General features: G+C 37.9%; 1 protein-coding gene across 1 annotated transcript; it reads right to left on the bottom strand.

Annotated features, from left to right (window-relative positions):
- Positions 1-6,416: 6,416 nt before the first annotated feature.
- LOC149151565 (uncharacterized) lies at positions 6,417-49,070 on the bottom strand. Its single transcript, XM_089443200.1, has 4 exons — positions 48,962-49,070; positions 9,284-9,341; positions 9,127-9,209; positions 6,417-8,482 (listed from the first exon to the last, which is right to left on the bottom strand). Exons 1-4 carry the CDS (start codon positions 49,068-49,070, stop codon positions 6,417-6,419), a joined length of 2,316 nt encoding a protein of 771 aa, XP_089299326.1.
- Positions 49,071-72,089: the final 23,019 nt, after the last annotated feature.

The following is a 72,089-nucleotide window of genomic DNA, read 5'->3' on the forward strand; positions in this document are numbered from 1 at the left end:
TTGTTGGATATTATTATTTTTTAATAATAACTATATTAAACTTATTTTAATTATATATTTACAAATATTCAATTCTTATTATATTATTATTAAATTGATCTAACTAATTTGAAATCAATATATTTTAATTAAAAATATTAATAAACTAAAATAAAACATAACCAAATAATAATAAATTTATTCAACTAATTTGTAATGGCTAATTCCTAACAGCGTTTTCCTAACGGAACCAGATGCATCCTCGTTATTTAAACTTTTTCACTGACTTATTTTTTCACCTTTGTCCTGATGATGAACCACATTAGATACTGAAAACTCATGATGTAATTAATCTGATTTTTTTTTTTTATCAAAATCATTTACAATGTTAAAAAATTAACCTACTCAAAACCACCACCGTTATAAGAATAGAATATTAATTTTAATTTTTAAAAAATATCTAGATTTAATTTAATTAATAAAACTTTTGAAAAATGAAAAGAAAAGCAATACAAATGCCTAAAAAGCTAAAGCTATAATACATGTAAAATAACATTAAATCCTCGCATGCTACAAAAGCAAATGAAAAAACAAATGTCACATTAATATTTGTGGAAATCGCTGCTAAAACAAATACAATGAAAAAACAATTGTCACATTAATATTTGTGAAATAGCTACTAAAACAAATGCTTATTATTACCTGTGCCGTGTTCAAAAAAAAAATTGGTGTTGACAATAAATTTAAGTTGTCCAAAAATTTATGAATTTTTTCCAAAGTTTAACATTATAAATTAAATTTTATTTTTTTAAAACCATATTTAAATTTATTTCTTTCACCTCTTATTATGTAATGATGGCAGATGTACTTGTACAATTTAATGTACAACTTCCACTATAAAATGAGAGATGTACTCCATACTAAAAAATAAAATAAGATGTTAATTCATTCAAATGTACACATAATGAATTCATTTAGTAAAGTCATTATCCCACACTACATACCAACTCTTCGGGTCCCGTCTTTCACAATCGTTAGGCTGGATGTGTATGTGCTTCATTCTCAGCCACATAAATATCCAAAAACTATATATTAAATAATTGACCTAGAGCAATCACCATCATTATTGTGGGCCCCCTTTCTGGAAATTCAAGCTAACAAAATACCTCCCACATACCATCATTATTAATTTATTTGGCCTCCTTCTCCAAGCATAGCTTGCAGCTTGAAATCTATATCATTAAGATGCCTTGGAAACTCTTCAGTTTTTCTTTAAAAGTTATATTTATAAACACTTTCGCATTAGCCTATGGAGATAATAATATTATAATATTATCACTATCTAATAATATTTTTGTGCTTATTTACAAATGAGCGAAAGTACATATTATCCTAAACCATGTATAACTAATGGTTAATTTACTAAAGTTCACATTAAATTATATAATATTTAATATTATAACGTTAAATATAAACACTTTCACGTTATTAGGGCGGCCCTACGTATAAACAAACTAATTTAATATTTAAAATTAGCTTGGCCGTAGTCAACGCTTATGACATCTGTTTATGTATGTTTATTATAATAATACATTTGATAACATTTGTGACATGGGCCTCTAATTTAAGGATACTTAAAATAAGCAAGAATATCTACAAAGTAGCCCTTGTTCAAATACAATAGTTAGTTCATACATTTCAAAATTCAATAATTGAACTAAGCTGCAGGGAAACGCTAGCTATGTGGCCTTGTTTAAATCTCTTTTTGAAATATTTTTGAAAAGTATAAGATTTAAATATTTGATTCACATATTTTTTTACTTCTAATTACTTTACAACATATTCATTTTTGTTTTAATTATAGTCGACATTATTTTTATATTTAGAACATACTTTTTATTTTAAAGGGGCACAAACAGATAGACAAACTTACACATCTCCTTATACTGGGTTGTAGAATGAGCCTCTTGACTCAATAAATTTGTTATCCAAATTAAATATAATAAAGGTGATTATCTAAAATAATATGTTGGTATTTGCTTGCAGTTATGAAGGAGCAGGCCGCAAAAAACCAATATTGCTCGAGTATGTGGCAAAATTATATTTTCCAATCCTTGATAATAATCATTTTACCTTTTTTATTATAACTATAAAGGAAATGTGTTTAGAGAGTGAAGGTTTTTTATTATAACTTTAAGGGAAATGTGTTTAGAGAATTATTTTTTCCTTAAAGTTTTAAGAACAATTTGAAAATCTCCTAAAATGGTTTGACATTGAATCCCCTACTAGGTTACTAGCATCGATCCCTAGTACAAGGCATAGGTGTATTTCTAGTTATTTGATCTTTTCCAGAGACCCCACGAGAAAGTTAATTCTATTTTTTTTAATTGTCATGAAAAATAACCTCTCTTGCTCCCACTGCCCTTATATTAAAAACTATGTTAAGTAATTAACATTTACTAAATATTTATTTTAGGTATAATCTAAAGAGAGAGAGAGACAAAGAAAAAAATAAAAATAAAATATATATGTACAAATGTCAAAGTTAAGTTCGATAGTAATTGATTAACTTCTCTTTCTTTCATTTTCTTTCTACACTTTTTGTCATCCTCGCGTTTGGAGCAACTAGAACTAATGTCAATTCACTACTCAAATTATTTAGAGGAGATTCTTTGTCTGAGTCTGAGCTTTCGGAAACATGAGCTCTTTTTTCATCCCCCATCCCATTTTTTGAAAGAGTCTCATTTTTATGTTGCTTGGATGCATGATTCTCTTGTATTTCAGTGTCGTTTTTCTCATGGATATGGTTCCATTATGGGCCTTTGCGTCCTCTTCTGCTTGGATTGGAGGATCTTCCATTGTTTCTTCTTATTCTTCTTCTGAGAGGTGGGTTCAGAGGTTTTCCATCATTTTGATTTGTGTGTTTGTCCATTTTTCTTTCTTGGGATCTTTTCTGCTTGTGGACATGTGTTCTACAAATGTCTTGTTTGGTAGCATGATCAACATCTAAAAGTCGTATTCTCATAATATAATACTTTGGTCCACTGAACATTTTTTTTTCTTTAATTGAATGTGATTAGGTAGACCTTTGTTGAGGTCTATTTCTACACATATTTTGATGAAAGTAAATAAAAATTTCTTTGTTCTTTCAACATCTATCTTTTTTAATTTTCCCAAGTTATTTCCAATTTCATCTGGAACCTTGTGGTGCTAAAATGCGAGGGGGATATTTGGAAGCCTCACCCAAATTGACATTATTGGAACCACCATTTTTTAGACCTCAAAGTCTAGAAATAATCAGGTTATGAAGATCCTAGCTCTTCCCCAAAACTAGGGCCCATCATTTAATAGTTTCTCCAAGTCTTCTTGAGTATTAAATTGAATTATAAAAAAACCTTTGGAACATAATTAGATGTCATAGTTGGGGGTCGAGGAAGAAAATACCCATTGGTGTAAAGCCTAAGATTTAGGCCAGAAGCTGTTGAACCTACAAATCATTGTCTTGGATCAGAGAGCAGAAAAACGATAGTTTACTTCCAGGAGATTAACCTCCATGGTAGGGACTTGTTTTATTTGTTCCAAGATGTAGGGTATTGGTTCATATTTGGGTTGATCTACTGAACTAAAAGCCTTCTCCTGCGACATCCTTGTAAAAGGTGGATCCATTGGGCTTTTTGGGTCCTAGAGCTCCTCCTCACAACCCCAGGTTTAAGATAATGGCAATGTTCCTTGATATGTAGTGGTATTCCTTTTGGGAGAAATACTGAAGAATCTTCCCTTAAAAAAGAAGGCATTTTGTATTTGTAGGTATTCCCAACCTATTCTCAATGTATTGCTTCATATTTTTCACTGTGTCAAGAGTCCCAGTCCAAAAAAGGGAGGACACCCCATTAATGCTTTTAATGAAGATCTAGAAGGTTTCCACATCCAACTTTTCCTTTCTTTCAAGTAGCTCAAATCTAAGAGAGTGAATGTGTTATCATTGAGAAATCGAATCAATCATGTGCACAAGTATCTGCCCCATCGCAGATTGCATTCCCATCATGGCTATGCATGCATAAGAGACCAGGTTTGAAGGAAAAAGGTATTTGGGCATCAACCTTGTAGTGCGAGCCTGCCATGTCCTCTCCATACATGTGAAGTCTCTACCAGTGTTGCAGTCTTTGAATCAGTTGTTTAATATTTGAACCTTGACTTCTTTCTCATAGCGAGCCCAAATGTGGGAATCTTCGAAAGGTCTAAGCCTTCACTTGCCCTCTTGGGCCATAGGTGCACAACAATGGAGAGGTGGCCATTTTTCATCATGTGGAACCAAATACCACCCAAGACTATCACCATGGAGAAATTTGATCTCATATTCCCCATTCCTTGGCTCTCCTTTGATGCCTGAAGCGAGCTCGTATTCAATGACGGTTCTTGACACAGCTCCACAAAGAAAAAAATCCTAGCCCTTTGCGAGAAACCCATTATTCCCTCTCAAATAATTCAATTGGAATCCTTTTTAATCCAAATCATAATGTTTTTCAAGTTTATTCCCTCAACATCACAAAGCATTCATGACTTTATGATAATATTGGTCTATGCAAAGTGCCTAACTTCAAATATATATATTCTAAGAATTTTAACTTCCATTGATATGTATAATGCAAAGGGGTAGCCCTAAGAGTTAGCTCAATTGATCGAGTCCCCGTTGTTAAGTACCTCACCGATCGGGAGATCAGAGGGTTAATTCTCCTCAACGCCCTTGGGGTTAGGCCATGCTAGTCGGCCGAAGGGCTTTAAAATATTCCCTTCGGGGTTGATTTGCCCAGATTTTCCGTGGATGTAGTGGCCACCTGTGAACCACTTCTTGCAAAAGAAAATGCAAAGGGGTCTTATATATTCCATTTTATTTATTTAATTTAAGTTTTAATTATAATTAAATAAAAAATAATTATTTTATGTTTTGATTTTTATTACGTATATTTTTCACTTAATTTTATAGAAAATTGGATAGGGATTTGTTATAACCACAAGTTTGAGTTGTGAAATTTGCATAATCCAAGTGTTCTAAAAATATTTGAAAGAGACAAACCCATTTAATTTTTTTTTTTTGAATGCATAAATGGATTTTTCTCTTTCAAATACTTTTAGAACACTTGGATTATGCAAATTTCACAGCTAAAACTTGTGATTATAACAAATCCTATCCAATTTCCAATAAAAATGATTCAAAAATATACCTCATAAAAATCAAAACATAAAAAATTTAAAACAATTATTTTTTATTTAATTATAATTTAAAAAAATGTAATATCTAAAACCCATTCACATTATAGATATCAATGGAAGTTAAAGCTATTAGAATATATATCTTTGAAGTTAGGCACTTTGCATTACTTCAAAAGAGGATTACATAGACTAATATTATTTGTTGTTGGTCTTCCCAAAGGGAAACCAAAATAGTAGCATACGTTCAAAGTTTTGAAATTGCAAAGACTTTGTCTAACTAGAGCATCTTGTAAATAAAAATCTACATAAATAGGCTAGGTGTGCCAAACCTTTACATAATGTGACATGGTTAAAAAATCATTAGAACTATAAATAAAAAAAACCAGTGGTTATAACCTCCAAGAATTTTTGTTAATTGGTCACCATTCTCATCCAATATGATTTTGTTCCCTACAATTCACCTTCATTCTCCTCTAATATGTTGTCCTTGTTTTGATTGTCTTCCTCCAAACACAAATCATTATATAATATGAAAGAATCCATATCATAATGAACTGAATAAATAGGATGGTTATTAGTCCTTTCCTTGCCACTTACCATGTATTTCATCCAGGTTTCTCTATACAATCTCCTTGGCTTTCCAGAAACATGAATTGTGGCATATGATGTGTCCATCTGTAAATTACCCTTCAATTTTGCAGACCATGATCTTGATAAGAGCATCCCAAACTTTGGAGGAATATCAGCAACAACTATATCCTTCACTAGGATTTTTTATATAATTTGAGTGAGAGGAAACCAAATCCTTGATTAAGCCCAAACATTTCACCTTTTTTTCAGAAGAAAAAGCATAATAGATTATATTAAGTCAATATAAATATCATGATTGAGTACAAATGGGTGGCATGTGCAGCCCCTTCAAAAACAGCGTTGGTGTCATATAACACAGTTATAAGAGCCATAAGCAGATAAAGCAGATTAATATAGGCTGAGTAGAAAAAGATCAAAGCAAAAAACAAAAGTTCAAGAGTTCGATACTAGATCGAGAAGGACAGAACTCATGAAAACATATATCTGTCATCAGAATAGACATACAAAATCCAAACTTTGGGCCTATTTTCTTGAAATAGAGTCAAAAATTGAGCTGATACTGGACAAGATGGACTGATAGGGAACCTTGGAATCGCTGAAGATTTTATAATTCCGCCACTTCCAAGCACACCAGATCATAATAACAAGGATGGGACGCCTAGATTCGCTTTGACTACACCACCATTGAAAGGCTGCATGAACAGAAACAAAGACAATATGAGGAAAACCAAAAAGAATGGCAAGGTCATACCAGATTTCCTGTGAGGAGGTGCATTGAAAAACATGTGTAGATTGGTCTCCTCATCTGATTCGCACATCGAACACCTGCTAGGACCATGCCAGTTTCGCTTCCGCAAGTTATCCCATGACAGGTTCTTATTATTGAACACCAGCCATGCAAAAAAGATCATTCTAGGAGGACAACCCGATTTCCATAGAACCATCGGAAACTTTGAGCCTGAAGTCGGAGCCTTAGAGGAGATAATATCAGAATAAATGTCTTTAACACGGGCTGGCGCATCAGCATTTGAAATTGACCAGCACAGGTGATCACGTAGCCCTCCACGAAGAATCCCGCAGGCTTGCAGAGAAGCTTTGACCACATTCCATGTAGGATAGAGATCGACAGGCAAACCAATTTCATGAGCTTCCTTCCAAATAGGGATAGGGCCAGACCAATCAGAGATGAGTTTATCCCAGGAGAAAGCGCCGATTCTGTGAAGGAAAAACAAGACATTTTCTGGAAAGAGGAAATTACGATTGCAAGCAATAGGATCAAGACCAATTATGAGCCTGTTTCCAGAATGAATCCGCCATCTCAGATTTGACAAAAAGTATTTCTCAACTTTCCTGAAGCTAAGCCAAATGGCCGAACCATTTCTGGTTCCAATAGCGCCATTTCTATACCAGAATTCCAAGCATTTGCCTTTTAAATATTTTTGTTTTATGGTTTCGCTCCATGGACCGTCCCCAAAAATCCCTCTCCAGAGCGATTTACACAAAAGGGCCTTTCCAAAGATCCTCAAGTCCTTTAATCCCCATCCACCCAGACGCTTTGGCAATGAAATACTGTCCATTTTAGATAGGTGAAACTTCCTCTGTTCAGAACATCCTCCCCAAATAAAGTTTGCTGTAATCTTGGTCATCATTTGGATAATGCTTGCCGGAAGGAAGAAAAGATGAGCCCAATAGACCGCCATCTGCATTAATACAGCTTGAGAAAGAATAACCCTGCCAGCCAAGGAGAGGCTCCTATTTTCCCAAGCAGAATTTTTTTTATACAATCTCTCTATCAGCCATAGCCAATCGGATTTGGAGTAGCCTTTTGCTTTGAGATGAAAGCCCAAGTATTTGAGGCCCTGGTTGAGCGATTTGGATTCTATACCAAAAAGCTGAGAGATCCAGTTCACCATCTCCAGATTGACATCATTGTGATATAGCATAGATTTAGCTTTGTTAATGAAGAGCCCAGAGGCTTTTTGAAATCTGTCAAGGATGTCTTTAAAACACATCCACGAAGATCTGCAGAGCATTGCAAATAAGAGAACATCATCGACGAAGAGGTTGTGTGAGATAGAGATGTGCCTGCAGATCTTAATGGGACTGCATCTATCATCTGCAACTGCTTTGTTGATGTGAATGCTTAGGGAGTTCATGACCAAGATAAAAATGAGAGGCGAAAGGGGACATCCCTGACGCAAGCCTCTCTCAGCTTGAAAGAAATGAGAGGGAAATCCGTTGACAATGATCGCATAATTAACATTCTCAATACAAGCCATGATCCATCGGATGTTTTTTGACTTCAGGCCGATCTTTGCAAGCAGACATTCAATAAAACCCCAGTCCACACAGTCGAAAGCTTTCTGCAGATCAATTTTCATAATGGCCGCAGGAGTCTTTTGAGAAAACATGGAGAAGAGGCATTCCTGTGTATTAGCAACAACATCCAGAATGTTCCGACCTTTCAGAAAAGCATGTTGATCCTTAGATAAAAAGGAAGCCAGAGTCCCTTTAATTCTTTCAGCAATAATCTTCGTGATAATCTTGAAAGAAATATTGCATAGAGATATCGGCCTGTAATCATTGAACGTTTCTGGCTCCACTTTTTTCGGGATGAGAGCGATCAGAGTGGAAGAAGTAATATGATGAATATTGCCAGACATCCTCGACGACTCCAAAGGAAAAGAGATCTTTATATGGCCTTGTGATGTCCAAACCAAGCTTATCTATAATAACCTTTGGCATTAAAGTATGTGATGACCTGAGTCTAACATTACATTATGTAGAATCAAATTATGCACATTCAAACTAACATAGAAGGGTGGGACATCTCCATCTTGAGAATCTCCTTCAACTTTTGGAACAAAATGAAGTTCAGGATGATCATCATTCATGTTAATAGTGTATGAAACAACTCTTATATTTAGTGCTTTGAAAATTTGACTCTTGTATGTATCATTCTTGATTAGTTAATTAAATGGAACAGAGATTTTTATTTTAGATATTTCATTTTCTAATAATATTCGTGGAATAGCCATGAAAGTTAGTTTTCTTTTCTTTTAGATATTTTTTTTAATCAGGTTGCTTTTCGAAATAATTATACTACTGAGATTTGATGTAAGGACTAATTAATATGATTTATTTTTGAGTAAATTTCAATAATATGATCTTATTATCATTATAGATCATAAATGTAACATTTTCCTTACTAAAAAACAAAAACGAACTCTCAAGACATAGTTTTGTCTGAAATGGACCCCTAGACACAAATAAATATGGGTAATAAATACAGCACGAATACAGCTATTTGTGGGGTCTACATTGATTTTAAGTAATTGTCCGTACCTGTATCCTGGCGAAATCCGGTGGGAAGTGGAGGTTGTACCAACGAGAAGTAGCGAAAATCCGCCACTTCCGCATCCGAAAAACTGCCTTAGAAAATGAACATTCATAAACTGCAAACTAACCAAATAGACTGCCTTATAAATGAACTGAACTGTACCTGCCGAAAACGAGACGTAATGGAATGTATTCAGCGGCGGCTCGGCTCTTCTTGGAAGCTAATCCAATCAGATCTCATTTGAACTTTAACAAGTCAAAACCTAGATAAGCGAGTTACCCATCAAATGAATTTAACGCGTCGGTGAGTTAGTTTACCTCGAATAATTTTCCTCTTTAAATTATTATCATTATTATTTAAATTCTACAAATTCTGAATTACGTTATAGTTATTATTTAAATTTTTAAAATTCAAAATTACTTTATAATTATCATTTAAACCTACACATTCATACAATAAAATGATATATTAAACTATTAAAAAAATAAATAAATAAAAATATCTATACGTAAATAAAAAATATATAATTAAATATTTTTAAATTACAATCGAAATTTTAATTAGTTTTTTATTATTAATATCATTTTGGTATGTTAATAAAATTAACTTACTTAAAACTAAACGTTAAATATAACTAAACATTTTTAAATTACACTCAAAATTTTATTAAATTTTTTATTATTAATATAATTTAATAATTAATAATTTATTAATTTATTAATTTTACTTTTATAGGGTAATATATACTCTCTTTGATCTCCTAATTAAAATATTATATATGTAGTCTGGATCTGACTTGTCCTCACGATAATGCGTCCACAAATGCATTAGAATGTGATTTACGCTAAAAAAATCTTCTTAAAAACCCTGATATGGATCATATAAGCTTAAATTCAACAATATATATTCTCTTTGACCTAATTAAAATATTATCCAATATTTTAATATAATAATATTTAAATATAATTGTTGGATATTATCCATTTTTTAATAACAACTATACTAAACTTATTTTAATTATATATTTACAAATACTCAATTCTTATTATATTATTATTAAATTAATTTAACTAATTTGAATTCAATAAAACATAACAAAATAATAATAAATTTATTCAACTAATTTGTAACAACTAATTCATAACAGCTTTTTCCTAACAGAACCAGATGCATCTTCGTTATTTAAACTTTTTGACTGACTTATTTTTTCACCTTTGTCCTGATGATGAACCACATTAGACACTGAAAACTCATGATGTAATTAATCTGATTTTTTTTTTTTTTTTATCAAAATCATTTACAATGTTAAAAAATTAACCTACTCAAAACCACCACCCGTTATAAGAATAGAATATTAATTTTAATTTTTAAAAAATATCTAGATTTAATTTAATTAATAAAACTTTTGAAAAATGAAAAGAAAAGCAATACAAATGCTTAAAAAGCTAAAGCTATAATACATGTAATATAACATTAAATCCTGGCATGCTACAAAAGCAAATGAAAAAACAAATGTCACATTAATATTTGTGGAAATCGCTGCTAAAACAAATACAATGAAAAAACAATTGTCACATTAATATTTGTGAAATAGCTACTAAAACAAATGCTTATTATTACTTGCGGCAGCAAGGTAATAACGTATTAAAAAAAAAATTGGTATTGACATTAAATTTTAGTTGTCCAAAAATTTATGAAATTTTTCCAAAGTTTAACATTATAAATTAAAATTTATTTTTTTTAAACCACATTTAAATTCATTTCTTTCACCTCTTATTATGTAATGATGGCAGATGTACTTCACTATTAATTAATATTGTACAATTTAATGTACAACTTCCACTATAAAATGAGAGATGTACTCCATACTAAATATAAAATAAGATGTTAATTCATTCAAATATACACATAATGAATTCATTTAGTAAAGTCATTATCCCTATTGGATTACGCATTAAGTACAACACTACATACCAACTTTTCAGGTCTCGTCTTTCACAATCGTTAGGCTTGATGTGTATGTGCTTCATTCTCAGCCACATAAATATCTAAAAACTATATATTAACTAATTGACCTAGAGCAATCACCATGATTATTGTGGGCACCATGAAGGGCTTGATGTTGTAGGGAAGGCGACACTGCTGGCTGATGCAGATATATCGTCCTTGGTGAAGCCACCTGATGGTGTACAACTGTGGATGTGTTGTAGTCAGTAGGTCCAGCCGCTTCACGACCTCTACTGAAATGAGGTTTCTTTTGGCTCCCGATGTCAACAATGAACTACAACAAAGAACCCTTCACCCTTATCGGTGAGTGGAAGAGGCGTTCCCCCTACTTTGGATCTTCAGGCTCATTCTTTTGGATCTTACTGGTGGCCATGGCGGCACTAGGCTCCGAATTAATGATTTGCTTCCCTTTGTCATGTCCCTTGTCAGGTTCTAACTCAAAGTCTGAACATGCGTATGATTCAGAAGCCTTCAGCTCGGTCACTAGTGATTGCTTGGCCCGACACTCACTCATGTTGTGAGTGGAGCTCTTGCGGAACTCACACCATTTCCCCATGTACTTCTTTATCTTCAAGGTGTTGTTCTTTTCTTACGGCTTCGACAGGTTGTCCTGTGTCACCCCGCCTTAGCTTTGTCTTTTTCTCTGTGGCTTGGGGGCGACTTTCCCTTACTTTGGATTCGCAGATCCAAAGTCTTGCTTCCTCTATTTAAACGTATTCTTAATCTTGACAGTGTATTGGTACGTCATGTCGAGCGAGGAGATGTCCAAGAAATCCATCTCATCCTAGATGTACATGTGTAGGTAGTCACAGTACTTGAGTACCAAATGTCACTCAGAATCCTTGATACCCAATTTTGTGCGAAGGGTATGAAAAACATTTGTAAATTTCGGCACAACTTGGCCCCTTCCCCATCGCAGCGTGGTTCATTTTATGTATTTATCCTCATAGCTCCCGACAGGGTAGTACTACTCCTTGATTGCATCCCATAATGAATTCCAAGCGGGTGCGGCTGAAAATAGTGAGGGTGTACCTTTGTCCTTCTTCTCAAAATAGGTTTCCCACCAGTCCTTGATGTGGGGGGCAACTTTGAGAAATGCAAAAGTAATGTTTTTCTGACTGGAAAAATCATGAACAAAAAAATATACTTCTAGCAAATTTAACCATTTATCTACGGCGTTTGCATCTATCAAACATTCAAATATGGGGATGTCAAAGTTAACTTGTACCTTAAAGGGTGTGGCACTTCCAGAGTAGTTGTTGGAAGGAGACGTGTCGCCTTTGGGTAGTCACTAAAGAATCTGGGAAAATTTGTCCATCATCACATTCCTCTATCGCTCGAGGGCTTCTTCGAGAAAGATTTTCAAAGGATCTCCTTCTCCCTCATATTTCTTCTCTTTATCCACGAGAGTTTGTCGAGATTTGCAAGGTTGGTCTTGCAAAGGTTCGACTAGTTCGAGCCCTAACTCCTTATATCCCGACCTCATTGTGGACATGCAAAGAAAAATAGAGAAAGAGCAGACTGCTATGATACCATTGATCCGAACTTAAGTAGGAACGCAACAAATTCTAGATATAACCATAAATATGGAGATGCAACAAAAATAACACTTTGTTTCATTAATATCAAATACTGAAATATGCTTACAAACAGAATGGACATAAAACTAGCTTGAACGATGGTCTCTTATCTCTGAGAAGAGATGTGGTAGCTACATGCCTCTGAACTATGTTACAATGAGGCTCAAAGGCCAATTTATTATTGAGAAACAATGGAAAACCCTAAACATCCAAAAACCTAACCCTAGGAGATGAAGCGCCAAAACTATGGGCCTCGTTTGGGTAAATTGGTACATCAACTTCCTGGGGTTGTAACTTTGACATATGATCTCTATTTGACAGGGAATATACCTCGTTAAAAAAATCTATCCGAGGAATACAAATTTCACATGGCAAACATCAATAAAAGTCCCATTTCATCCCGGTTTTCCCAAAAAACATTGTTTAAGGCCTCAAAAAGGCTCTGGAAGTCGAGGACCCGAAAAAACTGCCAAAAATAGTAAATTGTGCTACAATTAAGGAAACTAAAAAATTAGAAGAGGCAGTGGTGGGGGTTCAAGTGGAATAGGCCGGTGGTCTCCAACATCCACCTGGATCATTCCTCCCCCCTTAGGAAGCAATGGTCCCCATTGCGTTGGGTGCCTCCATGAGATGGGGAAACTTCTACTAAACTTGGTCCCTGGTGAGCCTCTTGCCTTGGTGCAGGAGTGGGCTAGCTTTGACATCCCGATATAGTTGGATCTTCTGTTGGCGAGTGTTCTTGATATATGTGTCCATGGTCTAATCAGTTCTAGCATGTTCCATGCAGTATGGGTTTAACTCTGTTGGTGTGAATTGTTCTGCAATGTCGGATGTGTCTAGCAATGGTGGAAAATATGGTCGAAGGCGGTCTACATTGAAAACTGGGTGCAGACCAAGGAAAGGTGTAATGTTTAGCTCAAAGGAATTTTCCCCTACAGTCATGGTGATGGTGTATGGCCCATATTGCAGTGGATGAAGCTTGCGGTGGGGTCCAGTGAGGCGCTCCTTCTGAAAATGTAGCCTAACATTGTTACCCACCTGGAACTTGTGTGGCACCAAATGCTCATCATGACGTTCCTTGTACTTAGCATTGGATTTGTATAATATATCATGGACCTGCTGGCGGATGTGTTGACTGCGCTTAATGAAGTTGTTAGCCTTGTCGGCTTCAGACTAGAAGTGACTCAAATCTTTCTGAGTGGTTGCAAATGGTATGGCCACATCAATGGGACATAATGGTTGAAATCCTAGCCCTACCTGAAAGGGGTTGTGGCATGTTGAGCTATGGAGATCTCTATTGTAGCTTTGTTGGACATAGGGGAGGCTTTCATCCCATGTGTGTGGATGCTTCGAGTTGTACATGTGCATAATGTGTACAATCATCTTGTTGATGACCTCTGTTTGGCCATCAGTCTAGGGGTGGAAAGTCATGGACTAAGTAATTTTGATATCTAGCATCGACCAAAGACTTGACCAAAATGCACTTATGAATTCGTTGTCTCGATTTGACATAATGGATTGTGGGATCCCAAAGTGTACCCACACTTTCTCAAAGAAGAGATTAGGAGTGGCCTCTATTGTGATATTCTTCTTGCAGTCTGCCATAATGGCTAGGTTAGAGAATCTGTCGATGACCAAAAAATGTAGTCATTGTCGTGCTTAGCAGAAGAAAGACCTGACATCTAATCCATGGAGATGGATTCCCAACATCGATTAGGAGTAGGCAGAGGAGTAAATAGGCCTTGGTTCTTGATGGTTCGTTTGTAAATGACGCTGGCAGTGCAGGATGGAATGTACTTCCCAACATCATGGTGAAGGTTTGGCCAATAAAAATACTTTTTCAGTACTACCACTGTTTTCTCTACTCCGAAATGTCTAGCGATCCGCCTGTAGTGTGCCTCCCAAATCATCTTGGCATGCTCACTTGAAATAACATAGGTGTGTCCCAGGTGGCATAACAGTGCATCCTGGAGGTGAAAATTTGGAACTTTCTTACCTTCCATGAGTGTCTGGTATGTGATCCTGAATTCTGGATTGCATTTGTAAATTTGCAGACACCCTGAAGTCTCCTGCCCATAGGAGTCGAGCACAGTGATCAGTGCCATGACTAGTGGTCGACTGAGCCAATATGAAACATTATTGGTGTTTTCCTTCTTGTACTTAATGTTCAAATGGAATTTTTGTAGGTATGTGGACCATTTTTGATGGCGATCGTTCGACAACTTTCCCTGTGTTTGTATGAATTGTAGTGGTTGGTGATCTGTGTGGATGATCATTTACTTCCCCAAAATGTAATTCTTCCATTGACGACAGGCATGCACAATGGAGTAAATTTCTTGTCATAGGTGGGATACTTTCAGAATGTGTCTGAAAGTGTCTCACTATGGTAAGCCATTGGATGCCCCTACTGAGTAAAAACTGCACCAATAGCATAGTCAGAGGAATTTGTCTCAATCTAAAATGGTTGTTACAGGTCTGGTAATGTGAGCACTGGTGCAGATCAGAGGTGATGCTTCAACTAGGAAAATGCCTTCTGTTGGGTTTCATACCATAAGAATTTTGTTTTTGCTTCACCATTAGTGACTTTACTTATAGGCCAAGTTATATGAGAGAACCCTAATATGAACCTGCGGTAGAAATTGGCAAAGCCCAGAAAGTTGCGGAGTTCTATAAGAGTGGTTGGGACTGGCCAACTCTGAATGAATTGTATCTTGGTTGGGTTCACATGCACACCCTGCTGATCAATGATGTACCCCAGATATTGAACCTAGGTCATGCCAAAAGTTCATTTTTCTAAATTGGCATACAACTTGTGTTGTCACAAGATTTGGAGGACTTGTTGAATATGGTGGAGGTGCTCTTCCAAACTATGGTTGAAGATCAATATGTCATCTAAATACACCACCACGAATGTATTAGTGAACGGTCGCAAGATGTCGTCCATCAATCTCATGAAGGTCGTGGGGGCATTTGTCAACCTGAAAGGCATTACCAACCATTCGAAAAGGACCTTCTTATATTTTGAAGGCAGTCTTCCACACATCAGAGGGTTCGATAAGCACCTGATGATAACCAGACTTCAAAATGACCTTGCTGAAATATTTGGCCCCCTTAAGCTGGTCCAGAAGGTCATCAATCCATGGGATTGGGTACCTATTTCATACAGTGATCTTGTTCAACGCCTGAGAGTCAATACAGAGTCTCCAAGTCCTATCCTTCTTTTGTACCAATACAATCTAGCTCCTACAGGGTGATGAGATTAACTTGATGTGCCCTTTTTGCAACAACTCTTGAATCTACCTTTTCATCTCATCGTTCTCCAGAACAGAATGTTGATATATCAGTCTATTGGGTAGTGGCACGCTTGGGGTTAGATTGATGGAGTGCTTGACCTGATAGTGCAGGGGCACCCCCATAGGTGAGGAGAAAATTTCCCTATACTCCACAACCTTGTCCATATTTTGTTGTTGTGTGGAAGAGCCCAGTCTGGAAGTCGTGGCCACTATCTTCTTCTTTCCCTGAGGGAGAATCATAAGGAAAACAAATTTCCTGGTTTGTGTAATGATCTTACTGCATTGCTTTGTAGTGATTAAATAGATGACAGTAGGCGGTGATACCTCTAGTATCATGTACAACTTATTGCCCAAAGTAACAATCACAGAGTGATGTCTAGACTCATATACAGCACGACGCTTCCACATGTATGGTTGTCCTAATAATATATCAAAAACTTCAAGAGGGGCAACATCACATAGTTCCTCATCCTTGAAGGGCTTGATGTTGTAGGGAAGGTGGAAATGTTGGCTGACACATATATCTCATCCTTGGTGAAGCCACCTGATGGTGTACAGCTACGGATGTGTTGTAGTTGGTAGGCCCAGCTGCTTCATGACCTCTACTAAAATGAGGTTCTTTTGCTTCCCACTATCGATAATGAACTGCAACGGAGAACCCTTCACCTACATCTATGAGTGGAAGAGGCATTCCCCCTCCTCTGTATCTTCATGCTCATTCTTCTGGATCTTGGTGGTGGCCATAGTGGCATTGGGCTTTTCATCAATGATTTGCTTCCCTTTATCATTCCCCTTGTCAGGTTTTTGACTTAAAGTCAGAACATGCGTCTAATCCGAAAGCCTTCATCTTGTCCACCAGTGACTTCTTGGCCCAACACTCACTCGTGTTGTGAGTGGAGCTCTTATGGAACTCACACCATTTCGAGCCCTAACTCCTTATATCTCGACCTCGTTGGGGACATGCAAAAAAAAACAGAGAAAGAGAAGAATATTCTGATACCGTTGAACCGAACTTAAACAAGAACACAACAGATTCCATATATAACCATAAATATAGAGATACAACAAAAATAACACTCCATTTCATTAATATCAAATACTGAAATATGCTTACAAACAGAATGGACATAAAACTAGCTCAGGTGATGGTATCTTATCTCTGAGAAGAGATGTGGCGGCTACATGGCTCTGAACTATGTTACAATGAGTCTTGAAGGCTTATTTATTATTGAGAAAAAAGGGAAAACCCTAAACATCCAAAAACTAAGGGCCCCATTTGGGTAAATTGGTACATCAACTTCCCGAGGTCGTAACTTTGGCATACGATATCTGTTTGACGCGCACAATACCTCGTTAGAAATATCTATATGAGGAATACAACTTTTGCATGGAAAACAATAGTTGATAGCTCATGTTTTCCCCAATTTTTCCAAAAAAATGTCGTTTAGGGCCTAAAAATGGCTCCAGAAGTTCAGGACCCCAAAAACTGTCAAAATTAGTAAATTGTGCTAGAATTAAGGAAACTGAAAAATAGAAAGAAATAGTGATGGGGGTCCAAGTGGAATAGGTTAGTGGCCACCAACATCCACTTGGATCACCACACCCACAAAAAGGATGAAGTCGAGCATGGTTTCACTAAGCCCCCTATCAAGGAAATCTTTCTTGGCAGCAATTGTTTGTCGATCATTTTATAAGATATTGTTTTCCCTTAAAGGCCTCTGTTTATGTCACTCTTCGAGCAACTTATTTGGATTTTGTAGGTAAATGTTGTTTCTCCCTTGCCTGTTTCTCCTTCTTTCGAACTTTCCACATAGAAAGCACATATGCATATCTAATCAAATGAATTTTTACCAACTTTAATTTGTAGAAATGTCTTTTAAATTAAATTTTGAACGACTAAATAGAATTTTAGACAATGCTTTATCTTAATTTATTATATTTTTATTGATATGAATGACGCGAGAATCTATAGAATTTTGAATAATAAAATTGCTCTCAATGTTATAATTTTCGAAGAGATTTTCATATATGGCTTTTCTTTTGATTTACAAATTTACATGTTGCTTCATATAAACCACTTTACGAATATAGATACTTCATATAAACTGATATCCATTTCATCATCATTTTCCATTGCTTCATTATTTATGTGAGATCCGTAATAACTAAAGTAAAATGATATTGAAAGTTCTCAATAGTGTTGTAGGCAAAAAATCTCTAGCTTGGAATGGAGAAAGGATTTATATATCCAGAGATGAAGTGGGAGCTGCCTTTTTCAAAAAGAAAAAATGAACTCTCTTTTCATTAAAAAGATAATTTTCATTTACTTATGTTTTCTTCACATACGTCCATCCCACAAAAACACATTCTCAAAAAAAAAAAAAAATGTAATAACACGATCCATCTATATCACCTAACAGACATAAATACCACTGATATAATCAAATCTCAAACTAAGAATGATCCCTAGCATATACCAAAAATGGAAATGAATTAAACTAATCTATGCAATCAGGTCTACCCCAATACAACACAAAATGGACAATTATATCAGGAGAGACAACATTTAGATTTCAATATACCCATCCCTTTGAAATGTGTCACCAAAAAGAAACATTGCAACATCTCTTGCCTAACACTTGGCTGCATCTTTATTTTGAAAATATATCAACCTCTATATTATGGTCTTGGAATATGTGTGTGACATAAATCCTTTAGAATGACATGATCAATGACCTGATCCCATGCATCCAATGTGAAAGAGTTGGAACCTATAAAGAAAATATTTGATTTTCCCACTCAATGATCACCTTGGAATCTCTAAATACATCTATTTCGACAACGTCCAACCACTTGGCACAATAGAGGATACCCCACAGCTCAAGTAACTCCACTCTCATATTAGTACCACAATCATTGCACCATTTAAACTTATAGAAATATCCAGGCCTCATGAAAATTAGCATTCGACTGCCACATCACTCTGATGATAATACCCCATCCAAAAAAAAATTGGGAATCTGTTCCAAATATCCTTCAAACTAAAGCGTATTTTTTATATATTTTTTGTGACAAGGCCATTCTCCATAAAACAAGTAGAGCTCTTAATGCTGGTATCCCTCACAAAGAAAAAAATCCTAGCACTTTGCGAGAAACCCATTATTCCCTCTCAAATAATTGAATTGGAATCCTTTTTAATCCAAATCATAATGTTTTTCAAGTTTATGCCCTCTAACATCACAAAGCATTCATGACTTTATGATAATATTGGTCTATGCAAAGTGCTTAACTTCAAATATATATATTCTAAGAATTTTAACTTCCATTGATATGTATAATGCAAAGGGGTAGCCCTAAGGGTTAGCTCAACTGTTCGAGTCCCCATTGTTAAGTACCTCGCCGATCGGGAGGTCAGAGGGTCAATTCTCCTCAACGCCCTTGGGGTTAGGCCATGCTAGTCGGTCGAAGGGCTTTAAAAGATTCCCTTTGGGGTTGATCTGCGCAGATTTTCCGTGGATGTAGCAGCCACCTGTTGTAGAAATTTACAGGGTAAGTTCCTCAGAAAGAACACCAAAAGGACACCGCTCACAACCAGATCACAGATCAATACAGCAGTATTTTTGACGTGGTTAAAACCCTCAAAGAGGGAAACAGTCCACGGCCTGCGCCAACGTGGCTACTACAGGCAATTTATTAATCAAAGAATGAAAATTTACATAAGCTTCTCTCATGCACGGATTACCCGAACAATGACCCTCCATGCGCTTTAAATAGAACTCATGGACCAATCGGGTGTCAAGCCACGGATCAAGTGTCGGTAATACCGAGGAGAGAGTGAACCGTCGGATCACTACATATCGTGACCGTCGGATTGTAAGTTACAAAATGTACAACGGTAAAGAAACACACTTTACCTAACTCTATACCTAACTCTATACTAGACCAAGTTGAACTTAACTATTTCCTATGTGTCGGAATATCCTAACATCCCCCCTTAAGAACAACTTGGGATAGGATTGAAGGATTTACAAATATGACACAATAGGAGAAGGAAGGAGGCACTAGAGCCTATCCCCCCTTAGTGACAACTTCCTGAACTCCAAGCATATATCGAAGTTTAGTGAACTTCGCCTCTTTGACAGCCTTTGTGAAGATGTCTGCAACCTGATCATCTGTTGAACAATATTGCACTTCAAGAACATGGTCATGAATGAGCTTTCTGATGAAGTGCATGTGTAGTTCAATGTGTTTGTTGCGCTGATGCTGGACTGGATCTTTGCATAGCTGAATGGCACTTTGATTATCACACCAAAGTGTGGTTGGATGCTGCTGCTCAAAGCCAAACTCTGATAGGATCTGACGAAGCCACAAGGCTTCCTTACTAGCTTCCACGGTACCACGATACTCTGCTTCTGCTGACGAAAGAGAAATGGCAGCCTGTTTCTTACAAGCCCATGTAATAGGTCCTGAACCAAGAGTGAAGACATAACCAACAGTAGACTTCCGATCATCAGGGTCACCAGCCCAATCAGAATCAGTGAAACCAACTAATAGAGGAGCTGCTTTGGCACTGTAATGAATCCCAAACTGTACTGTACCTCGAACATAACGAAGTATTCTTTTAGCTGCTTTCCAATGACTTTCACAGGGGTTTTGCATAAAACGAGCAACAAGGCCAACAACGAAGGAAAGGTCAGGACGAGTATGGGTTAAATACAAGAGTTTTCCTACAAGTTGACGGTATAAGGTAGCATCAACTTCAGGAGAAGTACAAGAGACTGAAAGTTTGACTCCAGACTGAAAGGGAGAAGGGGCTGGCTTACAGTCTTCCATGTGAAAATGACGAAGAATATCACAAGCATACTTGGACTGGGAAAGGGAAATACCCTCCTTGGATTGCAAGACTTGAAGACCGAGAAAATAGTGTAAGTGTCCTAAGTCTGTCATTTCAAATTTCTTTTTAAGGCTGGACTTCACATGGTTTATAAGGTTGGGATCACTACCAGTAAGAATAAGATCATCAACATAAAGAACAAGGATGATAAGAGAGTTGCCCACTTTCTTGGTGTAGACAGTATTTAACACCTAGAAAAGCCAGATTCTAAAAGAAAGCTATCCATTTTGGCATACCAAGCCCGAGGAGCTTGCTTGAGACCATAAAGGGATTTCTTAAGTCGACATACAAGGCTGGAGTCTGTTTGGATGAAGCCAATGGGTTGTTCCATATAGATTTCTTCATGCAAGTCCTCATGCAAGAAGGCAGATTTAACATCCATCTGATGGACTTCCCATTTTAAAGAGGCAGCAAGGGAAAGAACAAGGCGGATAGAGTTCATTTTGGCAACAGGGGAGAAGGTTTCAGTGTAGTCAATGCCTTCAACCTGTGAAAAGCCCTTAGCAACAAGACGAGCTTTATGTTTATCAACTTTCCCATCTGGTCCATACTTGGTTCTGTAAACCCATTTACATCTAACAAGTTTGCGTCCCTTTGGTAGAGGAACAAGATCCCATGTATCATTCGCCAACAATGAATGATATTCTTCATTCATAGCTGCTTCCCAATGTGGATGGCCTGAAGCTTCTGCAAAAGTGTCAGGATCATGATTTACTGGAGCTTGAGCCAGTAAAGAAGAGGCTCTTTCAAACTGAGAACGTGTACGTCGCTGATCTGTAGGATCACTGGCAAGATCACCTGCTGCATCCCGAGTAGCACGGACCCATCTTGGAAGTTGAGGATCCTGAGCAGGTGGGGGAGGATTTTCATCCTCACTTTCATCATCTGAAGAAGAAATGTTTTCAAAAGTAGAAGAGATAGGAAGAGGTGGCACATCCGCCGGACTAGGCTCGCAGGCCGATTTATTTTCATCAAATTTTACATCTCTTCTAATGATAACATTTTTGGACTTAAATGGAATAAGTCTATAACCTTTTACATCTTCAGAATATCCAACAAAAGTACATTTCTCACTCTTAGGTTCTAAAGCTTTATGCTTTTCATCTGGAATATGGGCCCATGCTTCACTTCCAAAAACACGAAAGTGACTTACATCTGGTTTAATGGAACTCCAAGCTTCTTCTGGAGTGATATTCTTTAGAACCTTAGTAGGAGTGCGATTGATTATATAATTTGCACAATTAATTGCTTCGGGCCAAAAACTAAGACTGAGTCCTTTAGATTGCAGCATACAATTAGCCATTTCCTTTAAGGTGCGATTTTTCCTTTCAGCTACACCATTTTGTTGTGGAGTGTATGGAACAGTATGTTGCATTTGAATTCCATTTTCGGTGCAAAAGTTGATGAATGTGTTTTTAACATATTCTCCACCATTATCAGTTCTTAGCTTAAGAATTTGATGTCCAGATTGTTTTTCAACAAAGGCTTTGAAGGCCAAAAATGTGTTAAATACTTCGCTCTTGAGTTTTAAGAAGTATACCCAAGTGCGTCTGGAGAAATCATCAATGAAAGTTAAGAAATACTTGCAGCCAGAGAATGAAGCAACAGGAAGTGGACCACATAAATCACTGTGCACAAGCTGTAAAGGGGCTGAGGCGTGCCAAGAGGCACGTTTTTCAAAACTGTCCCGATGATGTTTTCCGAGTACACATCCGGAACAAACACCATCTCTGCAAGATACCAAAGGAAGACCTGTCACCATATTTTCTTTACATAGATGTTGAAGGGAGCGATAGTTTAAGTGACCAAATCGCTCATGCCAAAGTTTGCTCACTTCATCATTATGAGCAACAAATACTGAGGGAAGATTTGATGACCCAAAGTTGTGAAACTTATACAACCTTGTGGAATCATCAGCAATACCAGTAGCTAGAATCTGTTTAGGATCTCTTAGATCCTTGATTACAACATCATGAGGTGAAAATTCAACAATTTTACCTTCACCTGAATGAGTTATCTGATATACAGATAGAAGGTTGCAGGATAAGGTTGGAACACATAGTACATCATTAAACTGACCATTGTCTAGATGAACAGTTCCAGTCCCTACAACATTAAGAGATCTATCATCACCAACATATATATTTTTGGTGTTACAATCATTTAAAGAAGAAAACATGGCTTTGTTTTTGGCCATGTGATAAGAGGCTCCAGAATCAATGAGCCACTCATGAGAATGAGAAGAAGAAGATACATTTAATGCATAACCAGACTGAGATGATTGACAACGACATGCAGAAAGTGCCATTCCTAAAGATGAAGTTGAAGTTGAAGTTGAAGAATGCTCCACATGGATGTTATGTTTCTTCATTGCGGCTTCCAAGGCTTCCATCTTCTTAAAGCATTTAGATTCTAAGTGGCCATCTCGATTACAAAAGTTACAATGTCTATCAGTCTTCTTCCATTTGTTTTTATTGGTCCTATCATTTTGCTGAAATGATCTTCCATTTTGAGGCTGAGTTTGCTTAGGACCCTTGTTTGGTTTAGGACCATTCTTTTTAGGATATGACTTCTTAGGATTCTTTGAATTTGGTTGCTGCTGGGCGGCTAACGCTTTCTTGGAAGAGTTTCCAAGATTAAGAAGACCAAGGTGTAAGAGTTTTTCTTGTTCTCTTATTAAAGAATCACAAAAAGAGTCAAATGAAGGGGCCTTGTAGTCTTTTCCTTGACAAATGAAAGCTTCCCTTGTAGAATGGAAGGTGGAAACAAATACAGAGTAGGCTGGTCCCAACTTAGTAAGGATGGAATAAATAAGGTTACTATCTTCTTTCTTAACCTTAACACCTTCCAAGAGATATCTAAGGGTCTTGAATTTGGACAAGAAATCTTCAATGCAAGAAAAATTATTAGGATCCAATGTAAGCAACTCATTTTCAAGTTGATGGGCTCTAATTTCATTTTTAATCCCAAAAACTTTAGTGATTTGTTCCAATGCTTCATGAGGAGTCTCAAGTTCTGCAATATGGAATCTAAGATCAGGAGAAATAGACATCCCTATCAAACCACGTGCTTGATCTTGTCTATTTTCCCATTTTGCAGCCTTGTCTTCATCTTTTGGTTTCTTCTCTTGGCCTGTGGCTATTCTGTAGAGACCTTTACTTCTAAGTAAATCTTCCATGTAGGCTATCCATTGGAAGTAGTTAGTGCTGTCAAGAATGACTTGGCATGGACTTTCCATTTTTTTTTTTTAAAACTGAAGCTGAAGATGCTGAAAGAAAGTGTTCCAATGGATAGATCTCGAAAAATTAGGCTGTTTTAAAAAAAACGGCTCTGAAAAAGGCTTCCGAATGAAGAAGTTATGGCTTTTTGAAAAAAATTTGTTGAAGTTGCCGGCAAAGTGCGCGAATGTGCGGGAATGAAAAAAAACGCCCCCACAAAATGAAGATTTGAACCCAAGACTCTACTCTCTTAAAATAGCTTTGAACCAATTGTTCTATACAAAAAATTTGAGAGAGAGAGAGAGAGAGAGAGAGGGGGGGGGGGGGCCTTGGTTTGCATGCTTGCCTTGAGAAAGATCTTCTTCCCTACAAAACACAAAACATAAAACCCAACACGGACATGCAAAGAAAACGAACCTTATGCCTCGAAGTTAGCTTTAGCCAAAAAACTAGATATTTAAAAAAATGAACCTTGCGGCTCAAAGTTAGCTTTAGCCGAAAAACTAAATATTTTTCTCAATGTTTCTGATTTTCCGAGATCACATTAAGGTGCAGGGAAAAGAGCATACGCATGAGAAAAATCCTTCCTTTCTGTTTCTGATTTGCCCAGATCGCACAGAGTCGCAGGGAAAAGAGCATACACAGAAATGAAAGGTATAGATCCGGTTAAAAAAAGCTAAATAAACCGAAACCGAAATAAGCAGAGAGAAAATAACAGTAAACTGCAAATAAAGACTGTATACCTCCAGATCTTAAAAATGACGCAGATAGGGCTACCGGAAACCTTTTCGCGTGAAACGAAAGGGGTTCCTCACTGGAACAGATGCTCCGAACACAACAGAGCAGTCCTCTCGGCCCGAAAGCAGTCAAAAACAGTAGATCTAGGAAACGACAGCCGCATGCAGTTCTACCGGCTTCAGATTTGGACCACCAACGGACGCGGCCCTCAAATAGCCCTGATACCATGTAGAAATTTACAGGGTAAGTTCCTCAGAAAGAACACCAAAAGGACACCGCTCACAACCAGATCACAGATCAATACACCAGTATTTTTGACGTGGTTAAAACCCTCAAAGAGGGAAACAGTCCACGGCCTGCGCCAACGTGGCTACTACAGGCAATTTATTAATCAAAGAATGAAAATTTACATAAGCTTCTCTCATGCACGGATTACCCGAACAATGACCCTCCATGCGCTTTAAATAGAACTCATGGACCAATCGGGTGTCAAGCCACGGATCAAGTGTCGGTAATACCGAGGAGAGAGTGAACCATCGGATCACTACATATCGTGACCGTCGGATTGTAAGTTACAAAATGTACAACGGTAAAGAAACACACTTTACCTAACTCTATACCTAACTCTATACTAGACCAAGCTGAACTTAACTATTTCCTATGTGTCAGAATATCCTAACACCTGTGAACCACTTCTTGCAAAAGAAAATGCAAAGGGGTTTTAGATATTCCATTTTATTTATTTAATTTAAGTTTTAATTATAATTAAATAAAAAATAATTATTTTATGTTTTTTATGTTTTGATTTTTATTAGGTATATTTTTCACTTAATTTTATAGGAAATTGGATAGGGATTTGTTATAACCACAAGTTTGAGTTGTGAAATTTGCATAATCCAAGTGTTCTAAAAATATTTGAAAGAGACAAATCCATTTAATTTTTTTTTTTTGAATGGATAAATGGATTTTGCTCTTTCAAATACTTTTAGAACACTTGGATTATGCAAATTTCACAGTGAAAACTTGTGATTATAACAAATCCTATCCAATTTCCAATAAAAATGATTGAAAAATATACCTAATAAAAATCAAAACATAAAAAATTTAAAACAATTATTTTTTTATTTAATTATAATTAAAAATAAAAAAATATATAATATCTAAAACCCATTCACATTATAGATAACAATGGAAGTTAAAATTATTAGAATATATATCTTTGAAGTTAGGCACTTTGCATTACTTGAAAAGAGGATTACATAGACTAATATTATTTGTTGTTGGTCTTCCCGAAGGGAAACCAGAATAGTAGCATACGTTCAAAGTTTTGAAATTGCAAAGACTTTGTCTAACTAGAGCATCTTGTAAATAAAAATCTACATAAATAGGCTAGGTGTGCCAAACCTTTACATAATGCGACATGGTTAAAAAATCATTAGAACTATAAATAAAAAAACCAGTGGTCATAACCTCCAAGAATTTGTGTTAATTGGTCACCATTCTCATCCAATATTATTTTGTTCCCTACAATTCACCTTCATTCTCCTCTAATATGTTGTCCTTGTTTTGATTGTCTTCCTCCAAACACAAATCATTATATAATATGAAAGAATCCATATCAGAATGAACTGAATAAATAGGATGGTTATTAGTCCTTTCCTTGCCACTTACCATGTATTTCATCCAGGTTTCTCTATACAATCCCCTTGGCTTTCCAGAAACATGAATTGTGGCATATGATGTGTCCATCTGTAAATTACCCTTCAATTTTGCAGACCATGTTCTTGATAAGAGCATCCCAAACTTTGGAGGAATATCAGCAACAACTATATCCTTCACTAAGATTTTTTATATAATTTGAGTGAGAGAGGAAACCAAATCCTTGATTAAACCTAAACATTTCACCTTACCTGAATCAAAGGAAAAGAGATCTTTATATGGCCTTGTGATGTCCAAACCAAGCTTATCCATAATAACCTTTGGCATTAAAGTATGTGATGACCTGAGTCTAACATTGCATTATGTAGAATCAAAACATGCACATTCAAACTAACATAGAAGGGTGGGACATCTCCATCTTGAGAATCTCCTTCAACTTTTGGAACAAAATGAAGTTCAGGATGATCATCATTCAAGTTAATAGTGTATGAAACAACTCTTATATTTAGTGCTTTGACAATTTGACTCGTGTATGTATCATTCTTGATCAGTTAATTAAATGGAACATAAATTTTTATTTTAGATATTTCATTTTCTAAAGTGAGAGAAGATTGACCTTTCTCTACCTCTTTGATGGTAGTGTCTCTCTTTTCAGGAATATCTTGTGGAGGAACAACTTTTTTATTGCTAGAAGTAGGTGCATCAGCTTGGCCTTTCTTTGGAGGATTTAGTAGAACCTTTTTGTTTCTCAAGTTATACTATCTGTGTACCTCCATGATTTCATTTTGGTACCTCTACTTGTAATCTTCTGATTCCATATGCATGATATCTTCTTGTGGCTCAAAAAAAAAGTCTTGTTCTTCTTTTGTCAAAAATACATTGTCCTCTTCTTCACCAAAATAATGAATCTGGTCCTAATATTTTGTTTTCTCTTCATCGTCTACAAAATTCTCTTGGAAAGGAGGTCTGATTTGTTTCTAATCTCCTTGATTTCTTTGTTTTCTTTGCTTGATTTGAACTTGAGGCCTCTGAAAATTTGGATTTCTTACTGGAGGAGGGGCATGTTGATCTATACCAACAACTTTTTTCTCTAAGGTCAATCTCTCCACCAACTTCTCCATTGTTTTCACCATGACATCCAACTTTCTATCTGATGAAGATGAAGCCTCCTCTTTAACTCCTCTTTTCTCAACTTTCATTTTGGCCTTTTTATTCAACAAATTAGCTTCCACTGCAACAACATTTTTATGCATATCCTACAAATTGGCTAGGTTCCTTTCTCTAAGTTGATAGGAAAGATCGACATCAAAACAATGTGGATAATGAAGTAAGGCTAACCCTGGAGAGGTTTTATTTTAGTCAGTATTGAATTATATACTTTATTAAATCTTGCTGAAAAATCTTGCACTGATTCTCCTGGAGCTCTCTTCAAATTATCATACTCAGCCAAAATCTACAGAGGGCTCTTCTCGACTTCCCATTTGGCAAGGAAACTTTGTTCAAACTGCTGGAAATTGGAAATACTTGCAGCTGACAGACTTCTAAACCATTTCTTTACCTCTCCCGAAAAACTCTAACCAAAAAGCCTCAATTTAGCATCCTCGTGGTATACCTCTTCCAGGTCTATGAAGTCATTCAACCTATCAAGGTGTTGTTGTGATGTAATAACCCCTGCACCATCGAACTAAGGCAATATCTGACCATAGTTTTCGGGCAAATCGTGTAGTGGAACTTGTAGATTCAATGGAGCATAACAGACAACCATAATTGTATGAGATGGACTTGTACTAACCTTTGGGGTCTGAAATTAGGATGAGGAAGGTACGGGGATTGTTGTTTGAACAATTGATGAGGAAGGATGGGTAAGAACAATGGAAACAATAGGAGAAAGATTCAATGGGATGTTCAATGGAGGAGAAAATGTTGGGGCAGAAACAGTTAGGACATAATGTTGTAATTTGGAGGATTTAGTAGGAGCTTCCTACAACTGATGGAAAAGATGTTCTAACTTATGAAATTGTTTCCAAATATCCTTGTTTGATTCCAATACACTCTCTTTTTGAAAAGGAATAAAGGATAGTAACTTTTCTTGATAAAAAATTGCTTCTATCGGATTGTTTTATGATTTAGATGTGAATATGATTTGCTCAAAATCCAAATCAAACTGAGTGTGGTCCACTGATTCGACCTTATATGGTAGGGACAATTATTTTTTTATGACACTGGTATCTATTTCTTTTTTAGGCTTCTTATTACTAAATAACTTCTCTGGACTAGTCAAGATCTCAGGTGGATTAGGATCTGGACGATGCCTAGTGTGTACTCTTCTAGAAGCCAGATTTCCTACAGGAATTTATTGCAGTTGGTTCTAATATCACTAAAGTTGGGTAAATATTCAACCTATCAGTTTATATTTCACAGTCACCTTCAGGAACCATATTTGTCTCTAATAGCAAATTTTTTTAGGGAATTCTTCAAGCTTTATGCTCCCCGACAACGACACGACTATGTTAGCACTTCATAATTCCTCCAGGTTGATGAGAGGAACCCAAAGGTAACCACAAACTACTTAGAAGCTAGAATCTAGCCCTTCCAGCTTCATAGAGGGCTCTCTCTATCCGAATGTCTAGTCACTTAGATCTTAGGCTAGGTATAATGGTCAGAGGGGATTAAATTTTAACAATTTGATGGTAGGGTAGAGGGAACATCTGTTGGGCATACAGTCATATAAAGTTGATTGTTTTTCCAGTGAGGAGATGAAGGGATGAGGGATATTTTGACAGGGGCAATGTAGGCATTCCTAGTGACGTTTTAAATTTAATTAGTTGTATAAAGGTGACCAGAGGAAAGGTGGAAATGACATATAGAGCATCTAACTAAAGTATGAATTCTAAATGCCACTTAAGAAGAAAACATAAATTGTTTAGCAAACTATCTTAGAGCTCTTTGACAGTGAGTTCTGAGATAAATCCTTATTTAACCAAACATAAAGACATACATTCAAAGAATGGAAATGACAAGAGACAAACTTACAACATAGAGAAGCACATCACCATCAAGAGCTGACATAGGAATCCCTGTAAAGTCACACCTTTGTCCTTTTCATTCATTGGAAAATATCAGAAAAGTACAATGCACACAATGTTTCTTTTCCTAACCCTGACCAACCCTTTGCTTCATCAAGATTACATCATAAATATATAAAAGAGGATCATTTTCCACCTCTAGGAATTGAATTCGGTGAAAGGATTTCTTTTTCTACCTAATGCAGTGAATATAGAACTGCTTTTCTAAAAACTAGGTACTGTTTGACCAAGTCTTTTTCAAGAAAATTTACATATACAAAGTCTAAATTGAGTTTCAAAGTCCTTATATGACTCCAAACATTAACCATGACCATAAAAAGAAATTACATAACTTTTATACATAAAATCCACGGTCAAAAGGTTGATTGTGTGGGAATGTAGCACAACCTCCTAGTCCAGCAAAAATGTAGCACATAAGCGCAGTGAATTGATGGTTCATATAGATCCAGTCACTTTCTAAGATTCTCAATGACTGATGCACGTGTGAAATATCATGGACATCATAAACTTCCCCTTGAGAAACCTCCTTTCATTCTGTAGAGCTTCCATCTATCAAGACTCCATCTACAACAAAAGTGCAACGCTTGTATGAAAGCATAGTGAAACCTATTCTTCATGATTTTGATTAGTGTTGAGGTCTCTAAATAAGATAAACAACCTAATGATGATGTTAAAAATCCTGAAAGCCCTTTTCAAGTCCCCACTCACCAAAAATATGACAAAATTTCTCATTTTCATCAAACCCTAATGCCTTGTCAAAAAGTGCAAAATTGTTGAATGAGTTGCTTCTTTGAAAAAAATTCATAAACTTAAGAACCCTGACTAACTATGCTCCTAGAAGGAATACATGCAAAATATTACTTCTCAACTTCCTTATCCAACCCCATCCAACTAGCATACTTGGGAAAAAAACCAAAACTGCTTTGATTTACCTGTTCCAAGACTCAAACGTTGGTTGCTTCAATGCCAAGTGATATGAGAGAACCCTAATACGAACCTACAGTAGAAATTAACAAGGCCCATTAAACTACGGAGCTCTGTTAGAGTGGTTGGGGCTGCCCAATCCCTAATGACTTGTATCTTGGTTGGGTCCACATGCACACCCTACTCATCAATTATGTACCCCATATATTGAACTTGGGTCATGCCAAAAGTGCATTTTTCCAAATTGGCATACAGCTTGTGTTGTCACAAGGTTTGGAGAACCTGTCAAATATGGCGGAGGCGCTCTTCCCAACTCTGGATGAAGATCAAGATGTCATCTATATACACCACCACAAAATCATTGGTGAAGGGTCCCAAGATGTCTTCCATCAATCTTATGAGGGTTTTGGGGGCATTTGTTAACCCGAAAGGCATGGCCAACCATTCGAAAAGGCCCTCCTTAGATTTGAAGGCAATCTTCCACACATTAGAGGGTTCGATAGGTACCTAGTGATAACTGGACCTCAAATCAATCTTGTTGAAATATTTGCCCCCCTTTAGCTGGTCCAAAAGGTCATCAATCTGTGGGATTGGGTACCTATTCCATATAGTGATCTTGTTCAGCGCCCAATAGTCAATACAGAGTCTCCACGTCCCATCCCTCTTTTGTACCAATACAATTGGGCTGCACAGGGTGATGAGCTTAGATTGATGTGCCCTTTATGCAACAACTCCTGAATCTGCCTCTTGATCTCATCGTTCTCCAGAACATAACGTCAATAAATTGGTCCATTATGTAGCGGCACGCCCGGGGTTAGATCGATGGAGTGGTTTACATGAAAGTGTAGAGGCACCCTCGTAGGTGAGGATAAAATGTCCCTATACTACTCCATGACCTTTTCCATCTGCTGCTAGTGTGTGGAGGAGCCCAGTTTGGAAGCCGCGGCCACAATCTTCTTCTTTCCCTAAGGGTGAATCATAAGGAAAACAAATTTCATGGTCTGTGAAATGATCTTACTGCATTGCTTTGCAATGATCAAAGTGATGGCAGTAGGTGGGTGTTATAGACATTTTTGTGCCTTACAGCATTGAGCATGAAATGTCCATAATCTAAGGGATCCAAAGTCCCTAAACATGTTGTTCCTACCCCTAGAGGAACAAGGCCAACTAACCACAGCAATTCACAGAAGTTCTCCACCTGAAAACACTCAAAAACAAGCCAATTCTGGATCATGTCAACTGCTCCACTGAGCATCTGCGCTGAATGTCAACTGCTCCACTGTCTACCTGCATTGAATGTCAACTCCAACAAAGGCTACCTGCGCTGAGCGAGTTTGGACAAGTGGCAGAGTCATTCCTCAAGGTGTCAATGCCCAGGAAGCTTCCAAAATGACACTTGGATCAGGGAATTCGACTGGTGATGAGTAAGAGGTTCCAAATCTCCAAGTGGAAGCAAGAACCTCCAAGTGGACTCAAGAACTGACAGAGGGAGAGGACACTAGTTAGATCACAAGCTGACTCATCCTCTCTCCAAATATCTATATATGGATCTCACCTCCATGGGATCTAGGGGCTGGAATTTTGTGATTGCAAAGAATTGCTGTTGGTTTGTGGCTGGAAACATTGGGTGCTTAATGCTTTGAAGGGAGTTGAAGAAGGAATTCCATTCTGCTGGGAAGGAGATGTTGGATTGGAGCCCTATGGGTTGTATCTCTTCCTGAACCCTGTTACTTATCAATAAAGCTATCTTGATTCTTTCCTATATGCTGGTGTATTTTGTATGATTGCATTAGTGTATTTGATTTACTTCTAATCCTGAATCATTTATGAATATGTATATTTGCCTTTGCATTGTGTTCTTCTCTTGTCGCAAGTAGTTGTTCTCTTGTCACAGGTAGCTGTTCTCTTGTGATCTCGTGGAATTCAAGTAGCTGTTCTCTTGAGCAAGCGAGGAGACAAGTAGCTATGGACACACAAAGAGAAGAGGATCTAGATCGAGGGACAACCGGAAGACAACGGTAAGTCTACCAATCTCCCCTCTTTCACATTTCATAAAGGAAGAAATCATAATAGCTGTATTCGTTTGTTGCTAAGGCGCTGTCACACCTTAGGTGGATAGGATCGTCCTGCATAGGCATTTTTCCCCACAACAAATTGGCGACTCATAGCTGTAAGAATCTCTGCCACATCAAGGTCACGGAGAATAACCCTCCCAGCAGTCTCCCCTGCTGGGGCGGCAACTGGCGCTTTCGGGCGAGCTGCTGGACGAACAGGACCAACATCTGCATGCATACATGAGTTTGATTATGAGTCTTGATAGAATAAAGCACAACAACATTATGAATAAGAACAGTAAACAATAATATGGTCAAAGATTTTACCTATAGCGCCCCACTGTTCGCCATCCGGCAGTACCAAGTCCGGATCACCTCGGAAATCCATGCCAACATATGGGTACTCGGAATAGACCATCTCCTGGCACTCGAACCACCTGAAGAAGGTATCAGTGAAAGTAATCTGAGATTGACCAGCATGCCTAGACATGTGATCAACCCATCTCTGCATACGTGGCTCGGTAGGAGAAGGCAAGTCGAGTGCGATATACTGAGGCTGCATCAGTGGTATTTTCTCCAAGGCAAAGGCAGTCAGAATAGAACCATACCCAAAGTTCTTCAGCTTCCCGTCCTTTACCTTGGTCAATTGAATTTTCATCTGAACAAGTACTGCATCACACCAGTTGAATACTTTCGGTTGGAGACACTCCAAGGCGTGCTGCACATAAGATCTGTTGGCAACATGTAGAGATGCGCTACCGGCCATCCTACCAATGGTATACAGAATGGACCTGAGAGACCCGTCAGTGATCTCACGGATAACAACCTTGCCGTCTCTGCTCGGCTAGGAACCTTCCCTGCAATACTGACGGACATAATCTCTCACGGAGTCATTCCCCCGGGCCGAACCTGACAAAGAAATGGGGGCACCCCGCCTTGACAACCCAGTCAAGAAGTAAATGTCCTCTATGGTCAAGGGGATGGATTTTCCCCTAATCTGGAATACTTGGTTAATAGGATCCCAAGCATCAAGCATATACTGCAGTAAAGAGATCTGTGCTCTCATACTAGAGATACGGAAGAACTTCAGCAGGCCACAGTTCCGCAGCGCGTTCACCGTGACAGGGTCATGGAGGGCAATCATGTCCTCCTCTTCATGTTCTCGTTCTCGCCATGTAAGGGACATTTTGCTCAAAGATCCCTACAAAACAAACAAGAGAAAGAGTAAGTTCCTGAATTTGATGAGAAACTGGCAAAATTTCATCAAAAAACTGTGCATAGAACTGCTTTTTTGAGATCAACGCAGTTGGCAAGTGTCCTACCTGCGTTGAAGGTCAAACTGCCTTAAGGCAGCTTGACATTCAGCGCAGGTTTCGAATGGACTGCCTGCGCTGATGCCAGAGCGCCCTAGCAGAACCCCAGGGGCTCATGAGGATAGGAAAATAGGCACAAAATTGAAAAAAGGAAACCATGAAAAGAAAGAGCTAGGGTTTATCCCCTACCTGGTCCAGACGGCACTGAAAATCGTCCGTAGAATCTCCCGGAATCAGCTGGTGAAAATCAAGGGGGAAGAGGCACCTCCAGAGCTCCAACAAACTAAGTTCAAATGAAATGGTAAAATGAGAGGTAAAAACACCTTTTAATGGCTTTTTACGAAGTTCAAAGCTAAATATTAGGGTTATAATCTCATCTTCATGCAAATGTTATTCATTTCTAACTAAGTTTGTTGCAACAATTAAGAATGCAGTACTATCCTTGAAAAGAGAAAAGCTAGTTATGGTAAAAATCAAAATTTGACCATGTAATCGAGCAGTTTTAGCATAAAGTTCATGCTCGTTAAAAAATAAACGCAAGATCCGAGCAGTTTTAACGCAGTCTTCATGCTCGTTAAAAAATAAATATAAGTAGTGAGCAGAGTTTCCTCCAGTGTTTAAGCTCATTTTTAACTAAAAAATGAACCTATCCCGGTAAATAACCACTGTGATCGTAAATTTATCAGCCATAAGAGCCTTGGTCGTGTTTGCACCTGCCACCTCCACTTTTCATTTGGCCGATCGTTCACCTCCATATGATTGTTTACCCATTTTGAGGAATAGCTGCGAAGAGTGATTTCACCTAGCCATCCTTGTGACATTGCCGTGATTGGAAAATTCCAACCTGTACCTGGAATCTGCTGCTATCCCTGTTTATCACTCATTCCTCAAAAGACGAGTCTTCTTTAAGCTCTTTTCAATTGACTCGTAAAATATGAAAAGATTGCCGAGTCTTGGCCTTCCAGCTCGTTAAAGGACCGGAAATGCTATCCCTCCTCTAGATTTTAATCTTTTTGGACCTGAGGGATTATTGCACAAAAAGGTCGAGCGCTTGTTTTATTCGGCTCGTTAAAATTATCGAAAACTCATCCCTTCTGTATTGTTTTATACTTTTTCGGACTTAAGAGATTAGATGACGAAAAAGGAATTTTGGAGTTAACTTTATGTACCTTTTCAGACTCTCTAAAAATGAAAAGGACCGAGTTGTCCTTGTCGTTAGACTCGTTAAAATTATTAAATAGCGACAAACTTGTCTTTAGACGAGAACGAGTTTCACGATCGCTAAGCTCGTTAAAACATAGCGATGGGCTTGCCCGAAGGGCAGGTTATAGAACAAGCATATGTTATCCTCCTCAAGCTTGACAAAAATAAAGAGGTACTGGTCAGCAATGACTGGGGAAAAATTGGGAAAAATCAAGAAAACTTTGATGGTAGCAGGTCGCTCTTGAACATGACACTTTTCCTCCATACCACATTCGGGTTGGGTTGTTTCATTCACCGGTCACATCGCCATGGTCTCGCCATACCATCCATATTTGGGGTAATGCTACCAATCCATCGCATCAGTGTCGCCATATGTTCAAGAGAAGTCGTTCAGAAAGAGTCAACCGGGTCCCATCCACTGCCATACATTATCCTTCATCCATTTCATGACCGCCACCCTGAATCATATGTCACAGATCGTTTTCACCTCCATTAAAATCATTAGCTCCGTTCCGTGTCACTGATGTGGGGTTCATTAAGGCCCTCCTTTGACGGATCGCTTCTTGTTGACATCAGCTCATTATCCAAGAAGTTGATCTAGGAACAACCCCTTCAGTACTTTGAAGCTTGCATGCCTCAATGGCAAGTTTCTCACTTCCGGCGACAGGTATACATCAATGACCTTCGACCAGAAGATTTTGCGTGGTGTTCGACGCCAAGTCCTTTATTCACACCACGTGAATTGTACTGCAGTACCTTGAGGGTCATTATCATTATCGGTGATTCCTCTCGCGCTTGTTAACGGTTTACATCATTGGCCGGTAATCAAGCGATGTCTTTCCATGTTCGAATTCAGCGCAATTCTCACATGGATCGACTTGTACTTAGAGTGAAGATTGAACGAGTTTGAAGACCCCGGATCTAGTTTCATCCATCCGGGCTGCGATATATATTCAGGAAAAATAAAGACATTTGACATGTACATCATTGCAGTAGATGATCATCCTACTCAAAGGATGATAGTTTCGCCAAAATTATCATTCTACCATCAGACGATCGTCTGTTCTATGTACAAAAATGAATTTATAAAGCTGAGCATGGGAATGCCCGCCTCAGCTAGATCATGAAAACAATATGAATCATAATGTATTGTATTGTATTTTATTACAGGTCTCCTCCCAACAGATGGATGAACTTCGGACCCTCCTGGATAAAGCATTTCATCCGATAAACGTCCTCATACTTTGGGGGCAACTGTTATAGACATTTTTGTGCCTTACAGCATTGAGCATGAAATGTCCATAATCTAAGGGATCCAAAGTCCCTAAACATGTTGTTCCTACCCCTAGAGGAACAAGGCCAACTAACCACAACAATTCACAGAAGTTCTCCACCTGAAAACACTCAAAAACAAGCCAATTCTGGATCATGTCAACTGCTCCACTGAGCATCTGCGCTGAATGTCAACTGCTCCACTGTCTACCTACGTTGAATGTCAACTCCAACAAAGGCTACCTGCGCTGAGCGAGTTTGGACAAGTGGCAGAGTCATTCCTCAAGGTGTCAATGCCCAGGAAGCTTCCAAAATGACACTTGGATCAGGGAATTCGACTGGTGATGAGTAAGAGGTTCCAAATCTCCAAGTGGAAGCAAGAACCTCCAAGTGGACTCAAGAACTGACAGAGGGAGAGGACACTAGTCAGATCACAAGCTGACTCATCCTCTCTCCAAATATCTATATATGGATCTCACCTCCATGGGATCTAGGGGCTGGAATTTTGTGATTGCAAAGAATTGCTGTTGGTTTGTGGCTGGAAACATTGGGTGCTTAATGCTTTGAAGGGAGTTGAAGAAGGAATTCCATTCTGCTGGGAAGGAGATGCTGGATTGGAGCCCTATGGGTTGTATCTCTTCCTGAACCCTGTTACTTATCAATAAAGCTATCTTGATTCTTTCCTATATGCTGGTGTATTTTGTATGATTGCATTAGTGTATTTGATTTACTTCTAATCCTGAATCATTTATGAATATGTATATTTGCCTTTGCATTGTGTTCTTCTCTTGTCGCAAGTAGCTGTTCTCTTGTCACAGGTAGCTGTTCTCTTGTGATCTCGTGGAATTCAAGTAGCTGTTCTCTTGAGCAAGCGAGGAGACAAGTAGCTGTGGACACACAAAGAGAAGAGGATCTAGATCGAGGGACAACCGGAAGACAACGGTAAGTCTACCAATCTCCCCTCTTTCACATTTCATAAAGGAAGAAATCATAATAGCTGTATTCGTTTGTTGCTAAGGCGCTGTCACACCTTAGGTGGATAGGATCGTCCTGCATAGGAATTTTTCCCCACAACAGTGGGGCTATCATTGGTATCATATACAACTTATTGCCCAAACTAACAATCACATAGCAAGGTCTAGAATCATATACAACATGTCGCTTCCACATGTATGGTTGTCATATAATACATCATAAAATTCAAGAGGGGAAACATCACACAGTACCTCATCCATGAAGGGCTTGATGTTGTAGGTAAGGCGACACTGCTGACTGATGCAGATATATCGTCCTTGGTGAAGCCACCTGATGGTGTACAACTGTGGATGTGTTGTAGTCAGTAGGCCCAACCACTTCACGACCTCTACTGAAATGAGGTTCTTTTGGCTCCCGATGTTGACAATGAACTATAGCAAAGAACCCTTCACCCATATCGATGAGTGGAAGAGGCGTTCCCCCTACTTTGGATCTTCAGGCTCATTCTTTTGGATCTTAGTGGTGGCCACGGTGGCACTAGGCTCCGCATTAATGATCTGCTTCCCTTTGTCAGGTTCTAACTCAAAGTCTGAACATGCGTCTGATTCAGAAGCCTTAAGCTCGGTCATTAGTGACTACTTGGCCTGATACTCACTCGTGTTGTGAGCGGAGATCTTACGGAACTCACACCATTTCCCCATGTCCTTCTTTGTCTTCATGGTGTTGTCTTTTCTTACGGCTTCGATGGGTTGTCCTGGGTCACCCCGCCTTAGCTTTGTCTTTTTCTTTGTGGCTTGGGGGCGACTTTCCCTTACTTTGGATTCGCAGATCCAAAGTCTCGCTTCCTCTATTTAAACTTATTCTTAATCTTGACAGTGTATCGGTACGTCATGTCGAGCAAGGAGATGTCCAGGAAATCCATCTCATCCTAGATGTACATGTGTAGGTAGTCGCGGTACTTGAGTACCAAATGTCACTCAGAATCCTTGATACCCAACTTTGTGCGAAGGGTATGAAAAACATTTGTAAATTTCGGCACGACTTGGCCCCTTCCCCATCGCGGCGTGGTCCATTTTATGTATTTATCCTCATAGCTCCCGACAGGGTAGTACTACTGTTGTGGGGAAAAATGCCTATGCAGGACGATCCTATCCACCTAAGGTGTGACAGTGCCTTAGCAACAAACAGAAACAGCTATTCTAGTATTATTCCTTTATGAATTAAGAATGAAGAGAGATGGATGGACTAACCGGTGTCTTCCGTTTGTCCCTCGATCCGGTTTCTCTTCTCTTTGAGGGTTCTCAGCTACTTGCCTTCTCGCTCGCCCAGCTTCAACAGGTTCCTGCAAGATCACAAGAAGAGAACACTACACAAAGACATAGATTCATATTCATAACTAGTTCAGGATTAGAATAAACTAAACATACTAATGCAATCATACATCAAAGATACATCAGTATATAGGAGAAACCAAGATAGCTTTATTGATGAATAACAAGGTTCAGGAGGAGATACAACCAAGAAGGCTCCAATCCAGCATCTCTTTCCCAGCAAATGAAATTCCTATCTTCACCTCCCTTCAAAGCATTAAGCACCCAATGATTCCAATCTCAAACCAACAACAATTCTTTGCAATAACAAAATTCCAGCCCCTAGATCTCATGGATGAGAGATCCATATATAGATGTTTGGAGAGAGGATGAGTCAGCTTGAGATCTGACTAGTGTCCTCTCCCTCTGTCAGTTCTTGCTTCCACTTGGAGACTAAGAGCCTCTTACTCATCACTAGTCGAATTCATTGAGGCAAGTGTCATTGGAGAAGATTCTGGAAGCTTCCAGGGTCTTTCCACCTCGTTGAATGAACTTGCCATTTGTCACTTCCCGCTCAGCGCACCCTGGTAGTGCTTCTACCTGCGTTGCAGTGCACCTAGCCAGTGCAATCTCTGCATTTCAGCGCAGACAGCTAGTGGAGCCTCTGAATTGATCCTGAATTGACTTTTTTTTGAGCAGTTTCTGGTGGAGAACTTCTGTGAATTGCTGTGGTTTGTTAGCCTTGTTCCTCTAGGGGTAGGAACAACATGTTTAGGGACTTTGGATCCCTTGGATTATGGACATTTCATGCTCAATGCTGTAAGGCACAAAAATGTCTATAATAGTTGCCCCCTAAAGTATGAGGCTGTTTATCGGGTGAAATGCTTTATTAGGAGGATCCGAAGTTCATTCAATGCTGGGAGGAGACCTGTAATAAGATACAATACAATACATTATTTTTCATACTGCTTTCATGATCTAGCTGAGGCGGGCATTCCCATGCTCGGCTTTATAAATTCATTTTTCTGTACATAGAACAGACAATCGTCTGATGGTAGACTGATAATTTTGATGAAATTATCATCCTTTGTGTAGGATGATTATCTGCTGCAATGATGTACATGTCAATGTCTTTATCTTTCCTGAATATATATCGCAGCCCGGATGGATGAAACTAGATCCGGGGTCTTCAATCTCGTCCGATCTTCACTCTAAGTACAAGTCGATCCATGTGAGAATTGTTCTGAAGTCGAACATGGAAAGACATCGCTTGATTACCGGTCAATGAGGTAAACCGTTAACAAGCGCGAGAGGAATCACCGATAATGATAATGATCCTCAAGGTACTGCAGTACAATTCATGTGGTGTGAATAAAGGACTTGGCGTCGAACACCACGCAAAATCTTTCGGTCGAAGGTCATTGATGTATACCTGTCGCCGGAAGTGAGAAACTTGCCATTGAGGCATGCAAGCTTCAAAGTACTGAAGGGGTTGTTCCTAGATCAACTTCTTGGATAATGAGCTGATGTCGACAAGAAGTGATCTGTCAAAGGAGGGCCTTAATGTATCCCACATCAGCGACACAGAACGGAGCAAATGATTTTGATGGAGGTGAAAACGATCTGATGATATATGATTCAGGGTGGCGGTCATGAAAGGATGAAGGATAATGTATGGCAGTGGATGGGACATGGTTGACTTCTCTGAACGACTTCTCTTGAACATATGGTGACACTTATGCGATGGATCGGTAGCATTACCCCAAATATGGATGGTATGGCGAGACCATGGTGATGTGACCGGTGAATGAAACAACCCAACCAGACTGTGGTACAGAGGAAAAGTGTCATGTTCAAGAGCGACTTGCTACCATCAAAGTTTTCTTGAGTTTCTCCCAATTTTTCCCCAGTCATTGCTGACCAGTACCTCTTTATTTTTGTCAAGCTTGAGGAGGATAACATATGCTTGTTCTATAACTTGCCCTTCGGGCAAGCCCATCGCTATGTTTTAACGAGCCTAGCGATAGTGAAACTCGTTCTCGTCTAAAGACAAGTTTGTCGCTATTTAATGCATTTAACGAGTCTAACGGCAAGGATAACTCGGTCGTTTTCATTTTTAGAGAGTCTAAAAAGGTACATAAAGTTAACTCCAAAAGTCCTTTTTCGTCATCTAATCCCTTAAGTCCGAAAAAGTATAAAACAATACATAAGGGATGAGTTTTCGATAGTTTTAACGAGCCGAACAAAACAAGCGCTCGATCTTTTTGTGCAATAATCCCTCAGGTCCAAAAAGATTAAAATCTAGAGGAGGGATAGCTCTTCCGGTCACTTTAACGAGCTGGAAGGCCAAAACTCGGCAATCTTTTCATATTTTACGAGTCAGATGAAAAGAGCTTAAAGAAGACTCGTCTTTTGAGGAACGAGTGATAAAACGGGTTAGCAGCTGATTCCAGGTACGGGTTGGAATTTTCCAATCACGGCAGTGTCACAAGGATGGCTAGTGAAATCACTCTTCGCAGCTGTTCCTCAAAATGGGTAAACAATCATATGGAGGTGAATGATCGGCCAATGGAAAAGTGGAGGTGACGGTGCAAACACGACCAAGGCTTTAATGGCTGATAATGTTACATTCACGGTGGTTATTTACCGGAAGATAGTTCATTTTTTAACGAGCTTAAACGCGGAAAAACACTGCTCAGTCTTATGTTTATTTTTTAACGAGCATGAACTATGTGCTAAAACTGCTCGGATCTTGCGTTTATTTTTTAACGAGCATGAACTGTGTGCTAAAACTGCTCGAATATCTAGTCATATGATAAGAATGTCTCATGTAAGATTCCATTTTTTATGGAGCTTGCGCCTTACCAAAGCTATGCCCCGCATCCTTTCTTTATGCAAGTTCGGAAACGACTAATCCTACGAGTTTAAAGGGTTAGACCTACAGGTTTAAAGGGAGGACCTAAAAATTTAAAAAATAAATAGTCGCCCCTTGCTTGCACTCAAAAAGGTTTGCATGCCCCCAGGCATAAAGTACGATTTCAAGGTTACCCCTTCTTAGTCCAATAAAACATTTGTTTTACCGGGAGAGGCCTACCTCTTTCAGGTTACCCAAAGATTGTTTTATTAATCTTTCAAACAAAACACTTCTTCGGCAATGTCTACCGAAATAAACAAGGGTGAGAGACTCCGTTTGTCAACTCACATAACTTTGACAAAAGAATCTTATTCTAGAATAACCCTCTTCCAGCAAGGGCGGGGTACAGACTAGTCATATTCTCCTGCGGAAACCTACCCTATACCCAAAGTTTTCCTGCCGAAGCAGACCAGGATGCATGCCCCCTGGGTTCCAGTCATATCCCTCCGAATTACTCGCGCTCATCGGGAGGACGGACTGTGGGTTGAGACATTTCTTGCGTGAAGAGACCATTTAGGGATGGTATATGACTATTTGCGATGCGTGATCCGGGAAATGAAAGCTGGTCCACGAGCTTGACCACTCTTCCTTCATGCGGAAAACACATTACTCTAAAGAGTGAGGAGACGATGGCTCCCATGCAATATATATAGTCTCGTCCAAGGAGTAGGTTATAATCCAAGGGTCCTTGAACGACCATCACGTTCATTTGAACGGTCTTCCCTTTCAATGTGATAGGCACATTGGGGAGGATCCCTAAAGGTCGACTGGTTCCTTTATCAAAACCTGTCAGATTTCTCATTTCAGGCAAAAGCGCTGGCGAACCAAGCGCTTTCCAAGCAATAGAGGAAAGGATACTCACAGATGCCCCCTCATCAATGATGGTGCCAGTCATGACCATTCTGTATATTTGGACAATAATTCTGAATGGTATGCTTGCTGGCAAACGGGGTCTGCCTAGTTGGTTCCAGTCGAAGGAGACAACTAGGTTGCTTGGTGGTGGGACCGAATAGACGACCGGGTATGACTCTGACGAAGTTCCTTCTTGCCATAAAGGAATGGGCAAATTGCCCCCTTGTTCGTCGGAGTCTGTGTTGATGAAGAGAATTTGGACGGTGTCGTCTTTATTCTCTTCTGTGATGGTATCATTCGAAGATAGAACCTCTGAAGGCAAGACCGGGTCAACTGCCGCCTCGACCTTTTGACTTTCGTCAGGTATGGATTCGGACGGTTCATCTTCAATGACCAACGCTTCAGCTGACCACTTGAGCGGGCCAGCTGGGTTTTCAACTAACGAGGGACTCGGCAAGAGTTTTTTATATCCAGGAGGAAGTCGTAACGGTGACACCGGACGATCATCCAAAACTCTTTTCGCTTCATCTAAGAAGGGACAATGGTGGATGGCATGGTCGCCTTCACACAGTTTGCAGGGAAATCTAGCTTTCCCTCTCTGTCCTGTGGCTTCACTTTCACTAGTTGACGGTGTGCTGTCAACATGGCTATCAGAGGTTGACGCCACCGAATTGTGCAAACGGGGAGACCAGTCCCTTAGTATCCAAGGGATGCAGGGACAATCTCTGTGGAAGTGGTCTCCCTTGCATATGACACATGGCGATTTAGGCCTAGTCAGTGCTGTGTGTGGATTTTTGTCAGACGACACTTGTTTGCCCCCAGTCGCTTTTGGCTCCTTCTTCTTCTTCTCTTTCTTCTTCTTTTCCTTCTTCTCCTTAGGAACTTGGTTTTTTGTTTTACCAGTTCCGTCAAGCGAAGAGGAAGGAGGAGAGGAAGAATTAGATGAAGTAGAAAGTTGGTGGGTAACTCTGGTCTGGTCTAACTGTTGATTCGACTGTTCAGGAATAGTGGTGTTCTGAACGACATTGGTTGAGAAAAGCCAGACCGGCAAGCCAATTTTCAGTCCTGGAAGCGACAATGTGGCCATATGGGGCACACCAACATCTCCCCAAGAGGAGAAGGGACTAGGATTTCCACCAAGGGGAATTCCTTGGTTGGTGTGCTCCATTTTCTCAACCTAAAGATCAACGCAGGAAAAAGGGGTGATTGTTCCGTTTAAAATAAATTTTAACGACGCTTTAGACACAACTTGCTTTTTCAATTTTAAAGATTCGAGAAAAAGCTAAAGATGACTCTAGTCTCCTTCGATGTTTTAACGAGCCCGAAGTGACAAATGCTCGAATGGAATTTTTCCGTTATAGAGTCTGAAAAAGGCCAAAAGGAACTGCTCTGGAGTTCTAGGTAGAGGGTGTGCCAAATTTTTCGCAAAACCGCAGAATACTTTTTAAGGTACGGGTGGTCAATCTTCCTGAATGCTGTGTTCAGTGCATTGCGATCAGTAGGGCGGCCGACACGACTTCCTAAGGATAAAGGTTTTATGCCTATAGGGGTCTCCCAATATATACTCGACGGTACGTGGGAGCACAATCCGTACTGGCGCTATCGTCCCTCAGGAGGAATCACCCACCATCAGCGAGATCGACAGTCACCAGGCTTTACGACGTCGGAACACGTCTCTAGCCTAGACCTCTATGTTGTGCGTTAAGTTACAAAGTGTTGTTAAGTTCATTCAATTTATTTTAGGTTGATCTTTCTTAGAAGTTTGCCTTTTTGGATCACCACTAGATGTATGATACAATTCCTAAATGCAGTCTAAAGATGATAAGCAAGCTTTTTATATCTTTTCAACAATGAAAATCCTAGCTACAAAGGGAAAAGAAAGACACCATCTTTTCTCAAAGAGCAATCAGCACACTCTAATGCACTTTTCCTAAATCAAGCATGCAAACTATCAAGATGCAAATGCACAATGCAGGTGTTTGTTTTCCGCTTTCTTAATATTGATGCCTAAAAAGAAAGCTTCTTGTACAACTTTGAATTTGCTTTTAAATGACAAATACAAACAAGTTTACTTTTTTCGAAATCAGAAAGGGTAGAAGAGAATACAACACTTTACGACTTTCGAAATGAATACTTGTTTCGACACCTAAAAGAGACAAACTCAAACCAAAAGCAAAAGTAAATGTATAATCAACTGTAAACATCCAATGAACTCTCTCCTAAGATCACAATCAACAGATCTGAATCAAGGGCTACAGGATGACTATTTCACTCTTGCAAAGGAAAACTGTAAAATGATGCCACAAACACATAAAAACACTCACAGTCTTTTTGTACAAAAGGAGGTGGAATTTAAGCAGAGAAAAGGAGTTATCAGACAGGTACCTATGCTAGTTACAGGCTGCAAAAATCAGAGATCAAAACAAGGCAAAACAGAGCAGAGAACCCCAGCTGCACAAGGCATAACTGGATCAACGCACCCTCAACACAGAGGTTTTGAAATTCAGCGCAGGTAGCCTTCACGGGACCTGCGTTGAAATGCAGAACCTCTTCACAGAGTCTGCGCTGAAGTAGAAACGAGAGTTGTTTCTGGGTTCTGGGTTACAGTTTGCTGATTAATCTACGGTTTCAGGCCAAATAAAAGCAACAAGCAAGGTACAATCAAAGGGATGCTTTGAAGGAGGACTAAGATCTATCACAAAGGATCATCAAATCATTTGTGAGTCCATTGTTCAGATCATAGACAAATCCAGTGATTGGATCAAAGCAGCAGCTGTCTACTTTGCATATGAGAATAGCAGATGCAGTTCGATTGTTGCTGTTGAGTCTATGAAACAAACAATGATAGAGACACAAATAAAATGACTAAACAGATCTCCCCAGCGGAGTCGCCAATTTGTTGTGGGGAAAAATGCCTATGCAGGATGATCCTATCCACCTAAGGTGTGACAATGCCTTAGCAACAAACAGAAACAGCTATTCTAGTATTCTTCCTTTATGAATTAAGAATGAAGAGAGATGGATGGACTAACCGGTGTCTTCCGTTTGTCCCTCGATCCGGTTTCTCTTCTCTTTGAGGGTTCTCAGCTACTTTCCTTCTCGCTCGCCCAGCTTCAACAGGTTCCTGCAAGATCACAAGAAGAGAACACTACACAAAGACATAGATTCATATTCATAACTAGTTCAGGATTAGAAATAAACTAAACATACTAATGCAATCATACATCAAAGATACATCAGTATATAGGAGAAGCCAAGATAGCTTTATTGATGAATAACAAGGTTCAGGAGGAGATACAACCAAGAATGCTCCAATCCAGCATCTCTTTCCCAGCAAATGAAATTCCTATCTTCACCTCCCTTCAAAGCATTCAGCACCCAATGATTCCAATCTCAAACCAACAACAATTCTTTGCAATAACAAAATTCCAGCCCCTAGATCTCATGGATGAGAGATCCATATATAGATGTTTGGAGAGAGGATGAGTCAGCTTGAGATATGACTAGTGTCCTCTCCCTCTGTCAGTTCTTTCTTCCACTTGGAGACTAAGAGCCTCTTACTCATCACTAGTCGAATTCATTGAGGCAAGTGTCATTGGAGAAGATTCTGGAAGCTTCCAGGGTCTTTCCACCTCGTTGAATGAACTTTCCATTTGTCACTTCCTGCTCAGCGCACCCTGGTAGTGCTTCTACCTGCGTTGCAGTGCACCTAGCCAGTGCAATCTCTGCATTTCAACGCAGACAGCTAGTGGAGCCTTTGAATTGATCCTGAATTGACTTGTTTTTTGAGCAGTTTCTGGTGGAGAACTTCTGTGAATTGCTGTGGTTTTTTAGCCTTGTTCCTCTAGGGGTAGGAACAACATGTTTAGGGACTTTGGATCCCTTGGATTATGGACATTTCATGCTCAATGCTGTAAGGCACAAAAATGTCTATAACAACTACTCCTTGATGGCATCCCATAATGAATTCCAAGTGGGTGCGGCTGAAAATAGTGAGGGTGTACCTTTTTCCTTCTTCTCAAAATAGGTTTCCCACTAGTCCTTGATGTGGGGGGAAACTTTGAGAAATGCGAAAGTAATGTTTTTTCGACTAGAAAAATCATGAACAAAAAAATATCCTTCTAGTAGATTTAACCATTTATCTACGACGTTTGCATCTATCAAACCTTCAAATATGGGGATGTCAAAGTTAACTTGTACCTTAAAGGGTGTGGCACTTCCAGAGTAGTTGTTGGAAGGAGACGCGTCGCCTTTCGGTAGTCACTAAAGAATCTAGGAAAATTTGTCCATCTTCGCATTCCTTTGTCGCTCGAGGGCTTCTTCGAGAAGGATTTTGAAAGGATCTCCTTTCCCCTCATATTTCTTCTCTTTCTCCACGGGAGTTCGTCGAGATTTGTAAGGTTGGTCTTGGAAAGGTTTGACTAGTTCGAGCCCTAACTCCTTATATCCCGACCTCATTGGGGACATGCAAAGAAAAATAGAGAAAGAGCAGACCGCTATGATACCACTGATTTGAACTTAAGGAGGAACACAACAAATTCTAGATATAACCATAAATATGGAGATGCAACAAAAATAACACTTTGTTTCATTAATATCAAATACTGAAATATGCTTACAAACAGAATGGACATAAAACTAGCTTGAGCGATGGTCGCTTATCTCTGAGAAGACATGTGGTAGCTACATGCCTCTGAACTATGTTACAATGAGGTTCAAAGGCCAATTTATTATTGAGAAACAGTGGAAAACCCTAAACATCCAAAAACCTAACCCTAGGAGATGAAGTGCCAAAACTATGGGCCTCGTTTGGGTAAATTTGTACATCAACTTCCTGGGGTTGTAACTTTGACATATGATCTCTATTTGACACGAAATATACCTCGTTAAAAAAATCTATCCGAGGTATACAAATTTCACATGGAAAACATCAATAAAAGTCCCATTTTATCCCGGTTTTCCCAAAAAACATTGTTTAAGGCCTCAAAAAGGCTCTGGAAGTCGAGGTCCCGAAAAAACCGCCAAAAATAGTAAATTGTGCTAAAATTAAGGAAACTAAAAAATTAAAAGAGGAAATGGTGGGGGTTCAAGTGGAATAGGCCGGTGGTCTCCAACATCCACCTGGATCATTCCTCCCCCCTTAGGAAGCAATGGTCCCCATTGCGTTGAGTGCCTCCATGAGATGGGGAAACTTCTACTAAACTTGGTCCCCGGTGAGCCTCTTGCCTTGGTACAGGAGTGGGCCAACTTTGACAACCCGATATAGTTGGATCTTCTGTTGGCGAGTGTTCTCGATATATGTGTCCATGATCTAATCAGTTCTAGCATGTTCCATGCAGTATGGGTTTAACTCTGTTGGTGTGAATTGTTCTGCAATGTTGGATGTGTCTAACAATAGTGGAAAGTATGGTCGAAGGCGGTCTACATTGAACACTGGGTGCAAACCAAGGAAAGGTGTAATGTTTAGCTCAAAGGAATTTTCCCCTACAATCATGGTGATGGTGTATGGCCCATATTGCAGTGGATGAAGCTTACGGTGGGGCCCAGTGAGGTGCTCCTTCTGAAAATGTAGCCTAACTTTGTTACCCATTGGAACTTGTGTGGAACCAAATGCTCATCATGACGTTGCTTGTACTTAGCATTGGATTTGTCTAATATATCATGGACCTGCTGGCGGATGTGTTGACTGCGCTTAATGAAGTTGTTAGCCTTGTCGGCTTCAGACTAGACGTGACTCAAATCTTTCTGAGTCACTGCAAATGGTATGGCCACATCAATGGGACATAATGGTTGATATCCTAGCCCTACCTGAAAGGGGTTGTGGCATGTTGAGCTATGGAGATCTCTATTGTAGCTTTGTTGGACATAGGGGAGGCTTCCATCCCATGTGCATGGATGCTTCGAGTTGTACATTTGCATAATGTGTACAATCATCTTGTTGATGACCTCTGTTTGGCCATCAGTCTGGGGGTGGAAAGTCATGGACTAAGTAATTTTGATATCTAGCATCGACCAAAGACTTGACCAAAATGAACTTATGAATCTGTTGTCTCGATTTGACATAATGGATTGTGGGATCCCAAAGTGTACCCACACTTTCTCAAAGAAGAGATTAGGAGTGGCCTCTATTGTGATATTCTTCTTGCAGGCTGCCATAATGGCTAGGTTAGAGAATTTGTCAACGACCACAAAAATGTAATCATTGTCGTGCTTAGCAGAAGAAATACCTGACATATAATCCATGGAGATGGATTCCCAAGGTCGACTAGGAGTAGGAAGAGGAGTAAATAGGCCTTGGTTCTTGATGGTTGGTTTGGAAATTACGCTGGCAGTGCAGGATCGAATGTACTTCCCAACATCATGGTGAAGGTTTAGCCAATAAAAATACTTTTGCAGTACTACCACTGTTTTCTCTACTCCGAAATGTCTAGCAATTCGACTGTAGTGTGCCTCCCAAATCATCTTGGCATGCTCGCTTGAAATAACATAGATGTGTCCCAGGTGGCATAACAGTGCATCGTGGAGGTGAAAATTTGGAACTTTCTTACCTTCCATGAGTGTCTGGTATGTGATCCTGAATTCTGGATTGCTGTTGTAAATTTGCAGACACCCTGCAGTCTCCTGCCCATAGGAGTCGAGCACAGTGATCAGTGCCATGACTAGTGGTCGGATGAGCCAGTATGCAACATTATTGGGGTTTTCCTTCTTGTACTTAATGTTAAAATGGAATTTTTGTAGGTATGTGCACCATTTCTTATGGCGATCGTTCAACAACTTTCCCTGTGTTTGTATGAATTGTATTGGTTGGCGATCTATGTGGATGATCATTTACTTCCCAAGAATGTAATTCTTCCATTGACGATAGACATGCACAATGGATTACATTTCTTTTCATAGGTGGGATACTTTTAGAATGTGTCTAAAAGTGTCTCACTGTGGTAAGCCATTGGATGCCCCTACTGAGTAAAAATTGCACCAATAGCATAGTCAGAGGAATTTGTCTCAATCTGATGGCGTGGGTGCAGGCGTTAGGGATAACCTCCCAAATCTGGCAGCAAGCTCTTGAATATCAGCCTCAATTTCCCTTGAACCTTCTTTGAGCATATCAGTCATTAAACTGATAACCTCATTGGTTTTCCACCGAACCACAAACTTTGCTAAGTTATGGAAACAGGGCTTATTTCGTAATCAACGGTAATTCTAAAAGAATTACGCCAAATACTATCGGAGGCCTTATAAGCTAATATACCCACAACACTTGCGCAGCAGTATGGAGGCTTATACTCAATATACTATCGGGCAGTAATTCTTAAAAGAATTACTTTATAATACAATCGCCGCGTTATACAGTCCCTTTATCTTTTCCCTGATGCGATATCGCATCGACGATTGCTATTGGCGGAGTCTATACACCAAGGGTTCCAATATGCGATAACCCGCGGACCCGACGCTCCTTTAGACTCCCTTCTATGTCGATTTCGGGTCCGATGTATATCGGCAGTTACCGTCGGCAATCTATAATGTAATGGGTCTTACGGACCCGACGAACCTTTCAACTGTTATCTATAGTATATCGGCTCCGGTCGTCGGAGTAACGCTAAAGGCCTCCCTCCGGACCCGAAGTTTCATATGCTGCAATTTATGCTATTTCGGCTCCGGGATTTCGGAGCTCACAATTAAGAATTTCAAAGGCCCTCTCCGACGCGATATGGGTTTGGACCCGATAAGGGTAAGAACCAACAATTATAATGTTTCACGTCCGCTACAGTGTCGCTTAATGGAAATTGCATGAATTCTTAGTGTAAACAGAAATACACACGGAACCTTATAAAAGGAATTATGGAGCCTGCGTACGCCGAATTGAAAAGAAAACTCCCATAAAAGCTTCGATCAACCATCAAGTGGAAAAACAAAGCAATTCAACAACTGTCGATATACATGAATAAATGCATAAATGCACATACAGTTCAATTAACATAAGGACATTATATCAGATAGGCCGAGAGAAAAGTTTCATGAATAATACTTCCGACACCGCTCCTCTCTTCTCTCCATAGAGTATCGCAGCCTCTTTATTTATAATTAAAGGATAGGCCCTCTCGGTCCTTATCTGTTACAAAAGCATGCTTTACATGAATGATTTAAAGCGTAAAAGCTTTACTACAGCTTATCCATCTGAAATAATATTAGCATGTTTTATTTCTAGATTTTATTCTATCTTTAACTAAAAAAACATGGAAATTGCAGGCTAAAGGACCCCACTCCCTTGCCTGTAGATTTTTTTGGATTTTTGGAATAAGTTGGAAGACTTTTTCCTCTGAGTCACATGCTCCCGCATCAGACTCCTGAGGACAAAATTCTTCATGGGCTCCTGTCCATGAGCTCGTCTACAGATTTGCCTAGTTTCTGTAGAACGTCTTCTGTAACCCAAGTAGCTTCAGCGATTGGTTGTCCTTTCCATTTTACCAGATACTGGAATTACTCTCATCCCCTTGTCTTCTTATGCACTTTCTTGTCCAGAATTATTTCTGGCTGTAAATTCTTTGCTGTGGGTAACTGTTTTACACAGTCAATCTCTGAAGTCTTCTGAACCTGTGCTGTATCATCTGCAGTCTCATTCTCATACTTGTACAAGTCTGCAACATTAAAAATTGGTGATATTCCCACATGAGGTGGTAATTCAATCTCATAAGCATTTGCAGAGAATTTCCTCAGTATTCTGCACGGTCCAATTTTCTTGGATTTTAATTTATTATACTCTCCCTTTGGAAATCTCTCTTTTCTGAGATGTGCTAAAACCAAATCTCCAACTTCAAGGTTTACTTCTCTTCTCCTCATATCTGCTCTGGTTTTATACCTGATGTTGCTATCCTGCAGCTGTTGTTTCACCTGTTCATGTATCGCCTGCATTCTTGAAGCAAAGTCTTCACCTTCTGCACTTCTCATTTCTTCTTTTCCCAAATTTCTTAATTCAGATATTCCCCTTGGGTGCATTCCATAAACAATATGGAATGGGCTCTGTCCAGTGCTCCTGTTTGGTGAGTCATTATATGCATACTCAACTTGTGGTAACACCTGATCCCACTGCTTTGGATGCTCTGCAGTAAGGCTCCTCAGAAGATTGCCTAAACTTCTGTTCACAACTTCAGTCTGTCCATCAGTTTGTGGATGATAGGCAGAACTGAAATTTAATTTAGATCTCAGCTTCTTCCACAGTGTTCTCCAGAAATGTCCAACGAACTTTGAATCCCTGTCTGAAACAATGCTTTTGGGCAATCCATGCAATCTTACAATTTCTTTAAAAAACAAGTTAGCAATGTGAGAAGCATCACTAGTTTTATAACATGGAATAAAGTGTGCCATTTTTGAAAATCTATCCACTACAACAAAGATTGAATCATAACCCCTTTGAGTCTTTGGTAATCCCAACACAAAATCCATACTTACCATATCCCAAGGCCTATCTGGAATTGGCAATGGAATGTACAACCCAGTGTTCTGGCTCCTTCCTTTTGCATACTGGCAGATTTTACAATTTCTTACATACTTCTCTACTTTAGCTTTCATTTTCGGCCAGAAATAAAATCTGTTGAGCTATTCAAAAGTCTTCTCTGTACCAAAATGCCCTGCAAGTCCTCCACTATGCTTCTCTTTGATTAGATTTTCTCTCATTGAACAATTGGGTATGCACAACTGATTTTTCTTAAATAACAGTCCATTTTGTAGGAAATAATCCAACCACTTGCTCCTATCCGCCAAAACAGGAATTTTACAAGCCTCGAATGCCTCTTTAAAATCTGAATCGGTCTCATATAATTCCTTAAGAAAATCAAAACCCAACACTTGAATTTGACTTTCTTGCAGCAATACATTTCTTCTACTTAAGGCATCTGCAACTTTGTTTGACTGTCCAGTTATATGCTTCAACACAAAATGAAAGCCTTGAAGATATTCTACCCATTTAGCATGTCTCTGGCTGAGATTTGGCTGCTGCATTATAAACTGCAATGCATGGTTATCTGAATAAAGAATAAATTCTTTTGACATTAAATAATGCCTCCATTTCTTTAATGCTTGCACAACTGCGTAAAACTCCTTATCATAAGAAGAATACTTCCTTTTGGCATCATTTAGCTTTTCACTGAAATAAGCTGTGGGTCTATCTTCTTGGCTTAAAACTCCTCCAATTGCTTCTACGCTGGCATCACACTTAACTTGAAAAGTTTTGTTAAAATCAGGAAGAACCAAAACAGGCTTTTCAGTTATTTTCTTCTTTAACAGCTGAAAATTTCTCTTTGCTTCAACAGTCCATTTAAATGGCTGTTTATCCTTCTTTATGGTCTCAATAATAGGTGCATTAATGTTACTAAAATTCTTAATGAATTTTCTGTAAAAACTGGCAAGACCATGAAAACTCCTTACCTCAAAAACATTTTTGGGTGAAGGCCACTCCATAATTGCTTTGATCTTCTCTGGATCCATCTTCAACCCTTTAGCTGAAATAACAAATCCCAAGTACACCAGCTCCTCTTTCATGAATGAACACTTCTTCAGATTCAACAATAGTTTTTCTTGCTGTAGCTTTTGTAAGACATAATTTAAATGCCTCAAGTGCTCCTCCTTGGACCTGCTATAAACTAATATATCGTCCAGATATACTATTACAAAGTTACCGATGAATTCTTTAAGAACTTCATTCATAAGCCTCATGAATGTACTTGGTGCATTTGACACCCCAAAAGCCATCACTCTCCATTCATATAATCCTTCATTGGTCTTAAAAGCGGTTTTCCACTCATCCCCCTCTCTTATCCTTATCTGATGATACCCACTTTTAAGATCTAGTTTTGAAAAATATTTTGCTCCAGACAAGCAATCCATTAAATATTCAATTCTCGGTAACAAAAATCTGTAACTGATTGTAATTTTAATGATAGCTCTCGAATCCGTACACATTCTCCAGCCTCCATCTTTCTTTGGGCTCAGCACGGTTGGCACTGCGCAAGGACTCAGGCTTTCTTTGATCAACTCCTTGTCAAGGAATTCTTGCACCTATTTCTTAACTTCTTCATTTTCTGCAGGAGTCATTCTATATGCTGCTTTGTTAGGTAAAATTGCTCCAGGAATTAAATCTATATGATGACTGATTCTTTGAAGTGGTGGTAATTCATTAGGCAAATCATCAACAATAATATCACAATAATTCTCCAGCATTTCTTGAATTTCAATGGGTAAATCAGAAACTTTAGTAGAAGTTATTATTACCTTGGGCTTACAAATTACAACAAAATTTACCTCATTTTCTTCAATCTGCTTCAGGTATTCTTTTCCTCCGAGTAACAGAGTTTTTGGATCAGTTTTCTGTCCCGGTACATCTTCTTCTTGCAAAGGCAACAACGTATGATTGACACCATCCTTTCCAAACTTGTAGGTGTTTCTTTTTCCATCATGTATGGCTCCTCTGTCATATTGCCAAGGTCTTCCAAGAAATATGTGACACACGTCCACAGGCATCACATCACAAACAATTTTATCTTTGTACTTGCTCACTTGAAATTCCACTTCACACTGTTCACTTACCAACAGTTGATGTCCCTTTTGCAACCATGACACTTTATAAGGTGTTGGATGCTTCATTGTCTTCAGCTTCAATTTCTCCACTACTTCTGTAGAGACCAAATTATCAGTGCTGCCACTATCAATGATCATCTGGCAACATTTCCCTTGGACTTTACATACTATCCTGAATAAAGTCTTCCTTTGTGGCGGTTCAACCACCTCTTTTGCTGACTTAAGTAGAACTTTGTTAACTACCAGAGATTCTCCTCTTTCTGGTGTATTTTCTTCTTCTTCTACTGCTGCCACTGGTACTTCTCCCTCAGCTGGAGCAACAACTGCATTCCTCTGCTTTGTTTTTGCATTCTTTGGACACTCATAAGATCTATTGTTACATCTGTAACATCTTATTTCTCTGCCTCTTCCTCTACCTCCTCTTCCTCTAGAAAAACTCCCTCTGCCTCTTGCATCACCTCCTATGGGCGCATGCTGGGTTGAGCTACTGCTAGCTCCATCTTTAGGTGTTGTAGATCTTCCTCTACCACCTTGACTTCCTTTTCCTCTGAAAGTCCCTCTCCCTCTGGCAGACTGCTTCCTCATGAGTTTTTCCTCAGCTTTCAGTGCTATCTGATAAGCTTCCTCTACCGTTTTAGGAGACAGTAGACTTATCTCATCCTGAATGTCCATCTTGAGGCCATTCATTTATCTAGCCACCTTCTCATCTGTATCTTGGGCTTCTCCAGCTCTTATGCTCACTTTATAAAACTCTTCTGTATATTCTTTTACTGTTAAAGCTCTCTGTCTAAGATTTTTCATTTGTCTAAACAATGTTTGTTGATAATTACTTGGCAAAAACTTACCTCTTAACTTTGTTACCATTCTGCTCCAATTCTTGATTGGTTGCTTGCCAAGTCTCTACCTTTCCGCCTGCACACCGTCCCACCAGAGCGCTACATGGCCTTTTAACTTGGTGACATCAAACTTCACTTTCTTCTCATCTTCTGTTTCTTCGTAATCGAAGAATTTCTCCATGCAATTGATCTAGTCTATCAATTCCTCTGGATTCAGTCCTCCTTGATATACCGGTACCTCTGTCTTTGGCCTGGCTGTGGATTTCAATACTGACTGAAAGAACCTCATCTCAGGAGTAACTTGTACAACTTCCTCCTCTGTAGCTTCATCCTCAGGTTCACTGACATCTCCATCATCTATGTTTCTATCTGAAGTTAACGCATCCAATCTAGTTCGCAACTCTTCTACTATTTCCATTAATTCAACATTTGTAACAGGCCGTCCTCTTCCACCACGTCCTCGTCCTCTTCCAACTCTAAAAGCCATCCTTCTCCTGCTCCTGAGATTCAATTCAATGTCAGTTGATGGCTCTGATACCACTAATGATGGCGTGGGTGCAGGCGTTAGGGATAACCTCCCTAATCTGGCAGCAATCTCTTGAATATCAGCCTCAATTTCCCTTGAACCTTCTTCGGGCGTATCAGTCATTAAACTGATAACCTCATTGGTTTTCCACCGAACCACAAACTTTTCTAAGTTATGGAAACAGGGCTTATTTCGTAATCGGCAGTAATTCTAAAAGAATTACGCCAAATACTATCGGAGGCCTTATAAGCTAATATACCCACAACACTTGCGCGGCAGTATGGAGGCTTATACTCAATATACTATCAGACAGTAATTCTTAAAAGAATTACTTTATAATACAATCGCCACGTTATACATTCCCTTTATCTTTTCCCCGATGCGATATCGCATTGGCGATTGTTATCGGCGGAGTCTATACACCAAGGCTTCCAATATGCGATAACCCACGGACCCGACGCTCCTTTAGACTCCCTTCTATGTCGATTTCGGGTCCGATGTATATCGGCGGTTACCATCGGCAATCTATAATGTAATGGGTCTTACGGACACGACGAACCTTTCAATTGTTATCTATAATATATCGGCTCCGATCGTCGGAGTAACGCTAAAGGTCTCCCTCCGGACCCAAAGTTTCATATGCTGCAATTTATGATATTTCGGCTCTGGGATTTCGGAGCTCACAGTTAAGAATTTCAAAGGCCCTCTCCGACGCGATATGGGTTCGGACCCAATAAGGGTAAGAACCAACAACTATAATGTTTCACGTCCGCTACAGTGCCGCTTAATGGAAATTGCATGAATTCTTAGTGTAAACAGAAATACACACGAAAATTTATAAAAGGAATTATGGAGCCTGTGTACGCCGAATTGAAAAGAAAACTCCCATAAAAGCTTCAATCAACCATCAAGTGGAAAAACAAAGCAATTCAACAACTGTCGATATACAGGAATAAATGCATAAATGCACATACAGTTCAATTAACAGAAGGACATTATATCAGATAGGCCGAGAGAAAAGTTTCATGAATAATACTTCCGGCACTGCTCCTCTCTTCTCTCCTGAGAGTACCGCAGCCTCTTTATTTATAATTAAAGGATAGGCCCTCTCGGTCCCTATCCGTTACAAAATCATGCTTTACATGAATGATTTAAAGCGTAAAAGCTTTACTACAACTTATCCATTTGAAATAATATTAGCATGTTTTATTTCTAGATTTTATTCTATCTTTAACTAAAAAACATGGAAATTGCAGGCTAAAGGACCCCACTCCCTTGCCTGTAGATTTTTTTAGATTTTTGGAATAAGTTGGAAGACTTTTTCCTTTGAGTCACATGCTCCCGCATCACAATCTAAAATGGTTGTTACAGGTCTGGTAATGTGAGCACTGGTGCAGATCAGAGGTGATCCTTCAACTAGGAAAATGCCTTCTGTTGGGTTTCATACCATAAGAATTTTGCTTTCGCTTTGCCATTAGTGACTTTACTTACAGGCCAAGTTATATGAGAGAACCCTAATATGAACCTGCGGTAGAAATTGGCAAGGCCCAGAAAGTTGCAGAGCTCTATAAGAGTGGTTGGGACTGGCCAAGCCTGAATGAATTGTATCTTGGTTGAGTCCACATGCACACCCTGCTGATCAATGATGTACCCCAGATATTGAACCTAGGTCATGCCAAAAGTGCATTTTTCTAAATTGGCATACAACTTGTGTTGTCACAGGATTTGGAGGACTTGTTGAATATGGTGGAGGTGCTCTTTCAAACTATGGTTGAAGATCAATATGTCATCTAAATACACCACCACGAATGTATTAGTGAAGGGTCACAATATGTCGTCCATCAATCTCATGAAGGTCGCGGGGGCATTTGTCAACCTGAAAGGCATTACCAACCATTCGAAAAGGACCTTCTTATATTTTGAAGGTAGTCTTCCACACATCAGAGGGTTCGATAGGCACCTGATGATAACCAGACTTCAAAACGATATTGCTGAAATATTTGGCCCCCTAAAGCTGGTCTAGAAGGTCATCAATCCATGGGATTGGGTACCTATTTCGTACAGTGATCTTGTTCAATGCCTGATAGTTAATACAAAGTCTCCACGTCCTATCCTTCTTTTGTACCAATACAATCTAGCTCCCACCGGGTGATGAGATTAACTTGATATGCCCTTTCTGCAACAACTCTTGAATCTGCCTCTTCATCTCATCGTTCTCCAGAACAGAATGTTGATATATCAGTCTATTGGGTAGTGGCATGCTTGGGGTTAGATTGATGGAGTGCTTGACTTGACAGTGCAGGGGCACCCCCATAGTTGAGGAGAAAATTTCCCTGTACTCCACAACCTTGTCCATGTTTTGTTGTTGTGCGGAAGAGCCCGGTCTGGAAGTCGTGGCCACAATCTTCTTCTTTCCCTGAGGGAGAATCATAAGGAAAACAAATTTCCTGGTTTGTGTAATGATCTTACTGCATTGCATTGTAGTGATTAAATAGATGACGGTAGGTGGGGATACCTCTAGTATCATGTACAACTTATTGCCCAAAGTAACAATCACAGAGCGATGTCTAGACTCATATACAACATGACGCTTCCACATGTATGGTTGTCCTAATAATATATCAAAAACTTCAAGAGGGGCAACATCACATAGTTCCTCATCCGTGAAGGGCTTTATGTTGTAGGGAAGGTGAAAATGTTGGCTGACACATATATCTCGTCCTTGGTGAAGCCATTTGATGGTGTACAGCTACGGATGTGTTGTAGTCGGTAGGCCTAGCTGCTTCATGACCTCTGCTAAAATGAGGTTCTTTTAGTTCCCACTATCGACAATGAACTACAACGGAGAACCCTTCACCGACATCTGTGTGGAAGAGGCATTTCCCCTCCTCTACATCTTCATGCTCATTCTTCTGGATCTTGGTGGTGGCCACAGTGGCATTGGGCTTTTCATCAATGATCTGCTTCCCTTTATCATTCCCCGTGTCAGGTTTTTGACTTAAAGTTAGAACATCCGTCTAATCCGGAAGCCTTCATCTTGTCCACCAGTGACTTCTTGGCCCAACACTCACTCGTGTTGTGAGTGGAGCTCTTATGGAACTCACACCATTTCGAGCCCTAAATCCTTATATCTCGACCTCGTTGGGGACATGCAAAAAAAAAACAGAGAAAGAGAAGAATATTCTGATACCGTTGAACCGAACTTAAACAAGAACACAACAAATTCCATATATAACCATAAATATAGAGATACAACAAAAATAACACTCCATTTCATTAATATCAAATACTGAAATATGCTTACAAACAGAATGGACATAAAACTAGCTCAGGTGATGGTATCTTATCTCTGAGAAGAGATGTGGCGGCTACATGGCTCTGAACTATGTTACAATGAGGCTTGAAGGCTTATTTATTATTTAGAAACAAGGGAAAACCCTAAACATCCAAAAACCTAACCCTAGGAGATGAAGTGCCAAAACTAAGGGCCCCGTTTGGGTAAATTGGTACATCAACTTCCTGAGGTCGTAACTTTGGCATACGATATCTGTTTGACACGCACAATACCTCGTTAGAAATATCTATATGAGGAATACAACTTTTGCATGGAAAACAATAGTTGAAAGCTCATGTTTTCCCCAATTTTCCCAAAAAAATGTCATTTAGGGCCTCAAAATGGCTCCAGAAGTTCAGGACCCCAAAAACTATCAAAATTAGTAAATTGTGCTAGAATTAAGGAAACTGAAAAATAGAAATAAATAGTGATGGGGGTCCAAGTGGAATAGGTTAGTGGCCACCAACATCCACCTGGATCACCACACCCACAAAAAGGATGAAGTCGAGCGTGGTTTCGCTAAGCCCCCTATCAAGGAAATCTTTCTTGGCAGCAATTGTTTGTCGATCATTTTATAAGATATTGTTTTCCCTTAAAGGCCTCTATTTATGTCACTCTTCGAGCAACTTATTTGGATTTTGTAGGTAAATGTTGTTTCTCCCTTGCCTGTTTCTCCTTCTTTCGAACTTTCCACATAGAAGGCACATATGCATATCCAATCAAATGAACTTTTACCAACTTTAATTTGTAGAAATGTCTTTTAAATTAAATTTTGAATGACTAAATAGAATTTTAGGCAATGCTTTATCTTAATTTATTATATTTTTATTGATATGAATGACGCGAGAATCTATAGAATTTTGAATAATAAAATTGCTCTTAATGTTATAATTTTCGAAGAGATTTTCATATATGGCTTTTCTTTTGATTTACAAATTTACATGTTGCTTCATATAGACCACTTTACGAATATAGATACTTCATATAAACTGATATCCATTTCATCATCATTTTCCATTGCTTCATTATTTTATGTGAGATCCATAATAACTAAAGTAAAATGATATTGAAAGTTCTCGATAGTGTTGTAGACAAAAAATCTCCAGCTTGGAATGGAGAATGGATTTATATATCCGGAGATGAAGTGGGAGCTGCCTTTTTCAAAAAGAAAAAATGAACTCTCTTTTCATTAAAAAGATAATTGTCATTTACTTATGTTTTCTTCACATATGTCCATCCCACAAAAACACATTCTCAAAAAAAAATAAAAAATTGTAATACCACGATCCATCTATACCACCTGACAGACATAAATACCACTGATATAATCAAATCTCAAACTAAGAATGATCCCTAGCATATACCAAAAATGGAAATGAATTAAACTAATCTATGCAATCAGGTCTACCCCAATACAACACAAAATGGACAATTATATCTGGAGAGACAACATTTAGATTTCAATATACCCATCCCTTTGAAATGTGTCACCGAAAAGAAACATTGCAACATCTCTTGCCTGACACTTGGATGCATCTTTATTTTGAAAATATATCAACCTCTATATTATGGTCTTGGAATATGTGTGTGACATAAATCCTTTAGAATGACATGATCAATGACCTGATCCCATGCATCCAATGTGAAAGAGTTGGAACCTATAAAGAAAATATTTGATTTTCCCACTCAATGATCACCTTGGAATCTCTAAATACATCTATTTCGACAATGTCCAACCACTTGGAACAATAGAGGATACCCCACAGCTCAAGTAACTCCACTCTCATATTAGTACCACAATCATTGCACCATTTAAACTTATAGAAATATCCAGGCCTCATGAAAATTAACATTCGACTGCCACATCACTATGATGATAAAACCCCATCCAAAAAACAAGTCGGGAATCTGTTCCAAATATCCTTCAAACTAAAGCGTATTTTTTATATATTTTTTGTGACAAGGCCATTCTCCATAAAACAAGTAGAGCTCTTAATGCTGGTATCCCTCACATCCTACGGAACTTCGTAAAAAATTCTTAGCATTTCTAGCTTTCCAAATGTTGTCTATATGTCCCATTTTCGCAAAGATTTTTCTGCATTTCTAACAACACAAGTAGAGGAGATGGTACTTGGAGGATGCATGTCCATATGTCTAGCAGGTCATAATTCTGCAGACATAAAAGAGCAAAGTGGGGTAGGACACATTCTCATCACATGCTAACTGTGTTTAAAGAGATTATCAAGAAAGTAATATATATTTTTAATTAACTATTATGTTTGTCTATATTAATTATATAGATAGGGTTGGTCTATATTGTAATTGGGATTCATGAATTTCCAATCTTTAAAATATAATAAACTAGCACAACCACATTAATAAATGTGGTTGATGTACAGTGATAAGACTATCTCAACCACATTAATTCTCATATAAAATTTTGGACTTGGACAATTAAAAATAATAATAATAACTTAGTACAAATTCTATTAAGTAAATCATTTTATTTTATGTTGTAAAACAGTCTAATACATAAACATAAATGGGAGATATCTTTACAAATTAAAAACTAAACAATCATACAAATTATAAATTGTTAAGCCATTATTATGATTTTTCTATGTTTCTTTAAAACTTAAATTAGTATTTTCCTTTTATTGTTTTCATATCAAAATAAAATATGAAAATATTTTTCTGTCAGTGCAAATTGACCAAGCCCATTACCGGTAAATATATACCAACTTTTGGTCTTTCACCCTACAAAATTACAAAATGAAAAGTTCCAAGGTAAAAGCTTGGATTCTCCACCTGAATGTTACCATACTTTGATCATCTCACGATTAATCTAAATAGGTCTATAATGTTCTAAGATATTAAAAAATTAAACAAACTGTGCAAACAAATCTTCTTCCATTATCAGTTTCGACTAGCCCTGATCCTAAAACTTGGTGCATATGATTTTCTCGCAACTTTATATATTTGAATAATTGAATGCCTACAACTGAGATCTTGTTTGTCTGTCCCCGGTTCAATACCCAGTCCAATCGGATCATATATAACTTGAAAAATGGCTCACAATGTCAAAACTGTAATAAATCACTTCAATGAAATAGTAATATGTTTAATATGAAACCCTAGTTACAACCCATGGAACCCTAATTACCAGGTTCCACTTCGTTCATCATCGAGGGAAAATCAGATTCCCTGTCAATGTTCACACCAACTTTAATTCAATTTGCAGGCTTGCTATAACCTATGAACCCTAATTAGCAACTTCCACTTCACTCACAATCGATGGAAAATTGGATTCCCTGTTAATGTTGACACAATTTGTAGGCTAGCCAAAGCTTTACAAATGTGAAATATATTACAATTATATCACAATCATGCTTCCACGTACAATAATGTGTTCAACATTGAGGTACTTTCATCAATCAACACACAATCGCCAAGCCAATTGAAGCAAAGCTACACATTTCGTAAATAATTTTTTTAAAAATTATGTTTCATAGATCACGGAGTGGACCTAATAAACTAAAAAAACTATTAGAAAACCTTTTATATTATCTATTTGATCATCCATGAGATGAATAATATTCCTAAATTTTCAAATCTAGGCCATTCATTATTTGTTATATTTTAAAGATTGGAAATTCATGAAGCCCAATTCCAATATAGACCACACACGTAATAATGAGTAGCTTAGATTTGACAATTTGGTAATCTTCTTTGTCTAATACTTGATCCAATAGACTATATGAAAAGTTTGCTAATTGTTTTTCAGTTTCTTAGGCATGCTCTTGTGATTTATGAAGGGTAGCTAAGGTTATAATTTATTAAAAAGTTATTTACTAAATGTGGCATTGGCTTCGCTCTACTTCATTTGGTGTGGCGATTGAGTGTTGATCAATGGGAATACCTCAATGTTGAACGTGGTCTCCTATGTTGAAACCTGAATTCAATATAATTGTAATACATTTCATGTTTATGAAGCTTTGACTAGCCTAGAAATTGAAATGAAGTTGGTGTCAACATTGACAGGGAATCCAATTTTCCCTCAATTGTGAGCGAAGTGGAAGTTGGTAATTAGGGTTTCATGGGTTGTAACTAGGCCGGAAATTTAATTGAAGTTGGTGTGAACATTAACATGGAATCCAATTTTCCATCGATTTCAAGCAAAGTGGGAGTTGGTTATTAGAGTTCCAAGGGTTGTAACCAGGGTTTCATATTAAACATATTACTATTTCATTGAAGTGAGTTATTATAGTTTTGACATTGTGAGCTATTTTCCAAGTTATATATGATCGAATTAGATTAGGTCTTGAACTAGGGGTAGTCAAACAAGATCTTGGTTGTAGGAATTCAATTATTCAAATATATAAAGCTGGGAGACAATTGTATGCACCAAGTTTTAGGATCGGGGCTGGTCGAACTTGATGAAGAAGAATGGTTTGTGGTGTTTCTCTAATTTTTTAATATCTTAGAACATTATAGATTTGTTTAGATTAATCATGAGACGACCAAAGTATGTTCACGTTCAGCTAGAGAATCCAAGCTTTTACCTTGGAACGTTTAGTTCTGTAATTTTGTAGGGTGAAATACCAAACGTTGGTATAGATTTACCAGTAATGGCCCCATTCGATCTGCACTCACAAGAAAATTATTTTCATATTTATTTCTTAATTTAAAATTAAAAATTTCAGAGTGTATAAAAGGGAAAAGTAATTTTGATTAGAGTTTAATTGTTATGGCATATTGCAAATATAATTATAAAAGATAGGGATTCATGTGAATGGAAAATTTTGATGTGAAAACAATAAAGGGAAAAATACTAATATAAGTTTTAAACAAATTCAAGAAACATAGAAAAATCATAATGATGGCTAGCTATTTATTATTTGTATGATTGTTTAATTTTTTATTTGTAATGATATATCACATTTATGTTTATGCATCAGATTTTTTTACAACATATACGAAAATGATTTATTTAATAGAATTTTTACTAAGTTTTTATTATTTTTTTAAATTGTTTAAGCTAAAAAATTATATGAAAATTAATGAGGATGATATAGGTTTATTCGTGTATATCAACCACATTTATTTATATGGTTGTGCTAGTATAATTTATTCAGAATTTGATGGACCTAAAAGATGTAGGGAAAGAGTTTAACCTTTCACTCTTCTGCAGAAATGTTGAGGAGTTAGAGAGAGAGGATGGAGAAATTGTTTGAGATTGTGAAGAGAGTCAAGTTATTCGGTGGGTTACCTTTGCATCCAATTTCAAAGGTGAGAAAAGAAGATGAGAAGATGTTTGGAAGGATGGTAATGAACAGTTACACGGCAACTTTCTAGAAAGTTGAGAGGGCTTAGGTGGGTTTGGATGTCCTAACTGATAAATTCTTCTCAACGATTGAAAAAATGGAAACTACCAGATTCCAGGATTATGTGCATAATGAAAATGATCAATTTCGAGCCTTTCTCCTTCAAAGATGACATCAACCATTTCCTGTTAATGTGAGATTGTAGAATCAGTTATACCAGGATTGGATTCTTCTGTCAGGTTTGGTATGTAATTAATTGTGCCTATGATGCCTCATTGTTTTACTCGCCTCAATTACTAAATAAATAACTCAAAAAAAATTATTTTTAGGACTTAATTCGTGACACTAATACCAAGTGGAGCTAAAATATTTCTTGTTTAACACCATTAAAACCATTTACACATTTTTTGTTATTAAATTTGTTAACGAGTAAGTCATTTACTGACAAACATGTTGGGCAGTCAGGGATTAAGGATCATATGATCTATCATTGGTATTTATATTTTTATTACAAGAGTGTGATCCATCTTGATTAAATAAAATCAGCTTAGATCCATCTTAAGTACGGATCTAACTTAAGCCAAGAGGGATCAAATTTCTTCACATGTAAACTTTTTTAGAGTGCAAAATACAATGTGTTATTTTTCATTTTTTAAATTGTATTTTTGAATGTTAAATAGAGTATATATGGGACCAAATAAAAATTTTAACGATAAAAACTTAATTTTTTTTCTATATATATAGATATATATGAAGTTGCTATGACATAAATTAGTTATCATATATTATTTAAATCTCTTTTTGAAATATTTTTGAAAAGTATAAGATTTAAATATTTGATTCACACATTTTTTTACTTCTAATTACTTTACAACATTTTCATTTTTGTTTTAATTATAGTCGACATTATTTTTATATTTAGAACATTATTTTTATTTTAAAGGGTCGCAGATGGACAGACAAACTTACACATCTCCTTATACTGGGTTGTAGAATGAGCCTCTCGGCTCAATAAATTTGTTATCCAAATTAAATATAATAAATATGATTATCTAAAATAATATGTTGGTATTTTCTTGCAGTTATGAAGGAGTAGGCCGCAAAAAACCAATATTGCTTGAGTATGTGGCAAATTTATATTTTCCAATCCTTGATAAAAATCCTTTTACCCTTTTTATTATAACTTTAAAGGAAATGTGTTTAGAGAGTGATGTTTTTTTATTATAACTTTAAGGGAAATGTGTTTAGAGAATGATTTTTTCCTTGAAATTTTAAGGACAATTTGAAAATCTCCTAAAATGGTTTGACATTGAATCCCCTACTAGGTTGCTAGCATCAATCCCTAGTACAAAGCATAGGTGTATTTCTGGTTATTTGATATTTTCCAAAGACCCCATGCGAAAGTTAATTCTATTTTTTAATTGTCATGAAAAATAACCTCTCTTGCTCCCACTGCCCTTATATTAAAAACTATGTTAAGTAATTAACATTTACTAAATATTTATTTTAGGTATAATCTAAATAGAGAGAGACAAAGAAAAAAATAAAAATAAAAATACATATGTACATTCAAAGTTAGGTTCGATAGTAATTTCTTAAATTCTCTTTCTTTCAACTTTTTCTTCACTTTTTGTCATCGTCCTATGTTTGGAGCAAATAGAACCAATGTCAGTTCACTACTCAAATTATTTAGAGGAGATCCTTTGTCTGAGTCTGAGCTTTTGGAAACATGAGCTATTTTTCATCCTCCATCCCATTTTCTGAAAGAGTCTCATTTTTATGTTGTTCGGATGCATAATTCTCTTGTATTTTAGTGTCGTTTTTCTCATGGATATGGTTCCATTATGGGCCTTTGCGTCCTCTTCTGCTTGGATTGGAGGATCTTCCATTGTTTCTTCTTCTTCTTCTGAGAGGTGGGTTCAGAGGTTTTCCATCCTTTTGATTTGTGTGTCTGTCCATTTTTCTTTCTTGGGTTCTTTTCTGCCTCTGGACATGTGTTCTACAAATGATGATCAACATCTAAAAGTCATATTCTCATAATCTAATACTTTAGTCCACTGAACAATTTTTTGCCTTAATTGAATGTGGTTAGGTAAACCTTTGTTGAGGTCTATTTCTACACATATTTTGATGAAAGTAAATAAACATTCCTTTGTTCTTTCAACATCTATATTTTTTAATTTTCCCAAGTTATTTCCAATTTCCTCTAGAACCTTGTGGTGCTAAAAAGCGAGGGGGAGATTTGGAATCCTCACCCAAACTGACATTATTGAAACCATCTTTTTTTAGACATCAAAGTCTAGAAATAATCAGGTTATGAAGATCCTATCTCTTCCCCAAAACTAGGGCCCATCATTTAATAGTTTCTCTAAGTCTTCTTGAGTATCAAATTGAACTATAAAAAACCTTTGGAACATAATTAGATGCCATAGTTGGGGGTCGAGGAAGAAAATACCCATTGGTGTAAAGCGTAAGAGTTAGGCCAAAATCCATTGAACCTACAAATCATTGTCTTGGATTAGAGAGCAGAAAAACGATAGTTTACTTCTAGGAGATTAACCTCCATGGTAGGAACTTGTTTTATTTGTTCCACGATGTAGGGTATTGGGTCATATTGGGGTTGATCTACTGAACTAGAAGCCTTCTCATGTGCCACATCCTTGTAAAAGGTGGATCCATTGGGTTTTTTGGGTCCTAGAGCTCCTCTTCACAACCCCAGGTTCAAGATAATGGCAAAGTTCCTTGATATGCAGTGGTATTCCATTTGGGAGAAATACTAAAGAATCTTCCCTTAAAAGAGAAGGCATTATGTATTTGTAGGTATTCCCAACCTATTCTCAATTTATTGCTTCATATTTTTCACTGTGTAAGAAGTCCCAGTCCAAAAAGTGAGGACACCCAATTAATGTTTTTAATGAAGATATGGAAGCTTTCCACATCCAACTTTTGCTTTCTTTCAAGTAGCTCAAATTTAAGAGAGTGAATGTGATCTCATTGAGAAATCGAGTCAACCACTTTCACAAGTATCTGCCCCATCGCAGATTGCATTCCCATCATGGCTATGCATGCGTAAGAGACTAGGTTTGAAGGAAAAGGGTTTTTGGGTAGCAACCTTGTAGTGTGAGCCTGCCATGTCCTATCCATACATGTGAGGCCTCTACCATTGTTGTAGTCTTTGAATTAGTTGTTTAATATTTGAACCTTGATTTATTTCTCATAGCGAGCCCAAATGTGGGAATCTTCCAAAGGTCTAAGCCTTCGCTTGCCCTCTTGGGCCATAGGTGCACAACAATGGAGAGGTGGCCATTTTGCATCAGGTAGAACCAAATACCACCTGAGATTGTCGCCATGGAGAAATTTGATCTCAAATTCCCCATTCCTTGGCTCTCCTTTGATGCCTGAAGTGAGCTCGTATTCAACGATAGTTCTTGACTCAGCTCCACAGAGAAAAACAATCTTAGCACTTTGCGAGAAACCCATTCTTCCCTCTTGAATACTTCAATTGGAATCCTTTTTAATCCAAATGATAATGTTTTTCAAGTTTATTCCCTCTAACATCACAAAGCATTCATGACTTTATGATAATATTGGTCTATGCAAAGTGCCTAACTTCAAATATATATATTCTAAGAATTTTAACTTCCATTGATATGTATAATGCAAAGGGGTAGCCCCAAGGATTAGCTCAATTGGTCGAGTCCCCGTTGTTGAGTACCTCGCCGATCGAGAGGTCACAGGGTCAATTATCCTCGACACCCTTGGGGTTAGGCCATGCTAATCGGCTAAAGGGCTTTAAAAGATTCCCTTTGGGGTTGATCTGCCCAAATTTTCCATGGATGTAGCGGCCTCCCGTGAACCACCTCTAAAAAAAATATACAAAGGGGTTTTAGATATTCCATTTTATTTATTTAATTTAAGTTTTAATTATAATTAAATAAAAAATAATTATTTTAAGTTTTTTTATGTTTTGATTTTTATTAGATATATTTTTCAATTAATTTTATAGGAATTTGGATAGGGATTTGTTATAACCACAAGTTTGAGTTGTGAAATTTGCATAATCCAAGTGTTCTAAAAATATTTGAAAGAGACAAATCCACTTAAAATGTTTTTTTGAATGCATAAATGGATTTTGCTCTTTCAAATACTCTTAAAACGCTTGGATTATGCAAATTTCACAGCTCAAACTTGTGATTATAACAAATCCTTATCCAATTTCCAATAAAAATGATTGAAAAATATACCTAATAAAAATCAAAACATAAAAAAATTAAAACAATTATTTTTTATTTATTTATAATAATAAAAAAATGTAATATCTAAAACCCATTCGCATTATAGATATCAATGTAAGTTCAAATTATTATAACATATATCTTTGAAGTTAGGCACTTTTCATTACTTCAAAAGAGGATTACATCGACTAATATTATTTGTTGTCGGTCTTCCCGAAGGGAAACCAAAATAGTAGCATACGTTCAAAGTTTTGAAATTGCAAAGACTTTGTCTAACTAGAGCATCTTGTAAATAAAAATCTGCATAAATAGGCTAGGTGCGCCAAACCTTTACATAATGCAACATGGTTAAAAAATCATTATAACTATAAATAAAAAACCAGTGGTCATAACCTCCAAGAATTTGTGTTGATTGGTCACCATTCTCATCCAATATGATTTTGTTCCCTACAATTCACCTTCATTCTCCTCTAATATGTTGTCCTTGTTTTGACTGTCTTCCTCTAAACACAAATCATTATATAATATGAAAGAATCCATATCAGAATGAACTGAATAAATAGGATGGTTACTAGTCCTTTCCTTGCCACTTACCATGTACTTCATCGAGGTTTCTCTATGCAATCTCCTTGGTTGTCCAAAAATGGGAATTGTGGCATATGACATGTCCATCTATAAAGTACCCTTCAATTTTGCAGACCATGATCTTGATAAGAGCATCCCAAACTTTGGAGGAATATCAGCAACAACTATATCCATCACTAGGATTTTTGATATAATTTGAGTGAGAGAGGAAACCAAATCCTTGATTAAACCCAAACATTTCACCTTACCTGAATCAAAGGAAAATATACATTTATATTGCTTTGTGATGTCCAAACCAAGATTATCCATAATAACCTTTGGCATTAAAGTATGTGATGACCTGAGTCTAACATTGCATTATGTAGAATCAAATCATGCACATTCAAACTAACATAGAAGGGTGGGACATCTCCATCTTGAGAATCTCCATCAACTTTTGGAACAAAATGAAGTTTAAGTGATCATCATTCAAGTTAATAGTGTCTGAAACAACTCTTATATTTAGTGCTTTGACAATTTGACTCTTGTATGTATCATTCTTGATCAGTTAATTAAATGGAACATAAATTTTGATTTTAGATATTTCATTTTCTAAAATGAAAGAAGATTGACCTTTCTCTACCTCTTTGATGGTTGTGTCTCTCTTTTTAGGAATATCTTGTGGAGGAACAACTTTTTTCTGGCTGGAAGTAGGTGCATCAGCTTGGCCTTTCTTTGGAGGATTTAGTAGAACCTTTTTGTTTCTCAAGTTATACTATCTGTGTACCTCCATGATTGCATTTTGGTACCCCTACTTGTAATCTTCTGATTCCATATGCATGATATCTTCTTGTGGCTAAGAAAAGTCTTGTTCTTCTTTTGTCAAAAAGACATTGTCCTCTTCTTCACCAAAATAATGAATCTGATCCTAATATTTTGTTGTCTCTTCATCCTTTGCAAAATTCTCTTGGAAAGGAGGTTTGATTTGTTTCTAATCTCCTTGATTTCTTTGTTCTCTTTGCTTGATTTGAACTTGAGGCCTCCGAAAATTTGGATTTCTTACTAGAGGAGGGGCCTGTTGATCTATACCAACAACTTTGTTCTCTAAGGTCAATCTCTCCACCAACTTCTCCATTGTTTTCACCATGAAATCCGACTTTCTATCTGATGAAGATGAAGCCTCCTCTTTAACTCCTCTTTTCTCAACTTTCATTTTGGCCTTTTTGTTCAACAAATTAGATTCCACTGCAACAACATTTTTATGCATATCCTCCAAATTGGCTAGGTTCCTTTCTCTAAGTTGATAGACAAGCTCGGCATCAAAACCATCTGGGTAATGAAGTAAGGCCAACCTTGGAGAGGTTTTATTGCAATCGGTATTGAGTTATATACTTTATTAAATCTTGCTGAAAAATATTGCACTGATTCTCTTCGAGCTCACTTCAAATTATCATACTCAACCAAAATATATAGAGGTTTCTTCTTGACTTCCCATATGGCAAGGAAACTTTGTTCAAGCTACTGGAAATTGGAAATACTTGCAGCTGGCAGAATTCTAAATCATTTCTTGATCTCTCTTGAAAAACTCTAACCAAAAAGCCTCAATTTAGCATCCTCGTGGTATTCCTCTTCCAGGTCTATGAAATCATTCAACTTATCAAGGTGTTTTTGTGATGTAATAACCCCTGTACCATCAAACTAAGGCAATATCTGACCATAGTTTTGGGGAAAATCATGTAGTGGACCTTGTAGATTCAATGGAGCATAACAGGTAGCCATGACTATATGAGATGGACTTGTACTGAACTTTGGGGTCTGAAATTAGGATGAGGAAGGTAGGGGATTATTGTTTGAACAACTGATGAGGAAGGAGGGGTAAGAATAATGGAAATTGCAGGAGCAGGACTCAATGGAATGTTCAATGGAGCAGAAAATGTTGGGGCAGAAACAGTTAGGACAAAATGTTTTAATTTGGAGGACTTAGTAGTAGCTTCATGCAGTTGATAGAAAAGATGTTCTAACTTATGAAATTGTGTCCAAATATCCTTGTTTGATTCTAATACACTCTCTTTCTGAAAAGGAATAGAGGATAGTAACTTTGCTTGATAAAAAATTGCTTCTATCAGACTGTTTTATGATTTAGATATGAATAGGCTTCATTCAAAATTCAAATCAAGCTGAGTGTGGTCCACTGATTCGACCTTTTATGGTTGGGACAAGGATTTTTTTACGACACTAGTATCTATTTAGTTTTTAGGCTTCTTCTTTCTAAATAACTTCTCTGGTCTAGTCAAGATCTCAGGTGGATTAGGATCTGGATGATGCCTAGTGTGTACTCTTCTAGAAGCCATATTTCCTACAGGAATTTATTGCAATTGGTTCTAATATCACTAAAAGTTGGGTAAATATTCAGCCTATCAGTTTCTATTTCACGGTCACTCTCAGGAACCATAAGTGTCTCTAATAGAAAAAAAATTCAGGGAAGTCTTCAAGCTTTACGCTCCCCGACAATGACACCACTATGTTAGCACTTCGTAATTCCTCCAAGCTGATGAGAGGAACCCAAAGGGAACCACAAACCACTTAGAAGCTAGAATCTAGACCTTCCAACTTCATAGGGGTCCATTAGGGTTTTATGACAATTTAGGATGGGAAAACCCTATATAGTAGACTTGGACAACAAAACTCACCTCTCAAACCCAAAACAACAACTGAAATTTTCTTTGCTCACAGTGGGAAAATTAAAAACACAGATGGAGGGAGAAGCGCAATGCATGGAGTAATTTTTTTTTCTTGATCTTTGAGGGCATCAACAACAAGAAATGAGCCTTCAGACCACTTGAATGGAATGTCAAGCTTTCAGAATATGGGTGGTAAACTAAATTTGGTGTTTGATGGAGGTGACAACATTAAACGTAGCGATTGAGGTCAAGCGCAGCGTATTCTCCAAGTTTAGAAAAGAAACGTAATGAGCTTATGAATTCAAGGTTTGCAATGTCTTTAATACATTTTTCTCAGCAGAAAGGGGAAAATTTAACAACATGCAAGACAAATGATTCAAGGAAATAAGGAATTGGCACTTGGAGATAGCACAACGCCTCCCCTGCAGATTTTGTGCATCAAACCCCAAGTGATGCCCAACAAGCTCTCGATGGAAGAATGAATTATTTTGTGGTATTTTTGGATTTTAAGCAAGCCTTTGAACTCCCAAGGTGATTAAATTTGTTTTTCAAGGGTAATGATGTGATTTTGAACCTCAATAATGAAAGCGCAACAGTTGCCAGAA

This window comes from Pinus tabuliformis, chromosome 9 (genome assembly GCF_031772625.1).
Source record: "Pinus tabuliformis cultivar Carrire ecotype Pingquan chromosome 9, CPIR1, whole genome shotgun sequence".
Taxonomy (NCBI): domain Eukaryota; kingdom Viridiplantae; phylum Streptophyta; class Pinopsida; order Pinales; family Pinaceae; genus Pinus; species Pinus tabuliformis.

Excerpts from the sequence above, each read along its gene's own strand:
- LOC149151565 (XM_089443200.1), bottom strand. The coding sequence starts at position 49,070 with ATGGCACTGATCACTGTGCTCGACTCCTATGGGCAGGAGACTGCAGGG. Across the intron at positions 9,342-48,961 it reads ATACCAGACACTCATGGAAG|CTTCCAAGAAGAGCCGAGCC; the intron begins GTAAGAAAGTTC and ends TGATTGGATTAG. Across the intron at positions 9,210-9,283 it reads TTACGTCTCGTTTTCGGCAG|TTTTTCGGATGCGGAAGTGG; the intron begins GTACAGTTCAGT and ends TTTCTAAGGCAG.